Source organism: Hyaena hyaena, unplaced genomic scaffold (assembly GCF_003009895.1).
Source record: "Hyaena hyaena isolate Hyena2069 unplaced genomic scaffold, ASM300989v1 scaffold_259, whole genome shotgun sequence".
NCBI classification, from domain to species: domain Eukaryota; kingdom Metazoa; phylum Chordata; class Mammalia; order Carnivora; family Hyaenidae; genus Hyaena; species Hyaena hyaena.
In genome coordinates this window covers 664,757-720,250 of record NW_024080886.1, presented here as the reverse complement: position 1 = coordinate 720,250, position 55,494 = coordinate 664,757, and the positions used below count along the sequence as shown (strand labels likewise).

The window sequence follows — 55,494 nt, the reverse complement described above, 5'->3', positions numbered from 1 at the left end:
TGTGTGTGTGTGTGTGTGTATGTAATGCAGGCATATTTTCCTGTCCGTATTCGTGTGTGTGTGTGCGTGTGTGTGTGTGTGTGTAATGCAGGCTGATTTTTCCTGTCCGTATTCGTGTGTGAGTGTGTGTGTGTGCGTAATGCAGGCAGATTTTTCTCGTCTGTATTCTGTATGTGTGTGTATGTGTGTGTAATGCAGGCAGATCGTCCGTATTCTCTGTGTGTGCGTGTGTGCGCGCGCGTGTGTGTGTGTAGTGCAGGCAGATTTTTTCCCGTCTGTATTCTGTGTGTGTGTGCGTGTGTGTGTGTATGTAATGAAGGCAGATTTTTCTCATCCGTATTCTGTGTGTGTGTGTGTGCGCGCGTAATGAAGGCAGATTTTTTTCCGTCCGTATTCTGTGTGTGTGTGTGTGTGTGTGTGTGTGTGTGTAGTGCAGGCAGATTTTTTCCCGTCCGTATTCTCTGCATCCCATAAAACGTCGGGAAGATGTTATACGTGCATAGGTGGCTCGAGGTGAATCTTTGCTGCAACCCCAGGAAATGAGACCCGGTTGTGAGAAACGTTGGGCGACGGGGTGCTCACTACCTGTTAAGGAAGGCAGGCGCTGGAGTGAGTTTCCATCCGGACGACCCCCTGATCCCTGCAATCCTCGAACGACAAGTGGCAGCAGGTCGTAAAGCAGATCGACGTCTCAGGAGCCCCTTCGAAGCCGCAACGCGTGTGTCCCCTCCCGGCTGTCATTCCCGGGCTCCTGGCCGTAAAGAAGTGAGTCACCGTCGCCGGCTGGGCCCCCCCCCGCCCCGTGTCACCGGGCGAACGCAGCGACAAGCCCACTAACGGGCCCCACCTTCGGGGACTGATGATTTTCTGTTTGCAGTTCTGTGGCTTTCTGTCGGCCCCGAGGGCCACGGCCACGCCTGCGACGGTCCCGCTCAGGGGTCAGTGTGGACGGCGGGCGGGGACACACCGATGAGGGTGTCTCAGGTGCCCGCCTGCGATTCCCTGGTTTCCCGTGAGGCTGACACGGGCGTCCGTCCCTAACCATACGCCCATTTTACAGACAGCATCACTGCAAGGACAGCCAAGCCGTGAGGACGTGTGCCGCTCGGGCATACGGACGCCGTGGTCCAGGCCACTTGCTGGCCCCGTGGACAGAAGCCCAGCAGACGTGGCCCCGGGGGGGGGGGGAGTCTCCATGCTCCTCGCTGTGGGCGCAAACCTCCCCCATCTCAGCCCTCAGGGCCGTGAAGGGTGCCCTCCTCCCGAAGCCGTGACACTCACAGCCCCAGGGTGCTACTCTCGTGGCCGAGGAAGGCAGCCAAGCTGGGGGTGTTTAGAGTCGGGGTTCCTGGGCAGGACTTCACATCGCACGGGGCAGGGGGGGCCTGCGAGTGAGGAATGTCACAGCTCAGGGGGCCCGGGCCAGCCTGTGGATCCCAGCTGGCATGGGTGGGGGATGGCCGTGTGCACGCAGGCGGGGGGCCCCAGGCGCCTGGGGACGAGGAATCCATAGAGAAAGGCTTGCAGAGGCGGGGCGCTCCGTGGGGGCCACAGGATTTACACCCTGCAGTGGGGGCCTCGGTGTGGACGGCTCCCTTCCGTGATGCCAAACGTACGTTTAAGGAGGGATGAGGAAGCAGCCAGCACGTCCCCAGGGCTTGTGACACCAGGTCTGTTGTGATGATCTGGGTCCAGGCTCCCAGCAGGCGGGAAGACGGTCCAGGCATCCAGAGGCCACGGGGTTGAAAGCGGCTCCTGACGTGCAAAGAGAGTGATACAGAGAACAAGATGTTCAATTCAGGCACGGCCCGAGCGTGAGATGCACGGGCCTTTCGCACAAAGCCCTAGGGGCAAAGTTTGCTGAGCTGGGTGCACAGTTTGGTTTGCCAGCGCGGGGAAAACTCAGCCAGGACCAGGGAGGCGGGCCGGGGAGCGCGCAAAACTGGGGTGTACGCACGTGATGCACCACTGTCTACCCAGCGTGAAGAATAACTGAGCCCCCAGAGCACGGGAAGGCGAGAGGGGAACGTCAATGCGTATTCCTCAAGGGGAGGAGCTGATCCGAAAGGCTTTCCTACTCGATGATTCCAGCCGGAGGACCTTCTAGAAAAGGCAAAAGTATGCAGACGGTAGAAAGATGGGTGGTCGCCTGCGTTGGGGAGGTTGGGAAGGGCAGGTGGAGTTTTCCGGGGGGTGAATCTACCCCGTTTGGGACCACAATGGGGCTTCCGTGTCATTGTAGATTTGCCCCAACCCCGAGAATGTGCACCGTTGAGAGTTAGCCCCGTGTTCAGTAGACGGTGGGCTCTGGGTGCTGAGGATGCGTCCATCCACCACCAATTGTGCCAAACGTACCATCCGGTGCGGATGTTAACAGGAGAGGTTGTGCATCAGCAGGGACAGGCAGGGTGTTGGGAAATCTCTGTACCTAAAAGTGTCTGAAAACCATCTCAATCTCACTAAAACATAGACAGAGACAAAGGATGCAATACAGCATCGACACGCAACGTGCGATCGGTTATCTCAAAACCCTCGTGCATCACGAGAAGACCTCACGTTGTGGATTCCGTTTGTACGAAATATTCAGAGAAGGCGAATCCGTACGGACGCACGTTGCCCAGGACCAGACTGGGGGCGGGGGGTGACTCTAAACACACCCCAGGCATTTATGGGCATGACGGGAATGTCATAAAATTGGTTCACGGTGCGACGTTCATGGTTAACCGGATTAAAAGTCACGACCTCGAATGCTGAACGCAGGTGAGTTTTACACACCAGCTAAACGTGTCCGTGTCTCGTGGTGAACAATGAAGGGAGGGGTTGGCGAGCGGATTCAGCGTCGGGTCGGAATGACAAAGGTCAGAGTGTGCACGCGAAGCCCTTTCACAGAGCCTGGGTGCTGGCGTTTGAGGACTGGACTCTGGACCTGGCTTCTTCTTTGCCGCTCAGTCAACGGGCTCAACTTCAAGATACCCTGAGCCGTGATTAAAATATATGAAGCTGTCCGTTCAGGATGTTCGGACCCGGGGGTGCGACACAGCTTCGCGCTGAGTGTGACCGAACTGTCTGGAGCAGTTCCCTCACGGGGACCGCGTGGAACAAGACTTCGATCTCACGGCAAGGACGACCATTGCACACGCGAAACGTGTTGGCGAACTGTAGCAGGCTCGTGAAAAACCTGCACCTCCTATTTCCGTTAATATTATTTTTTGTAATTGAGTATAGACACGTTCTGCCCTGGCTCTGTTGTCTACAGAGCACGGTGTTTACAGATGAACTTTAAATATGAAGACACGTGTATTCTTTTCTTTTAAAGCACTAACTCTTTGGTTTCAACCGTAGAGAATTTGTTCTGAAATTTCAAAACGGCAGCTTGACGTGGCTGAGGGAGGTGGGTTTTGGAAAGCCTAAAACCACATAGACTTTCAAACTTGGTTGTAAAGAGAAAAATTTGGGAAGCAAATGGTTAAATAAAAGGGTGAAGGAGTGATGACTTATTTTTGCCTCTCTCACTTTGGGGAATAAACTCTAAGTGAAAAAAATTGGAAATATAGCTGGAGTCAATTGAATCTCAACAATGTATAAGCAATATCTATCTATCTATATCTATCTATGTATCTATCTATCTATCCATCTATCTACTTATCCATCATATCTATCTATCTGTCTGTCTGTGTATCTATCTATCCATCCATCATATCTATCTATTTATTTACCTATCTATCCATCTATCTATTTATCCATCATATCTATCTGTCTGTGTGTCTATATATCCATCCATCATATCTATCTATCATCTATCTATCTATCTATCTATCTGTCTATCTATCTATCTACTTACCTATCTATCCATGTATCTATCCATCCATCATATCTATCTATCATCTATCTATCCATCCATCCATCCATCCATGTATCCATCATATCTATCTATCTATCTATCTGTCTGTCTATCGATCTACCTATCTATCTATCCATCTATCTATTCATTCATTCTATCTATCTATCTATCTATCTATCTATCTATCTATCTATCATCTATCTATCTAATCTATATTTGCCTAGCTATCTAATCTCTGTATATTTAGATACATAATATGTATTTATTTTATAGATATATATTTATGTATTATTTATCTAAATATATGTATTTATCTATACATAATCTCTGGGTGATTCTATACAATGACCCACATCTCAGTTTTCAAAATTATTTTAGTTGTTTCAACAAGATGCATAGAGCAGGTTGTGTCAGATGAAAAATGGATTCATAGATAGAAGGTAAGGAGAGAGATAAGATACATAGACGATGGGCGGATGGATGGATGGATGGATAGATGAATAGATGTGGGGATGGATGAATGGATGGAGGGAGGGATGGATGGATGGATGAATGGATGGATGGAGAGATGGATGGATGGAGAGATGGATGGATGGATGGATGAATAGGTATGGGGATGGATGAATGGATGCAAGGAGGGATGGATGGATGGATAGATGGAGGGAGGGATGGATGGATGAATGGATGGAGGGAGGGATGGATGGATGAATGGATGCAGGGAGGGATGGATGGATGAATGGATGCAGGGAGGGATGGAGGGATGGATGGATGGATGAATAGATATGGGGATGGATGAATGGATGGAGGGAGGGAGGGATGGATGGATGGAGAGAGAGATCAATAGATCAGCTGATCGATCAATTGATTGATAGATACAAACATAGTGTGTTGAATGATATCCCAACTTAAAAACTTAGAATTGTTCCATATTTGGACATATGCACTTTTCAGTGCCCTGCTAGCCATTGCTGACATATGTCTACGTGGACATCCAACCAATTAAGGAACAGTATTTAGTCTGTAGGATTAGCTGCACTGAGACAGAGGAGAGAGGCCTTTGGCTGATGCCACGCCGTACATTTACGATCCTTGCTCACCCTCAAGTGCCTTCCCCGTGGAACTGCAGTCTGCAGTGGATGGTCTACACAGCTCACTCATTACGTTCCGCCACAGGCAAGTAAGAGCACGACGGCTTGTCGGAGGCAGAGCAAACATTGTTTGCACCCAAAGCCTTTGCATTTTCCTCTCAAACCTTGCTCAAGATTCAGTTCTGCTGGCATGTATACATACGACGCTTTGCTTCCGGGCCGTTTCTCTCCCCACTGTGCTTACCCCGTCCCACTCCCAGCCGGGTCTCCACCCCGCGAACTCTCGCGTCTACGCAAATCGCAAGCTGCGCGCGGGCCTCACACTAGTGCTTGCGGGCTTTGCCTTCTTGGCTCGCGGTGGATGGGTCAGAATTAGCATCAGGGCCCCCACTCTGCTACAAGGGGGCTCGTGCTGTGAGCTTCGAAGGGCCAAGCAAGAAATATTTGGTTCTCAGCAAACATGGCACTCACAGAACTGTTAGAATGAGCTTTGTACTCATCCTTTGTACACTTGTTGCCCGATGGAAGAAAGGGAAGACAGAAGACTCAACATAAAATGCCAGTCACTGACAACAGTTGGTCAATGCAGGTTTTTTTTTTTTTTTTTTTTACCCCTTCTACATTTAGGTAATTATTAGTGGCTATTTGAGTAGACTCCCTGCTTTGGGGATATTCATACAGATCCACACTACAGACCCCATGCTTCTTTGGGGGTTCATATTGATTCTAAATAAAAACTTAAAATACTTCTACGGCGGAGTGAGCCACAACCACTCCCTGGTGGTTATTTTTACAGGGTCCTTGGTCTGGCAGTGAACCCAAAAGAATAAAAACAAAAATAAAGCACAAAGACTTATATTCAGGTCAATTGAAACCAGATGCCCAAACCAGATACCATTCTGTTTTGTTTCCAAATGGTAAGAGCGCACGATTCCAAATTCCTCCCTTTGTGTCTTAATCAAGAGTTTGGGTTATAACACAGCTACAGGTGCTTACGCCTTCGTTTTTAATCTCCCTGATTGAGCAGATGCAACGAAACGTTCATTTCCACGTAGCCACTCACAGGCACACGGTACATATTTCTCCCCCCAGAGCTCTGAACCCAAGAATGAGTCTTCCATTGGATCAATTATTGGTGGGGATTTTATTTATTGGCGGTTGATGACTCAGGGGAATCTTTCAGAGCAAAGTAACAAAACTGGCCAGAAACATTTTCTTCCCCTTAACAAGTACTTTTTAAACAAAAGAGTCTGTTCGCGTTCTGAAAATAAGCAAGGATGTGGTTCAAAGCTGCAGGATTGTCCGTTGGCCGTGGACACGGGCCCAATAAATCCTGCTATTTATCCGCTCAGACGGTGAAGGACACATGTCTGATTTTCTCACCGGGATCCCTTCTCGTCCTCCTGGGAGGCTGAGGTATCTGTCTTCCGGAAGATCAGCTTCTCCTGGGCCACGTCGTCACCAGCCATGAGCCTTATCTTAATGGGCGTAACCCATGTTTTCCATATTCAGCCCAGCAATGCAGTCAGTGACTCAACCTTACAAGCAAAATCATGTCAGACCCAAAGACGAGCCGTTATGCATTTTTAAGAATTACTTAAGAATCACTCCTGGGTATCATTGGGAGCTGAAGCTTTTGAACGAACTCGACGCGACGCGTTAGATTTCTGTAAATATTGGCTTTTAGTCGAATTTTTTTAAAAGGCAAAAGGTTCATGAGGTACCTCCACAAACGGCGTCCATAATTGAACATGACTGCTTAGAGTGCATTAGGTTGTGGTTAGGGGAAAAAAACTTGGCTTTCTCGTCGTTTATGAAATAAAAAAGCCCACAAATAAGTAAACACAGAGTCGCAAAGAGACTTCTCTTCGGCAGAGAGATTTCCATGTGGTTGCTTTTGGCCAGCTGAAAAGCCCAGTAGGCTGGAAGAATTTACCGGAAAGGGTACTGGGGGACAGATACTGTGCTGTGTTCTTTTTCAGGATTCTTTTGGGGAATTCACTTCTCGAACTCAGAGGTATTGCCAAGGGACTTCACAGTAACTGAGAAATTGTTGTTTCTGTGAAGGAAGTAGTTTGCTTTCGATGGTGTTGGGCACATCGTAGACTTAGGCTCACAGCACAGGTGACCTACTGTGGCCCCAAGAGGAAGAGCCGTCCCAACTGGGTGTGGAAAATATGGCATCAGCCGTCCCTGTTTAGGCCACTGGACGGCAGGATCCTCTCTTCTCTCTGGGGCGCCTTCTTTCTGTCCTTCTTCCCTCCCTCGTTTCCTTGAAAACGGTCAATGGACACAGTATGGGGTCTTCTCATGATGCCATTTTCGGGGGGCACTGCAGGCGTCTCATTTTGATCCCTGTCCTTCTGCTGCACGTGAAGGGTCTCTGGGATGGGTTCCTATCACAGGCCACGCACAACCACATCACACACTCCCAAGTGAATCTCCGCGTACAGACAACACATTCGCACACACGCCGTAGGCACTTGGCATTGGTCTGTCTGACGCTTCCGAACAGAGGACCCGGATGGCAAAATTCTAACACACTGTCTGCTGAAATAGGCGAGTTTTCTCCACCTTCTTAAATTTTGAGGACTCACAAATGGCAGCCTGCGTGGTTCTGGTTTTCCCATGGTTTGTAACTTACACGGTATTCCAGAAGTTTCTGGGGAACATGGCGGCCATTGGTTGTTTCTCTGGATTCATTTATGAAGGTCCTGGAGAGAGTTTTTCTTTCCAAGGCTCTTGATGAGAGATGTATGCTTCCCAGTGTCTGATCCTATCTCTGCAAACTTTGCTCCCAAAACACCGTCCCTTCCTGGGGTTGGCGTAACTCAACCGGCTCCCATGAACTGCACCCTAGAAACTGACTTTGTGCAGCACATCAGCCTCAAACACTGTTGTTGGTATTGATCCAGTCTGTGAACATCCTTGTGGTCATTTCTTTTTTTTAGAAAAAAAATTTTAATATTTATTTATTTTTGGGAGAGAGAGAGAGAGAGAGAGAGCACGAACGGGAGAGGGTCAGAGAGAGAGGGAGACACATAATCTGAAGCAGCTCCAGGCTCTGAGCTGTCAGCACAGAGCCCGACACGGGGCTCGAACCCACGCACCGCGAGATCATGACCTGAGCCGACGCTTAACCGACTGAGCCCCCCAGGCACCCCGCCTTGTGGTCGTTTCAATAGCAGCTCCCCCTGGTTTCTGTGCCGTTGAGCCCAACTGACGCCTGATTAAGTAGTCACTGTGTTACTCCCTTTATGGTTTCCTTGTGCCAAATCATGTTTTTCCCCCCAATAATGACCCCGAGGCAGAACAGGGTAAAGGTATGTCGGTTTCCCTGGTATCGTTGGTGTTTATTGAGCCTTCACGCTGGACATGAAAATAGCCTCTTTCAGAGAAAGGGAGTATGTCTCTACTAAAAATTATGGTACTTTATCCATCCTGGATTTTTTTAGCATTTGCTTTATTATAATATTGCATTAAATTGAGATTTTTGTTGTCACTTGAAATCTTGTGTCTGAAATGTGGAGCTCACTTGTCTTACTTTAGCCTTGCCTTGGGCAACGGAGCTGGTTTAAAAGTATATATGTGTATGAACATATATGTACACATATAATTTAATACATCTAGGTCTACATGTGTATACATGGATGTATATACATTGATATACATATACATAGTCTTGTATGAATATCATATAATATACATTTTACTAACAAAACTTGCTAATTGTATCAAAATATATTACATATGTGTAGACATATAGTTACATATAATTTTTAAATGGCTGTATACAATACAGATGTATATATGTATATACATGTATAATTGTGCATGCATAAAATTCTATATGTATACAATACAATATCTACGTATATACATTGATATAATTTTAACAAGCTATGTATACAGACATATGCATACATGTACATAAAATGTTATACATATAAAAACATATATTTTATGTATTTATTTTATTTATTCATACTGACAAAGAGCTTGACGGGGGGACAGAGAGACAGACGGGACAGAGGATCTGAAGCTCCGTGCTGACAGCAATGACCTTGATGCGGGGCTTGAACTCATGAACTGTGAGATCATGACCTGAGCTGAAGTTGAGGCATGTCCAATTCTTCGCAGGTTATGAGTAAGAGGCTTTAATACTCCAAGTCTTGGGGCGCCTGGGTGGCTCAGTCGGTTGAGCGCCCGACTTCGGTTCAGGTCACGATCTCACGGTTCGTGGGTTCGAGCCCCGCGTCGGGCTCTGTGCTGACAGCTCGGAGCCTGGAGCTGCTTCGGATTCTGTGTCTCCCTCTCTCTCTCACCCTCCCCTGCTCACACTGTCTCTCTCTCTCTCTCTCTGAAATAAAGAAAACATTTTAAAAATTTATTTAAAAGAAAAGAAGTGAGACGTGTCCACTGGAATCAGTTTCCTCCAATGGGAGCTTGGCTCTGCCTGGCACCTACTTTGTGTTAAAATCAATGAGATGCAGCTCCTTTCGAACTTGGGTTTCATCACAGAAAAATCTGTTTCTGTTTACGTGTGTGTGTGTGTGTGTGTGTATGAGAGAGAGAGAGAGAGAGACGGTTTGGAGCTGCCTAATGAAGTTCTAATAACGTTTCACTATTAGTGAAATTTCAAAGTACAAGCAGAAATTGTGAAGTGCATGTCCATGCATAACTACTCTTGGCTTTTCATGTTTTTCTGGTGATTTGTCTCCTCTGCTTACTTGTATACACACATCTGTTTGCACTTAAATCTAGCGGGAGGAACCTCCGGAGGCTCCGATTCATTTTTGGTGCAGGGGCTGGGAAGTGTACGGAGGCTGCGCTCTCCTCCCCCGACACACCCGCACCCTGGTTATTGATAAGGAGCAGCCCAGCGTTGAGCACATTTCTGACCGTATATGTGAGTTACTTCCACTTCCCAAATTCCACTGCTTTCAACTTAAGAAAAACAAGGCCAGGGGCGCCCGGGTGGCTCAGTCCGTTAAGCATCCGACTTGGGCTCGGGTCATGATCTCACGGTTCGTGGGTTCGAGCCCCGCGTCGGGCTCTGTGCTGACGGCTCGGAGCCTGGAGCTGCTTAGGATTCTGTGTCTCCCTCTCTCTCTGCTCCTCTCCTGCTCATGCTCAGACTCTCTGTCAAGAATAAACATAAAAAAATACATTAAAAAAACCACAAGTGATTTACAACAGTTGGACCCTTTAGGGACAAAGAGAGCTTGTTTATACTGAAGCCCGATCACGTCGGACCCTCCAAGATCGGGCCTGCCTTCTGTCTAGACCGGTGTCTGGGGTACACTGGCTGCCGCTGGAGGTGGGTTATCAAGGTGGCGCAATGGCCCCCGTTTTCTCAGAAAAGTAACAGAACGAGGTGGCCAGGTCGGCAAAACGCATCCTTGTTTCCTGTGCAAAACTATTACCATTTTTACCCACCCAGGCAACTGTTTCATGACCGTGTGCAGAGGGCGTGACAGGGTGTGTTTGTGGTTACATTAGAATGTTCTGGAAGAGCTACCGTTGGCTGGGTGTGATCTTTAGGCTGTGCAAATCGATTGGTTGTACCTGCGACTTGGAATCCAGAGGCCGGAGCCCGTTCGCTCTGCAGGAAACAGTTGGGTGAAGCCATAGGAATCCCAAGCTTTCTGGGAGTTCAGAACCATTTTACGAGATAAAAATAACTGGCTCCTCTTTGCTTTCACAGTGGCGGTGGACACATTTCCAAGAAAGCATGTATCTTTTATTTTATTTTTTTTATTGGCTTCTGCGTTCTCTCCACGCAAAAGACGTCTTTTGAGATGCTAACCTTATAAAAATATATTGGGCTCAAAAAGGCGCCTTTGGGGACGTTTGCAGCTGTACGACTAAATGATGAATTTACTACAATTTCTGTAATTTCTCCAATCTCAAGTACAGTAAGAAACACGGAGGTTCTGGGCGCCCCTCTGAGCTCTTAATCAAGTTCAAAGGATGGATAAAATCATCTGGAATAAGACGGATTATGGGGCACCCAGGTGGCTCAGTTGGTTGGGCGTCCGACTTCGGCTCAGGTCATGATCTCGCGGTTCATGGGTTTGAGCCCTGCGTCGGGCTCTGTGCTGACTGCCAGCTCGGAGCCTGGAGCTGCTTCAGATTCTGTGTCTTCCTCTCTCTCTGACCCTCCCCTGCTCACGCTGTCTCTCTCTCTCTCAGAAATAAATAAAACATTAAAAATATTTTTAAACCAAAAAAGAAAGAAAACCCAAGCGCAACTCATTTCATTAATCTTCCCGGGTTTTCGCACGATGTCCCGAACGTTTAAATCCTTATCAGTTCAAGCGGGCGCCTGGCGAATTCCGGCCTGTGGGTCAGATCACACTTGCCGTCTGCCTTTGTTGCACGGCCGTGAGCCAAGAGTGGGTTCCACACTTTTAAATATTTAATAAAGTTCGAAGGATGGATAAAATCTTGGGACACGACATTTTACGGGCACACGGCCAGGCTAATTCGTTTATGTATCATCCGCAGCTGTTTTCTCACGGCCATGGCGGAGCTGAGCAGCGGCCGGCCCACAATGCTGAAAATATTTGCTATCTGGCCCCGAACGTTTGCTGAGTCCCGGAGCAGAAAGCTAGTTAAGCAAACCCTGGCTTTGGAGCTCGAGGGGTCTGGGGAAAGCAAGAGACGTAGGTAGGATGTCATCCATGCATCTGGGCTTTCTTGCAAACAGAAGGAGACAGGACAGGAAACCACTCACCCATACATGAGAAACTGGAGATTCAGGAAAAACCACAAAGAAGGCAAGATCTTTGGGGATTAGTAGAAACTAGAGAAGTCTTGGAAAAGAAGGTGCATCAGTAACGCAGGGCCTGTTTCTCCAAGGTGGGCGAGGTGGGAAGTGCAAAGGAATGGGCATTTGGATTGGACTCAACGTCCCAAATCGACGTTTCTCCCTCCCTTGCCATGATGTGTCCTCAGCCTCAGGTCATTCCCTAATTGTTTAAACCCGAGGACCCTTTCCAGCCCCAGACTTGAAACAAAGGGGCCATGGTTCCTGACTTGATGGGCAGCGATAAGAAGACAGAGAGGGGCACCTTGGGGGCTCAGTCGGTTGAGTGTCCGACTTCGGCTCATGTCACGGCCTCAGGGTTCATGAGTTCGAGTCCCGTGTCGGGCTCTATGCTGACAGCTCAGAGCCTGGAGCTGCTTCAGATTCTGTGTCTCCCTCTCTCTCTACCCCTCCCCCCTCATGCTCTGTCTCTCTCTCTCTCAAAAATAAACATTAAAAAATCAAATAAATAAATAAAAAGAAGACAGAGAACAGGTGTGTGTTCCTCCGGACAGAATCTACCCTGTGCATTCTGAGTTTCCACCTTTAGGGGAAATGTCACATCCCATGAAATGTGTATCAGAAGCCAGTCAGCTTCCTGTAAAGTTATTTCATGCCTCGTTCCATTTCTTGCCCATTAGAGCCTAAGGAAGCTAAATTATGTGCCAAGAGCAATGGAGAATTTGGTTAAGATTGCAGAAAGAGGGGCGCCTGGGTGGCTTAGTCGGTTAAGCGTCTGACTTTCACTTGGGTCATGATCTCGCGGTTTGTGGGTTCGAGCCCTGCGTCGGGCTCTGTGCTGACAGCCAGCTCGGAGCCTGGAGCCTGTTTCAGAGTCTGTCACTCCCGCTCTCTCTGACCCTCCCCTGCTCACGCTGTCTCTCTCTCTCTCTCCTAGAAATAAATAAAAATATTAAAAAAAAAAAAGATTGCAGAAAGAATTGTAAGTTGTAATATTTATGAAACCACAGTTCTGGTACGGTTTTAATGCTTTGGGGTATACTTTTTTTTTTTGTCTTCCTGCAGTTTGAAAGGGCCTCTGTGTTTGAAAGCCAATATTTCTTGTCTGAGGTCTGGAGTGATTCCGTGAGAGAGGTTTTGCAGTTAAGGTATTGGTTATGAATGCATATCTATGGGTGGCCAGGCTCCAGTTTAAATACTTTCAAGTGTTGTAAAATCTTTTTTAAAATGTTAATTTAGTTATTTTGTGTGTGTGGCAGAGAGAGAGAGAGAGACAGAGCATGAGCAGAGAGGGGCAGAGAGAGAGGGAGACACGGATTCCCAAGCAGGCTCCACACTGTCAGCACAGAGCCCGACGCGCGGCTCGAATCCTTGCACCACAGGGTCATGGCCTGAGCCGAAACCAAGAGCGAGATGTTCAACCGACTGAGCCACCCAGGAGCCCCGGATGTGGTATCGTTTAATGTGAATTTTCTCATGTTAATAGAATATGCTGAAATTTGGCAAAGGACTTTGTCAATGGGAAGGAAGGAAGGAAGGAAAGAAGGAAGGAAGGAAGGAAGGGAGGAAGGAAGGAAGGGAAGACCGAAAGAAGGAAGGAAAAGTCACCACGTGAAAAAGGCAAGTAAGGAAACCATCATGAGCACAAAGACTGCGAACAGAACTCTTCTCTGTTGCAGAATGAGATTCATGGGGCCCAGGGTTCCGTCGTTGGTACCACGAAGCCAATGGAACCACCATGTTGTCTCCTGCCTTAAGGTCCTAAGTGCAGAGTTGTAGGTGACGTGTGAGGCCACCGGGCCCACAACGCTGCTCAGAAAATAACCCGGAAAACGGCCAGAGGAAGGTGAGCAAAGAAAGGGAAACAGACACCAGAATGCGATAAGTGTTATCTACAACACGCTACACACACCCCGAAGGAACAAAGCAATAGGTGAGTCGTGTTTGTGGGTTTCTGAACAGCTGTCCCTTGTGTTTGCAGAGCATGTGGCTGCTACATGTGCTCCTGCGTGACCGCAGGTCAAACAAAAGGTCTGTTTGTAAACAGAGCAGAAAGCCGCAGGGCTGGGGGGTAGAGGGCTGTGTGGTGGGAGGGAGGACCCTGGGAAGAGCGGGCCGCGTGACCTCAGGTCTGCTCAGAGGACACGCCAGGGGGAGGCACGGAGCCCCGGCCCTGGTGTGATTGCACACAGGCCATGCCTCATCAGGACTGCTCCCCTGATTTCGGGAGCTGTGCTCAGGCCTCACCCCAGATGGGAACGTCCAGTTTGACAAGCTCGTTTGCGGGCTGCTTTGGTGCCTCGTCCCCTCCGTGGAGGGGAAAGGGCTCCACAGATTCGCTGAAGGAGCCAGAGTCTGCCGGGGGGTCTGATGCACCCAGAAAATGCATTCCTGAGTGTCCACAGACCCGCAGAGCCTTGGCGACAATAAACAGCATGAATGAGAGCGAGGGTGAACCCAGATGGGCTAATCCTGCAAGAGATGCAAATCCTGCAGGTAAGCCACTGACTCGTGGGCTGGGTCGGGGGGGGGGGTGCAAAGGAAGCGATTCCACAAAGCAAGAGCGGGCTGAGATGACGGGCAAGGGTGGGCATGTGGCCGGCAAGCTCCCTCTGTAATTGCAGCCCCTGAGATTTAAGGGCACAAGAGGCGAATTTTAGGATAAAGATGGCGGACGCCCTCATGAACCCCACAGTGGGGACATAACTTGCAGGATGCAGAACGAGGTGCAAATGCAGACACGGAAAAGGAGAGGAGCCTGTAGAGGCTGGTGTGGGGCTGTGTTTGTGGGGTGGCTGTGTCCCCACACCCGGGGGACCCCTGGCTATGTGTCCAGAGGAGGTTTCGGTTGCCTCATCTGGGGAGGGTTGCTATTGGCACCGGGTGGGTGTGGACCAGGGATGCTCCAAATACCTCACGGTGCTCAGGATACTCACAGCAGAGATGGTCCAGCCCCAGAGCCTGGTAGTGCTGAGGCTGAGGGGCTCTGGGTGACATCCAGCAGGTACATTCCTGCCTTCACGAAATGATTGAAAAGATCGAGCAAAGACACAATGACCGGGGACAATGCAATCAGAGAAATGGTGTGTGCACACATGTGTGTATACACAGATCAATATTTCATATATAAATATAAGCAAATATATAAGTATAATAAATATGCAATAAAATGTATGAAATATGTACATAATTTCATTACATATATATGATATATACTGTATGAACATATGCATGCATATATAATAAAATATATGCTATACATAAAGTCAATAAAATATGTATATAAAAATGTGTACAGATATATATAATATAAATAAAATATGTATATACAAACGTGTATGGATGTTATACTATATGTAATAAAATATGTATATACAAATATGTATAGATACTATTATATAATGTAAGTAAAATATGTATATACAAACGTGTATGGATGTTATACTATATGTAATAAAATATGTATATACAAATATGTATAGATACTATTATGTAATGTAAATAAAATATGTTATACAAACGTGTATGGGTACTATTATATAATGTAAACAAAATATGTTATTACTAATGTGTACAGATAATGTAAATAAAATATGTATACAAACTTGTAGAGATACTATTATATAATGTAAATAAAATGCAGATACAAATGTGAACAGATGTTATTATGTAATGTAAACAAAATATGCATCTACAAATGTGTATGGATGCTATACATTATATAAATAAAATGTGTATATGCAAACATGTACATATACTATTATATAATTAATAAAATATGTATATACAAACCTGTGCAGATGCTACACATAATGTAAATAAAATATGTCTATATAAACTTGCATGGATACTATTATATAATGGAATTAAAATATGTGTATATAAAATGTATAATGTTATACATAATATACATAAAATATGTATATATCAAATATATGTGTTATATAATACAAATTAAATATGCACATATATTAGCATATATAAATATAATGTATAAATATTCAGTTTTTGGCAGAGATAACAAATCCACTTGCATTTTCAAACTGAGCGGTGTTACTGATAAGAGCAAAGTAAATACAAGGAAGATGGCTATGATAGGTGGACAAAGAAGGCCCTCTTTCTTGTGACCCATCCCATCAAGAGGTGCTTTATGTCCCCACCGTTGAGTGGGGGCTGTCTTGTCTCTTGTCACATGCAAATCAGGGAAATGGAACCATGCAGTTTCCAAAAAGACAGCCCACTGTGATGTGGGACATAAAAAGCCTTTTGTTCGCATCACCCCATCCAACAGCCAGCCACTCCCCACAAGCAGAGCCATCTGCCTGATGACCCGACGAGCACGGATGCATGAGTGACCTTGGCTGACCCCCGATGCCCAAATCCTCAACCCACAGAATTGTGAGCTCAGCAGTGATGGTTGCACGAAGCCACTGAAATGTAGGGTGTTTTGTTACACAGCCAGAACTAACTGATGCATTGGCAGGCACCAAGGCAGACCCGCATCCTCCAAGAATAAAGAGAAAGTGAAGTCACCGAGGGTGAAACAGAAATCAGACGCCATTAAATGTCTCATCAGCAAGATTATCTGTGAAGAGACCGTGGAGCAAAGCCCTCCACTTTCAGTGAGAACTTTTTTTTTTTCCTCCTCGTGGAATTCCAAAGTTGTGAGTCAACAGGAGGAAGAGTTTGGTGTGCAGGCATTAGCATTCGAGGCCTCCTTTCTGCACACAATACAAGACAAATACTCGATGCATTCCAGACCATGAGGAAGAAATGGTATAGGATTAATCCATGGGGATTAGAGTAGACAGGTGACTCCCAGAAAAATGTTACTGGCAACACAGTGCAGAGTGAGATGTAAGAATGGGATCCAGAAGATCTTACTGACGGGGTGAAGGACGTTGCTTTGTCAATAAAAGGAAAATAAGTAGAAAAAACACACTATTTGGCTGTGCCCATTAAGTCTTAATGTGAGGCAATCCATTTCTAAAGAAATATAAGAAACAGTTCTCTCTGGAAAAACAAAACAAAGACAATTCTTCATTGTTCAAGGCAATTCTGAAGGGGCAAACGAGAAAACTCATTGCATATTCATTAAAATCTCTTTGAATTAATAATGTTTTAATTAAAATCGTTTCCTCAAGTTGGGTGTAGTTTTGTTTTCCTCTTAAAATGACTTTATTTCACCAGATAGAATAATTTTTCTCAGGAGAATTATGCCAAGACTTTTTTAAGCTTCAAATTGTTTCCCTTTTATTTGGTTTTAATGCACCGTTTTTTTTTTTAAATGTTTATGTAGATATCAAATTACCCTTATAATTTTATCCAAGAAATAACTACATTTTGCTCTTTGAGAAGCTAAGCTTCTAAGACATATTATATAGTTTGTAAAAAATCAATATTTTCATATTCTTTTAGTTTTTACTTAGCAGCATTACTTATGAAATAGTATCTTCTATTGTGATGTGTGATATTCAGTTTGGATGTCTTTCTTTCCATTAAATTATGTGGATTTCCTTTAATTTTTATTGTAATTTTAATTTAGAGAGAGAGAGAGCACAAGCAGGGGAGAGGACAGAGGGAAAGAGAGAGAGAGAATCTTAAGCAGGCTCCATGCTCAGCTCAGAGCCAGACGTGGGACTCAATCCCATGACCCGGGGATCATGAAATGAGTTGAAAGCAAGAGTCAGATGCTCAACTGACTGAGCCACCCACGCGTGCAAAATGGATTCTTTTTTTTCCTTTTTAAAAATTCTTAACGTTTATTTATTTTTGAGAGAGACAGGCCATGAGTGGGGGAGGGGCAGAGAGAGAGGGAGACACAGAATCCGAAGCAGCTCCAGGCTCTGAGCTGTCAGCACAGGGCCCGACGCGGGGCTCAAACCCACAAGCTATGAGATCGTGACCTGAGCCGAAGTCAGACGCTCAATTGACTGAGCCACCCGGGCGCCCCATATGTTTTTATTTTAATATTTCTTTATATTAAAATAAAAACATTAGCTGTCACCATCTCTGGGTGAGGCAATGAGGGACAATTAAAAATTTCTTCTTCTACTTTTCAATTTCCTGAATTTTGTCTCCTGTCTTATTATTTTCTACTTAGAAAGTGAGTAATTATCAGGCCCAAGGCTGCCAAACTTTCCATGGTTTTGGAAGGGGTAGCCTGTGGTTGACCGTTGGGTCAGAGTCTGGCTTCCATTCCGCAGAAGCTATTGGATAGGCTTATATCCCCTTCCTGAATTAGTAGGTCTATACAGACAAGGGTTGGGATTTGGAGAAATGGGAACCCCTCCCTCAGTTTTAGCAGAAAGGAGTGGAAAGTAACCAGCCTGACACATTCACACAATGAGGAAACACACCCGAGCCCTGGACCAGAGCCCCAGGCATGCACCGGTCAGGGTGTGACTTCCTCCGAAATGTCAGCTTTACCCACAGACAAGCTTCCCTCCTGCTCCTGAGATGTAGATTACACTGTCCCAGTGAAGTATGGTGATGTCCAGAGGTGGCAGAAAAAGGGGTCTTCTCATTTTGTGTCTCTTTTCAAGCAGAAGGGAATTTCTAGGAGCTCCCTGGAAGACCTAACCTCATGTGTCTACAAAAGTTGTGCTGTATACCTATGCTCAACCTACACAGGATATAGACCATGGGACCAGCCGTGCTTAACTTGATACCATCAGCATTTCCCCCAAATCCTCGTTGTGAAGGAGGAATGCAATCCGGCCACAACCTGGGCTCGGCTAGCAACAAATGAGAGGAGACTGGATGCAGGTTGGCATCACGTGTTTAATAAGAGTACTCTTCTCTGCAATCACTGGACTCAAGAGCTGTGAGTACCAGGATCTTTTTTTCTAGAAGACATCCAGTCGACTGTTCCTCAAGGAATGACGGTCGTCATGCAGAGGGAACACGGGTGCTGTCATCTTCCCGAGTTATGTTTTCAGAGTGCTTGTATCAGGTAATCCATTTGGGATCACCGGTGGTCCTTACCCATGAGGAGACCTGGAGTTGGGGGAGACAGCCCGGCTCTGAGGTCAGAAAGACAGGTGGGTTTTCCATACCGATTTCTCTACGGTCCCATACTTGCATACAGCATGGAGAATATAATTTTTTTATCAGTATTATCGTTGGCTAAGGATGGGGGAGAGCTCATCTTGTCCCAAGTTTGGAAGAAAAGGATTTTCTATGTGAAAAGGAAAATCTCCGTTGAGAGAGAGGAATAAGTGCATAAACTGTAACCCTTGAACAAAGTCTACAAACGTCAAAAACCCTGCAAGGAAATCCATGTTTGTCTGTCCATCCATGTTTGAGATTACATTACACAATTACTTCAATATTTCAGGTACGAGGGCACCTGGGTGGCTCAGTCGGTTAAGCCTCTGGCTTCCTCTCAGGTCATGATCTCACGGTTCGTGGGTTCGAGCCCCACGTTGGGCTCTGTGCTGACAGCTCGAAGCCTGGAGCTGCTTCTGATTCTGTGTCTCCCTCTCTCTCTGCCCCTCCCCTGCTCATGCTGCCCCCCCCTCAGAAATAAATAAAACATTTAAAAATTTTTAAAACAAGAATTAAAAAATATTTCAGATACGAAAATTACTCGAAGGAAAAATTGGATTCTGTCATTGTCAGTGAAATTAGTCCATCTAAGTTACATAACTGTGGTAGCTACACATTGAAATCTGCATTTCACTTTCCCTCAGTGGCCACATTGATAGATGGTAGGGATCACCACCTCACTGGGGCACCTGGGTGGCTCAACACAATCTAGGGCACCTGGGTGGCTCAGTCAGGTGAGTGTCCAGCCCTTGATGTCACCTCAGGTCATGATATCACGGTCCATCATCCACTCGAGCTGTCCCATGAGACATACGTGTGGTATGGCTAAGACCCAGCGCCATCATGGAGACGGTGGGGGTTAGTTGGTTATTCATTGGCTTATTTCTCTGTGGTTTCCTCCCAAGAGAAATAATTACTTCAATTAGCGTAATTGAGGCTTTCCACTTCTCTACTAAATATTCACTTAATGGTACTTCTTTTTGAATTACAAAAATGTTGGGTTTATAGAGCCAGGACAGCTAAATTGCAGGTTTCTCTTCTCTTTGAAAAAGAAATTAATTTTGATCTGAAATGAAAGCATTGTGCATTTAAACTCAAGAGAAAAAAATATGTGGAATGACTCATGGTTCTTTGGTGTTGGTACAATTCATCTTTGATTTCTTTCCCAGCAATATGGTGGCCATATTTTCCCAGTCCAACTGGGATTTTGAAATGCCTAGGAGGGTGGAGGGCAATGGGGAAAAAGACAGGCATTGGAACTAGGAACTTCATAGCTCATATTGGTTCTCTTGTCCTAGAGCGGATCGTTTCTATGCCCTAGACTTTCCCGACCCCATTAACCTCTGTCTCCTCATCTACAGAGTGAGGACCATTCTATCTGCATTCTACTCTTGCTGTAAGACGTGTGAGTTCGCTTTCCATAAATACGAGTTCCCATCCCTTCTTTTTCTTTCCAAAGTAGGAGAGAGTTCTTTGAATCCAGGCTGATCCGAGAAGTTCTGGCCACATGGCCCCCAAATTAGTGGCTGCTCTATCTCCTTGTTCAGGGAAGTGAGTCTGGATGAAGACTGGAAAGTCATGTACCCTTTGCTCAGGGGCTAGGGGACATCTCATAAACTGGCTGCTGATAAAAACTAGGTACGTTACATCTTGTGCTTGAGGGCAGGGCCGCGATTCTCACTGGACCCAGAGAGCTTGGAAATGGGCAAACGTCCTTCAGTGTTAGGAGAAAACTCTAAGTCGGACAGGAGTTGCTGCCCATGTCTTGGCCACTAGTAGTGATAAGAAGCGGTCTCTCCACCAGCTGAACGGGTTGCGAGATCTTTGATAAAAGTGAACAACTATTATGATCATGTAATGTGCACTTAACAGAGACTTTTGTGTATTAGCCATAAGAAATTTCTGCTTTAATTTTTCCCTTTCTTGGCCATATTCATGTTTGTCTCTATGGTTTGGCAGAACCCCAACCCCCCTCCCCAGGAAGACCCATAATAGATTTCCAGATGATTGTATGCATATACTTTACATATGTGTGCATGTACACACACATGTAATGATTGGTGTGGATTAATGCTAGATACAGTATTTTAAAGAACGTATTCTATTTATTTTTTTCTCTCTAGGCCATATTATTTTTCCTTCTGAAATCATCACTGTTTAGCTAACGTGACCGCATTGATCATGCCATTAAAAACAACACATCCAGTTCATGCGAAATAAATTTGGAGAGCCAGCTGGTGAAGCTTTGGTTGCCTTCTTTTGTACTCTCTCCAGAGGCAAAATAAAAGGCTGGATGAGGTGTGGTCCCAGAGGTCTTCCCACTAATGGCCTCATTCTGTTCATTACCACCCAGCAGGTCTTTAGCCAGCAGCCCACAATGCTCTGGCCACCCTGGCTCCATCCAAACCACGGTCATTCCATCTGCTGTGCTCAGCACAACCGCCTGGTCCTTCTGGCTTCCTCAGTTCCTCTCTGACGTCGCAGCGTCCGGGGTCTTTGTACGCGTGTTAACACCAGGGCTCCGTCCTGGCGCTCCAGGCCTCCCCAGTGGCCTCAGATGCACTTCCCCGCAGACACAGAAAGTGCTTTTCCAAAGCAAACAGCCGTGAACCTTGACTTCACTGCCATTCTCCCTGGAGAACTTGGTATTTACTCCTGAGCCCAACTTCCTTGCCCATCAGAAGCCAACCGTTGCCCACGTGCAAAGTTTCTGACGATGAAGTTAACATAACTGATTGGGTGGGTTTCCTAAAAAGGAATTGACAAGCAGAAGAAACATTTCAAATGTCAATAAGAAGAAGAGGAGGGTCTTTTCCAGGGTATTAATGGTAAGATTAGTAGTGTCTCTGATTATGCAGTTTGGTCTCAGTCTGCATTATCTTCTGAGCTCACAGCTATGTATGTATATATGTATGTATGTATGTATGTATCTATCTATCTATCCATCCATGCATCCATCCATCATATTATCTATGTATCTATGCATCATACATCTATCTGCCTGTCCATCATCTGTCCGTCCGTCCATCCATCCATCCATCCATCCATCCATTCATCCATCCATCCATCCATCCATCCATGCATTCTTCCATGCATTCTTCTATCTATCTATCTATCTATCTATCTATCTATCTATCTATCTATCTATCATCTGTCTATCTGTCTTTGCATCCATCTTATCATCTATATCTATCTATCTATCTATCTATCTATCTATCTATCTATCTATCTATCATCCATCTATCAATCATCTATTATCTAGCATCATCTGTCTACAATTAATATGCCATTCCTAGAAGTTTCAAAGGGGTTATTGGGAAAGTTAGAAGTCTTCTGTCTGCTAACCAGATAATTTAGAATAGGATGGAAACTGCCTTAGTAACAATCAAGAGGGAAGCCTGAGTTGTTGGAAGGAAAATAAAGGGTAAAATTCACTTTGTTCTGCATATAATGCATGGGCCATCATTACTCAAGAAAGAAAAATCTCCCTTTTGATCTATACCTTCATGTGGTCTTGTAAACCAAAAAAGGAGAGTACACCCTCCCTAAGGCTTCAAGGAAGAAGCAACAGCTCCACCATCATCACCCAAAGCTGAAATTCTATTTAAACTATTCCCTGCAAACCATGTCAAATGCAAACCTGCCTTTCAATCAAGCATACCTGTCACTAAGCACCCTGTGAACTAAACTCCCAGCTTGCCAGGGACCTGAACCTGTCACACACTATACATCTGGCACACAACGGTTTTCTCCTGCCATTCACAAGGTTGGAATCCTCTCTTATATCTGCGTGGATCCTGATGCTTCCTAGCAAATATCAGGGTCAGCGTCTGGATAACAAGTACCTGATGCCAGGCCATTTGTTTCCTAAGGCCATCCTCAGCTTCACTCAGACCCTTCCCCCAGCCCCTCTTACAATCCCTTGCAGCATCCAACTCTGAATCCAAGCTCTTTTTTTTTTTTAATGTTTTATTTATTTCTGAGAGAGAGAGAGAGAGAGAGGCAGCGTGAGCAGGGGAGGGTCAGAGAGAGAGGGAGACACAGAATCTGAAACAGGCTCCAGGCTCTGAGCTGTCAGCACAGAGCCCGAGGTGGGGCTTGAACCCACAAACTGTGAGATCATGACCTGAGCCGAAGTCGGATGCTTAACCGGCGGAGCCACCCAGACGCCCCTTGAATCCGAGCTCATGAGCTCATTTGAAATCCACGCACATCATGCCCTTTCGCCTCTCTGATGGTCTTCCTTTATTTTTACCTCCGTGTTTTTCCCCACCAAACACCTGGGACTGGCTTAAACCTACTTCCTTGAAGCACGACGGAGTAATCACTCCCATATTCTCGCTTTCCCTACTCTGAAGCCATATCCCATGTGCTGAGTGCGAACTGATGGCTAAATCCTTGTGATTACCTCTCTGACAATGTCTATATTTTATCTCGGTTTTAAAAAAACTTTTCTAAATGATTCAACAAAGACAATTAATTTTATTTTCTGAAACATTGATGGGATTTAAGTGTTTGTTTATTTATTTAGAGAGAGAAAGACTGTGTGAGCAGTCATGGTGGGCAGAGAGAAAGGAAAGAGAGAATCCCAGACAGGGCCTAGGCCATCAGCACAGAGTGTGAATTTTGCTAATCAAACGGAAAAAGCAGTTTCTCATGTTGTGGCCTTGATTTATGTTTCCCTGAATGAACAGAGTGGATCCTCATATCAAATGAGTTGAGTCACATGCCTGCCCATCTCGAGTGGATTTCCTCCTCATTGATTTCACCAAGTCTCCTCACCGCTTGTGTCTTTCCTATAAATGGAAGTTTTATATATATGCCCTAGACATGCATCATTTGAATGCTTTGTTTAAGAAGGCTCCCATTTTCACTGTGTTTACGGCATCTTTTGATGCACAGAAATTCTTCATTGTAAGCTAGTTCACATGGTGTTTTCTTCAGTGGTTAACATTTTTGTTTTAAAAGATTCCGTCTTGGGTCCAAGGAGAGAAAGATATTTTTTCTGTATTTTCTTGAAAAAGTTTAATTTTAATCCATCTGGAGTTGTGTGTGTGTGTGTGTGTGTGTGTGTGTGTGTGTGTGTGTTCATATGGTTTTCATTTTTTCCATATGGAAAGCCAACATTGCAACATGCTTTATTGGGTCGCTGTGTATTTACTGACTGATCAGTCTTCTTTCTTCTGTTGTGTTATTTCACACATGCTGGTCGACCCGATTCCAATCCTGGCTCCTGTGGCTGTTTGCCTGGGGCTTTTATCTGACCGCTGAAGCCTGGTAGACACATCAGAGGCAGGCCACAGTGCTGGGGCCTTATGGCCTTCGGGAAACAGCCCTCACATAAGGAATGACAAGCGGTGATGGGTAGGTACCAGGGCCCCCTTAGCCCACAGTTGGGATAGCTCTGGGGCACATTTGACACTTTCTCCAAAGCTCTCCGCAAGATTGAACCCCAGCCATCCATGCTGGTGACCTGCTTGAAAAGTATGCCATTCAGGGGGCCTGGGTGGCTTAGTCGGTTGGGCGTCCGACTTTCGCTTAGGTCATGATCTCGCGGTTCGTGGGTTCGAGCCCCGCGTCGGGCTCTGTGCTGACTGCCAGCTCGGAGCCTGGAGCCTGTTTCAGTCTGTGACTCCCTCTCTCTCTGACCCTCCCCTGCTCGCGCTGTCTCTCTCTCTCTCCTAGAAATAAATAAAAAAACATAAAAAAAAATTAAAAAAAAAAAAGAAAAGTATCCCATTCATTGCTCTGTCTCACCCTATTCATTTTTTGTCTCATGTTCCCACTTCCTGTTGGTGCTCCTTCCCAGAATCAACTTCTGACTAGAGTTCTTGAGGGAAGGTCTTATTTTGAGGAAGCACAGTGTAAAACGGTATATGTGTATCTCTCTCTCTTTCTCTCTCACAAACACACACACACACACACACATCCTTATCTACTATAACTATCTATCTATCTATCTATCTATCTATCATCTGCCTATGTATCTATTATTTCTGTGTATTGATATATATATGCATCTGTCTATTATCTATCAATTTTCTATCTATCCAGGTATATTATCTATTATCTATCTATATATCTATCTATCTATCAATCAATATTTTCTATGTATATATGCAAATATGTATGTATGAGTGTATGTATATATCTGTCATCTATCTATCTATCTATCTATCTATCTATCTATCTATCTATCTATCTATTACTGCATTCACCAGGAGTTCTCTCTGTTCCTTTATCTACACCCAGAACTTCCTTTCTGTCTTGTTAGCATTTTAACTACTGCAAGATGTGGTTTAAAAATAATATTTTGTATAGCATTTTAGTTGTGTTCAGAGAAAACTGCCTGTTCCTGTCATCCAGCTCATAAGAATTTTGGACTCAGGCTCTCAGTTTCTGTGAAGGACCTTATTCGTGATTTTTGTTCAAAATGCATTTAATCTTGGGGGGCCTGGATGCCTCAGTCGGTTGAGTGTCTGACTTTGGCTCAGGTCATGATCTCATGGCTCATAATTTTGAGACCCATGTTGGGCTCTATGCTGATAGCTCAGAGCATGGGGTCTACTTCTGATTCTGTGTCTCCCCCCTCTCTGCCCCTCCCCTGCTCACTCTCTGTCTTTCCCTGTCTGTCAAAAATAAACATTAAAAAACTTAAACACAGAATACATTTAACCTGTCCATGCAACATGGGGGAATTAACCACATTATGCTAGTGCATCTTCTTACCATAAGCACAGGATATCCATGCATTTACTTTGATGTCGTATAACAGATTTCAATATGTGTTTACAAGTTTTTGCAAACAGGTTTTCCATATTATTCAATAAATTTATCCTCAAGTGTCTTAAGAGGCATTTTCCTGTCCTTGTAAAAAGATGTTTATTATTTCACATCATTAAATTGATAGTATATGTTATACTCACACTGAAGCTATTATATATATTTTTTAAATCCTGTAGAAACTGTTAATATCTTTATATTGAAAATAGTATCTGTGAACAAATATATTTTCGTCTTACTCATCCTCCTCCCATGAATTTCTCTCTCTCTCTCTCTTCTCTAGAAGTTCCACTAGTGTGTTGAGTACAAACAGTGGTAACAGGAATTCTGCTCTTATTACTGACTTAAAGAAAAGAATTCTAAGAGATTCTCATTAAGAAAGACTTTTGCTTTCAGTATCTTGAAATAAACTTTGATTGCCCTGGATTTATCCTTTCTCAGATTCTCTGGTCTAGTGTTTGGGCTCCAGGTTATTCGGGGACCAAAAGATGAATAAACGAATATTTATTTTTCTGTCTCTTGCACTACTCTATATTTTAGAGTATGTTGAACATTTGGTAGCACTTGTCTATAAATAATTTGGGTCTGCTGTCTTACAGATGCAGACATTTTTAAGCGGTGATATATATTTTTTATTAGCTGGAAACAGATCAAATTTTCTACTTCTTGAGATTGTTTTGTGTTTATGTGTGTATTTTAATGATCCAGGCCAATTTATCTCTTTTCATATTTCCTGGCACCAAAATTTAATGGTCTTTTCATCTTGTTTCAACCTGTGTTGAGCCTATGATTATGTTCCTGTGTTCATTCCTAATGCATTTCTGTCTGTCTCTGTTTTTGTAAATAACGTTTGGTTGGCACACAGCCATTGTCCTCCTAAGCCTGCTTTCACACCACAATGGTGGACACGAGTCGTTACTCATTTCTGGAAGCCTGTGGCTGCAAAGGCAAAAATATTTACTGTCTGGCCCTTTACCCGAAAAGTCTGCCGATTTCTCATGTTTTTATCGATTTCTGGTTTTATCTTTTTTCTGGCATGTTCATTTAGTTTGTTTACGTTTAGTGTACTGATTTTATCTAAGAATTCCTTACAATGGATACTCAGTTCATTAATTTCCAACCTGTACCGTTGAGTATATATATTTAACACTATCCATTTCCTTCCCCACACTGTGTTCTTACTCCCTTCTGTTTTGTTCGGGACCATTTCTATTCTAATTTAGTTCCCACGGATACACAATTTCTAAGATCTTTTCTTCTTTGACCCAGGAGTGACTGCCTAGGTTAGGTGTAAAATTTGGGAATGTGCTTCCACCCAGGAACACGGACTCCATCCTGTTAGCTTGAGGTTCCCTGGGATCGCATTATTCATCCCACAAAACCTGGGCTTTGGGGGAGTCCAGGTGTCATTGTCCCATCCCCAGGTACAGCTTCTGTCCCATGGGCTTAGTAACCAGACATAAGTGGGGCCGTAGACATCCACCCTCAAGGCAGTGCTCTGGTCTGGCCATCTCCTTGTAAGATGCCACTTCCTTGTAAGATGCCACCTCTTCTCTTCCTGTAGGGTGCAGCTTGGGGAATGTTTGGAGACACCTCTAGTCTTGTCACAACATCGATGGTGTACGGAACGCCATTTAGAGGACCTAGTTTTGCAAGAAGAGGGTTCCTCAAAGCACATAAGCGATCATAAGGGCGCCTGGGTGGCTTAGTCGGTTAAGCATCCGACTTGCTTGGGTCATGATCTCACGGTTCATGGGTTCAAGCCCCGCATCGGGCTCTGTGCTGACTGCCAGCTCAGAGCCTGGAGCCTGTTTCAGTCTGTGACTCCCTCTCTCTCTGACCCTCCCCTGCTCACGCTGTCTCTCTCTCTCCTAGAAATAAATTAAAAAAAAACAAAAACAAAAAAAACATTTAAAAAAGCACATAAGCGATCATAAAAGGGAAACAGAGATGTGAATCCTTTCTTTGTAGGGCCATGGATTATATTCAGTGGGTCATCGGAAATTGGGACCTTTGGCTTCTTTCTGCATGGGGCGCTGATGATATTCCTCTTCCTCTGGATTTCCCCCCCACCGTCAGCTCTAGTGAACATCGAGCTTAACATTCGGGACTTATAATCTGGGATAAAACGTCAAGATGCCTATGTCCAGCCAGGCGGTTGCTGTTAAAGTTGCCATGATTAAGAGAAGGTCACATCTTAACGGAGGACCATGGGTGAGAAGAAGGGGAAAAATAGTGGGGGAGAGGGAGGGAGGCAAACCATGAGAGGCTCTTGAATGCCGAGAACAAACTGACGGCTGATGGGTTGGGGGGAGAGGGAAGGGAGGGATGGGCATGGAGGAGGGCACTCGTGGGGATGAGCACTGGGTGTTACATGGAAACCAACTTGACAATAAACTATTAAAAAAGAGAGAGAGAAGGTCACACCTGGAGGTTCTGTGAAGTCACGGTTTGGATGTTAATAGTTGAAGGGATCCATGTCTTCCAGCAGCTCATCAAGGTTTGGGTCAGGTCTCCCAGCTGCCCAGATGCAGGCAGGGTCTATGGCCCACACAGTTCTCCACCTGCCGGACTGCTCCTGGTGTTCGTTTTACTTCATGTACTGGGTCCTTTTACTGCATTCCGTGGGAGTGTTTTCTCGCCTTGTTCTGTAACTGAGGCACGTGCAAGCCTGCTTCGCCTTCAAAGTTCAACGCAGTCTTGACGAAAGACAAGCCATGTGATGCTCACAGATCAATTGCACTTTGGGGATGAGTCTACCAAAAAGGGATGCCATGACACTCAAATCAGTGCATGTTTTAAAAGATACTACTTAGGGGCGCCTGGGGACTCAGTCGGTTAAGAGTCTGACTTTGACTCAGGTCATAATCTCATGTTTGTGGATTCAATCCCCACATCGGGCTCTGTGCTGACAGCTCAGAGCCTGGAGCCTGCTTTGGATTCTGTGTCTCCCTCTTTCTCTGCCCCTCCCCCAACTCATGCTCCGTCTTCTCTCTTCCTCTCAAAAATAAATAAAACATCCAAAAAATTTTCAATGCTCCATAAACTCCAAAGAATTGTATTCATACCTTATTATACCTTATAACTTACATTGTATTCATTTCCATTCCTGTTTATTTTCTAGAAATGTAAAAATATGTTTTAAAAAAATCTTGAACACAGATAGATGGTTGACTGCTTTTTCATTTTTCTACTAAGTGAGATCATTAAAAAAAAGTTAAGCCTCATCCAAAAGTTAAGTCTCAGCATTTCTTAACATAAGAGCAGTTTAATACTCAAAAGGTCAGAAAGAAGTATTCTCTGAATAATATAATGGTCTTTCTCCAAAGATCCACTAACAACATGACCCTTGCAAGGATGAGTGGATAGACCGATAACTGGCTAATTAGAGGTATTTATTGTCCTTATTTTCTCTGAGGTCAATGAAATACTTATCTCAGCCTGCCTCAGGGCAAAGAAGAGTTACTGTTTGATATTAATCAACCACACCTAGAGCAGTTCAGGGCATGTAAGATATTTTTAGCAAATACATTGATATAATTGGACAAAACTGAGTTGGGCCTAGTGAGAGACGTATGTTGTATGTGCTGCCTGGGCTGTTATAACAAAGTCAAACTGGATGGCTTAAAACTGCAGAAATTGGTTGTCTTATGAGCCAACATCAAGGTCATAGGGTCGTACAGCCTCTGAAACCTAACGGGAAGATAATTCCTTGCCTCTTCCAGCCTCTGCTGGTTGTTGGCAAAACTTGGCCTTCCTTGGCTTGTGGCCATCTTGTTCCCATCTCTTCCTTCATCAACACATGGACTTCTCATCATGTATTTATGTCTTTCTATGTCCTGCTCATTATCCATAAGGACCCCGTACCCATTGGGTTAGGGCTCACCTTAACAACCTCATGTTGCCTTATTTATATCTGCAAAAACCTTATTTCCAAATAAGGTCCCATTCACAAATACTGGGGTTCAGGACTTGAATGTAGCTTTCTTGGGGACACAATTCTCCCCACGCAAAGAATGAGACAAGTCAGCAACAGTAGCCACAAAGTCAGTTTATAGACTGATGTTGGAGTCCCTCGGGTTGACCTCCATGCCCAAATCGTGTAACCTAAGCTAAGTTTCTAAGTATTTAGAATATCGCCGACCCCCAGATGAAAATGGAATGAGTCCATAGAGCTTAAGCCTTTTCCGATCAGGCTATTCCTGTGACTGGAAGTAGTTGCCTCATATAGGAAAACCAAGCCATGTACATACCTGAATCACATCATCGGTGTGTTCCTGGACCCCAAAGATATCGCTAGGGTCCTTAGATCTCAGTTCCAAGAGGGGCTGGATTGCAGAGTCACAGCTGATGGGCAAGCCAGAGCACATTGACCTGGAGACGTTGGACGGGGTTCCAAGGACAAATGGAAAATGATGAAAGTCTTGGCAAAAGGCTGGTAAAATATGTTTAAAGAAGAAGAAGGGAGAAAAAAACAACACTTGGCAGGAAATAGAAACAGATTAAGGGGTCCCGTATAACTTGCCATATGTTTGCAAATTTAACAAATTCTCAGGAGCTCAGGCAATGTCTCTTGGCAGCCGCCACACAGAAAACCGGGAAGGTTACTTATTTGCCGAGTCCGGGCTAGCTGTGCGGCAGTTGCCGATGGTCTGGATGGGGGTGGTGGGCTTGGGAGGCGTTGGGGAAGAGTGGGTCCTGGAGGTTTGCACAGTAGTGTAGGAGTCCGCTTGGGCTGCCTTGACAAAGAAGCACAGGTTGGGTGGCTTGGCCAACAGACACGTGGAGGCTAGACATCCAAGGTCAAGGTGTGGTCATGGCTGGTTTCTTGTAAGGGTGTTTTTCCTGGTTCACAGATGGGCACCTTCTCACCGTGTCCTTGAACGGCCTTTCCTCTGTTCACAGACACAGGGAGAATCAGCAGCTATAGAAGAGACATCAGATCTCTGGATCCAAATGTCTACAGAGAAGAGTTGGGTGGAGTTGATGGGAGAGTCAAGATGAAGTGATATCTTAGGGCCCTCGGTGGGGGGGGGGGACACATGGACACAGTGGGCAGGTGGCTTCAAATTCCCAAGAGCAGGTGTGAACCTCCAGCCAAACGTGGAAGTCAGGAAGACAGAGATCTGAGAGGCATTCGTGCAAACGAGCGTTTTGCCCAAAGGGTTCTGCAAACTCGTGTTCTTGGACATATGGCGTAGGGGCTCTGAGAGACAAAGAAACAGAGAGACACACAGAGACACAGAGATACCGAGGGACACACACGCGTGCACATTTTCCAATCATAGTTGACCATAAAACATGTGTGTGTGTGTGTGTGTGTGTGTGTGTGTGTGCGTGTGCGTGTGTGTGCGCCTTCACTGCTGTTAGGGACGGGAAGTGCTATTTGGTTACCTTCTCCTTCATATGGAGTCTCTTCTGAAAAAGTGAGCACCTAGTCTGAATACAAACTGGTGTAATTGGTAAATTTCATGTCTGCAGGCAAAACACGAGTTAATTTTCACAAATGTGATTTTTGTTTTTTTGTTTTTTTTTTAAATGTTATATTTATTTCTAGGAGAGAGAGAGAGAGAGACAGTGTGAGCAGGGGAGGGTCAGAGAGAGAGGGAGTCACAGACTGAAGCAGGCTCCAGGCTCTGAGCTGGCAGTCAGCACAGAGCCCGACGCGGGGCTCGAACCCACGAACCGCGAGATCATGACCCAAGCAAAAGTCGGACGCTTCACCGACTGAGCCACCCAGGCGCCCCACAAATGTGATTTTTGTAGGGAGAAGGGCTTTTCTCTGAAGCAGGCCTACAAACTCACCTGCACGTAAGAACCACCGAAATGTTGGTGTTACATTTTTAAAGTATTTATTTATGTATTCATTCATTTATTTGTTTTTATACAGAGAGCTCAGTCAGGCAGGGGAGGGGGCACAGGGAGAGAGAGAGAATCTTTACATTTTTTAAATGTTTACTTATTTTTTGAGAGAGAGAGGCAGAGTGTGAGGTGGGGAGGGGCAGAGAGAGAAGAAGACACAGAATTTGAAGGAGGGTCCAGTCTCTGAGCTGTGAGCACAGAGTCCAACACGGGGATCGAGCTCATGCAATGTGAGATCATGAGCTGAGCCAAAGTCAGACCCTTGACCCACTGAGCCTCTCAGGTGCCGAAAGAGAGAACGGGGTGGCGGAGAAAGGGAGAGAGAGATAGAGGATATTAGGCAGGCTCTCTACTCAGCACAGAGCCCCATGTGAGACTCCATCCCACCACCCTGGGATCATGACTTGAGCTGAAATCAACAGTGAGACGCTCAACCGACTGAGCCACCCAGTCGCCCCATGCTTGTTAAAGTGTGACTTTGCTGTCCCTTCATAATCTCTGATGGGACACACTGTTCTCAACCCAGGAAAGCAGAGGCCCAGGAGGGGTACTTCCCCAAAGCCCTTATCTTACGGGACACTCTGAAAACTGAATTTATCTCCCGAGCCAGGGGGATACTGGTATCCGTGTGAATAAATCAGCACATCGTCATCAACAGGACATTATTTTTGGAGGGATGAATCCCCTTTTAAAGCAGGAGGGAATAATCCTGGGATCATTGTTCAGCCTCACGTGACTGCTTTTTCTATTTCTTTTAAATCTGGGAAAGCTCTTGCTTAATTTAAAACAGGAAGTGGGGCACCTGGGTGGCTCAGTCGGTTAAGCGTCCGACTTCGGCTCAGGTCATGATCTCACGGTTCGTGGGTTCGAGCCCCGCGTCGGGCTCTGTGCTGACAGCTCGGAGCCTAGAGCCTGTTTCAGATTCTGTGTCTCCCCCATTCTCTGACTCTCCCCTGCTCATGCTCTGTCTCTCTCTCTCTCTCAGAAATAAAATAAAAAACATTTAAAAACAACAGGAAGCAGAGAGGCAGAGGGAAACTCAGAATGGTCTTGGAGGATCAGCCCTTCCTGGGAAAGACAGAGAAAGAGATCTTGGTTGACTGAGGTCTGCCCTAAGTAGACTTCAGGAAAAGCAAGTCATTGAACTTTTACCAGGAAACTTCGTTGAACGAGGATTTTATTGCACATCTGGAAGGTGTTTTTAGGTGTCCAGAGCCCTCGGAATGCGTTTGTGAGACCAGAATGAGGGCGTGAGCTTTTGCAGCCAGGAACTCCGTTGCTTGAAGCCGCAGACATCAGGATGTTTGCATTATCACGTGAGTAGCTCACGATGGCGTGTGGATGTTCTACCCTCCCCCCTTCTCAAACTGATTTGCTAAACAAGTGTAAATACAAGGAGAATTTAATACGTGGGCTTAATCCATAGCAATGAATTAATGAAGGAGGCAAAAGGGCCTGAAATGCCTAATGAATTCCTTGACAAATGCAAAGACAGAATTGCTCAGGGGCGCCTGGGTGGCTTAGTCGGTTAAGCGTCCGACTTTCTCTTAGGTCATGATCTCGTGGTTCATGGGTTCGAGCCCCGCGTCGGGCTCTGTGCTGACTGCCAGCTCAGAGCCTGGAGCCTGTTTCAGTCTGTGACTCCCTCTCTCTCTGACCCTCCCCTGCTCACGCTGTCTCTCTGTCTCTCTCCTAGAAATAAATTAAAAAAAAAAAAAAAAAAAAGAATTGCTCAATGTAGCACACTAATCCCAGTTCATACTCCCGTTGACCCGTCATGTCCAGATGATGCTAAACCACCTCGTGGTCCCAAACCGAGAAGGCACGCCTGCTAAGTTCCCATGGGGCTGTGGTGGATTTTATTTCCACCGTGGCCCTCCCGGGTCACGTGGACATGGCTGGGACACACAATCATGAGTAGAACACGACCTAACAACGCCCCTTTGAACTGACCATGTGTGCTCTCCCCATCTCACCGGGTCAAATATTTCCATTCCCTTGAAATGTTGGAAGTGAAGACCCATAAACCAGTGTTAGTCAAGGCCTTCAAAGCAACTCGGAGAAGAAAACTTGCTTCAGTTTCTTGCCCGCGAGCTCAGAGCCTTATCTTCAGCCCAACGCGTGATGATTTGGGCAGACAGAAATAAGTGGAATGTGTTTGAGGTGTCTGTCTCCAGACTGTGAGGGCAGATAAGCGACGGACACACAGCAGGGGGCCAAGCCCTTCTTTCCATTGCCTGCAAATGGTAGCAAGGTTGGGGCGATCGAGCCAGGTCTCAGCGCCAAGGAAGCGTGGAGTCCTCGTCACTTCCAAGCTCCCCGGTCTGAGGTGGGACCATGGGTGTTTCCCAGAAAGGGGCTGTCTTCCTCTCCCTTGACAATAAGTCATGGAAAACAGTCTTGGCATGTGTTGATGTGTCAGCAATCTCAAAGATAGTTGACTTAGTTTCCCCACTGGTACATGAGGAGGAAACTGTGCAATTCTGTAGAACATGGACACATCCAGGTGCCTTCCTTTTACCATGGCAGGTGGGTATCAGCTCTGTTTCTTGCCTCTGGACAAGGGGGCTGTCAAGGACATGGGGGGTGGGGGTATTGGGCACATCAAGGTGGGGTATTGGGCACGTCAGTCCACTTTTTATGATCCAGCTTGGCTTTTAAAAGCTGTATTTTCTTTTGCAAAGGTCAGCGTACCAGCTGATAAGACACACAGCAAGAGGGCTTCAGACTCATCCTGATGATAGCCCGATTTCTGTGATGGTGCGTCCCTCCCCCCACACCAACGCCCCGAGACCATTAGAAATGGTCCGCCAAACAAATAAACGTCAGCCCTCGTCTTTCCTTCGCCTGAGGCGTAGAAGCCAGAGCTCATGATGCCTGCTGCTGTCATTATCGCTCCGTTCTCCCGATATCTGCACGCCATTCGTTGCCAACCTCTATGCCCCTTGACCAGCTCCATGACAAAGCTGAGGACAGATCACCTTTGCTCATTGGGGTGGCCTCTGCCTCACATCCTAAACCGCCATGAGCAAACCTCGCAGGACTGACTCATAGTGTGATTTATTATTTTTTTACAGAGTATTCTTTTATTTTTTAAATAGTTTTTGTCAAGCTGGTTTCCATATATCACCCAGTGCTCATCCCCACAAGTGCCCTCCTCCATGCCCATCTCCCCCCTTCCCCTCTCCCCCATCCCCATCAGCCTTCAGTTTGAGGAACCTCCACACTGTTTTCCAGAGGGGCTGCACCAGCTTACATTCCCTCCACATCCTCACCAGCATCTAGAGTCTCCTGATTTGTTCATTTTATCCACTCTGACTGGAATAAGGTGGTATCTCAGTGTGGTTTTGATTTGCGTCTTATATATTGAGTGACACAGTCCACACATGTCTCTATGTCAACATCTACATAAAGTTATTGTTACCTATACATGTGCCTTGTACATGCTGATGTTGTTTAGGTATGTGTTTACATTATTATACTTTAAAATATACCCAATTCTATTTTTATTTTTTTTTAATTTTTTTTACTTTTTTACAAATACTTTATTGTCAAGTTGGCTTCCATATAACACCCAGTGCTCATCCCCACAAGTGCCCTCCTCCATGCCCATCTCTCCCCTCCCCCCCCACACCCATCTGCCCTCAATTTGTTCCCAGCATTCAAGAGTCTCTCATGGTTTGCCTCTCTCTGTCTCCCCCACCATTTCCCCCCTTCTTCTCCCCCATGGTCCTCCATTAAGTTCCTCCTAATCCTCCTCTACGTGCAGACATATATTTGTCCTTCTCTGCCTGACTTATTTCGCTCAGCATAACACCCTCAAGGTCCATCCATGTTGCTACACATGGCCAGATTTCATTCTTTCTCATTGCCATGGAGTATTCCATGGTATAGATAAGCCACATCTTCTGGATCCATTCGTCCGTTGATGGAGACTTAGGCTCTTTCCATGTTTTGGCTATTGTTGAGAGTGCTGCTGTGAACATTGGGGTACACGTGCCCCTATGCATCAGCACTCCTGTGTCCCTCGGGTAAATTCCTAGCAGTGCTATTGCTGGGTCATAGGGGAGTTCTAGTGTTAATTTTTTGAGAAAGCTCCACACTGTTTTCCAGAGGGGCTGCACCAGCTTACATTCCCACCAACAGTGTAGGAGGGCTCCCATTTCTCCACATCCTCGCCAGCATCCAGAGTTCTCTGATTGGCTCATTTTAGCCACTCTGACCGGTGTGAGGTGGTATCTCAGTGTGGTTTTGATTTGTATTTCTCTGATGAGGAGGAATGCTGAGCATCGTTTCATGTGTCTGTTGGCCATCTGGATGTCCTCTTTGGAGAAGTGTCTGTTCATGTCTTCTGCCCATTTCTTCACTGGATTGTTTGTTTTTAGGGTGTGGATTCTTGAAGGAATCGGTGCCGGTGAGCCGGCTTTCTTGAAAAGCATGTGTGCTCCCATAAGAAACGTAAGGCTCGTGCATGCCGGGTGAGGAGGCTTCAGGTTGCCTGCTGTGAATTTCCATCACTACTGAGAAAGCCCTGCTCAGCTGGGTTCTAAGGGGAGAATTTTGGGGCGATATATGGAAAGTACTGAGACCAGAAGATGTGTCCAATGGGGACCTTGTAGTTTTACTTGCGGACCCAGACTGTGCAACTTTAAATCTCACTTGATGCCTTTCCTTGGCAGTAACAAATGTCCTTTGAAGTTTGTTTGTGAGAAAACAGGCCCCGAGAAGTTGGGTGGAACCTCACGTACCACAAATGAGCACTTTTCTTCTTTGTATAAAAGCCTGTGTCTTGAATGTGTCCCTGTAAGTGGACTTGATAGCAATGCTATTCACATTTCCAACAAAAAGCCTTTTTAATCTTCCCTGATGCCGAGTGTGGGGTCCCCAGGGATGAGCTGCCCCGGTGTGATGTATGACCTGCAGACATTTTGGTACCTTGTTGGTGATGCCTTCAGTCTTCCTCACTGTCTGATGGGAATACCCTTCTTTCTGAGGCATTAGGCCTTTGTGGGGTCTGAGGATGGCGCATTCATGTGCATGTTTCCCAACGATGCTTGGAGTCACTTGAGAAAGACGACCATCTGCAATTCGCATATTTTCTTTAGTGATTTTCCCACCGTCCAGTACAACTCATGTTTCTGGATGATGCACACGTTTTCAAGGTGACCTTTCTTCCCCGTAGGATGCAGGGAGGTGGGAATAGCACACTTCCTTCACACCAGCCTCCCCAACCCACTCCTCATCCCATGGTCCTCTCCATGGGCCTATGAACACCAGCCCTTCAAAGTACTTTGCCCTTAAAAGAACGAGTTAGAATTTTCGCCAACACCCACATTAAAAAAAGAGAGAGAGTAATTCTTAAATTGTAAACTCACCAACAACCTCACACGCGGTTTCTTTCTGACATTCTGATGAATATACAATTGCTTTTGGTATAAAGCCATTTTTGATGGAAAGCACTGATGTGTTCTTGAAGGAATTCGTGTTATATTTTCTCTGTCATATCTGATTTAGCAAATTTGTATCCTAAATAGGGATTAGCGAGGTCAGGATTCCCGTGAGGTTGCTGGGGAAGGGGCGGACCCAAGCCTAAGAATTACAGGGATTGTGTGAAGTCCACTTCCTAGATGTGCAAAGATAAGTAAATATGGTAATATGGTACCCTTTGAGGTGGAGATAGTGTTAATCCATGTTAAATAGATTGTCATTGAGAACATGAATACTAAACTCAGTATTTTCCTTTTTTAAGTAGGCTTCATGCCCAGCTCGTGGCCCAACGTGGGGCTTGAAATGAGGACCTTGAGATCAAGATCTGAACTGAGATCAAGAGTCAAATGCTTAACCAACGGAGCCACCCAGACCCTCCTAAGTTCAGTATTTGTGATTGCCTTTTGTGATACTTCTATAATTACATGATTTTGAGATATTCATTGTAAAGAAATATAGGATCTAGTTTTCTGTCACCGATGGTTATGAATCTTTGGGAAGGACGTCAGCCTCTCAGAGCCTGGGTTTCTGACAATGACAGAGAAAAGAAGGGGCCATATCCAAAACCTTTTCATAGATGATGCTGTATCGTTTTATGGTCTCCAATCAAGAGAGAGAATTCCTGTCCAAATCGTTGTAATCATATTGCCATGAGCTTTTCAAAAAGCTCACCCTGATCTTCATCTTTCCTTGCGATCTACTAACTACAATGAGAAGATGCCTGAATTAAAGAATGTGCACAAAACATTTCAAATAAGAGAAGTTCATTTCCAACCTGTGGCCCAATGTTTTTTTTTTTTTTTTTTTTTTTAAGAAAACATAGCTCTGGGTTATGTGAAATTGTTTTCTGATTTTTTTATTGGAAAATAAAATTAGGTAATTGGACATGGTTAAGTCTGGATTTTTTTTTTTAACATGAACCAAATATAGTCCAGTATTTCATTTTAGCCAAACACAAAACAGATTTTCTCAGAAAAGGTTTTCTTAAAATTTTGTATTTTGAGAGTACTTTGTCCGTATGTTTTTATAAAATTTATAGTTCATGTACCAAAATACACTTCCCAATATAGGTAAGTTTCTACAGTGTAAATCTGGAACTTGTATAGTGCTATATGTCAATTATATCTCTATAAAACTGGAAGAAAAAAAAGCTTTGAGTACATCTTTGATGTCCAAGTAATATTTAAAGTTCTGTTTTTATAAAAAAAAAACTCTTTCATTTTCCAGAATTAACTAAGTTGAACATGCTTGTCTCCCTCCCCCCCCCCCTGCTTTTTTTTAAGAATCAAGACATGGAAGGAGTTTAATTACATGATTCTTGATTTGATGATTTTTTGATTGGTCCCTTCTATGCCTCTGCTGTTAAGAAAATCCTGTGAACTTCCCTGTAAAATTAGAATGTGTGCTTCATATTTTGCTTGGTATTTCCAAAATTCTTACAGTCAATATCTCCATGACTCCATTACATCGATTCCTTTGTAATTTCCATGTGAAGACCAGTGTCAAATGTCAAGATCACATGTCTATGTCCAAGGACATTGCTTGGTCTCCAGTTTCTTGCTCTATGAAATTAGTGGTACAACCTTGATGGCACAACCTCCCGAAGTCTTGCCTTTATCAGTTTTTGTCTCCAAAACCCTTGGAATGACTCCCCATCACCTACAGGCTGGAGAGTAACATGGACCATTGACAGTGGAAAGCACCCCGAGGCCATGATTTTCATCGTACACACACACACACACACACACACACACACACACACACAGAGGAAGAAATCCAGTGAAAAGTTCCCTTCCCTGTATGATACTGTGAGTACATGTTGAGATTTCCTCTACGAGATTGGAGAGTTGCGCATGCATAGCGTGTGTCTGGGTCCTGCGCTTTCTCTGGCAACTTCCACACGCCACCAACTTTGGCTGAATGTAACGTCGAGAGAATGCTCCGCATGGTTTTTCTTAAAAGGAAGCACTGGCCGGCGTAGCATTGATTTCTTTCCTTTTAACAAGATTGATTTTCCCCCCAACTTTTCTTTTTATGAGACATAATGATGTGGTTGAAAAGAACACAAACGCATGTGTAAAAGTGAGCAGAACCCTATCATGTCCTGAAAAAAAAAGTCAGAAAAGCCAGGAATCAATCATGTGTGGTGTGGTCTCCATGATTGTGTCACCAGCCCTTGAATTCATATGTTGAAATCTTAACCAGCAAAGAGATAATATCAGGCAGTGGGGACTTAGGGAAGGGATTAGTTCATGATCCAGTTGCTGTCCCTGTAAAAGAGACCCCAGGGAAACCCCTTTTTCCTCCTGCTGAGTGAGGTTATCACGAAAGGTGCTGCCTGTGAATCACAAGGCGGACTGTCATCATGCAGGTCATCGGTTGATGCCTTGATGTCGGACAACCAAACCACTAACTTTGCGGTAATTAGTTATGCAGGAATAGAAGATTAATTAGACCACGACTTTGCCTTATGTTACCAAATTAGGGCAAATGTCTCTGATTATACATCTGGGATGAACAAAAACCATCTGCAGTCTTCAAAATCCAAGTGTTAACTGAGTAGCAGTGACATGCGCGTCGTCCATAAAAGAAAATGGAATTCTACTGAGAAACATTCTTCAAGCATTATTTTTATGGTGCCAGATGCCAGAGGTAGGAAATGTTTGAAGTGCAAAGTTTAAATACCTCACAGCAGTTTTTGAAAGCATGGCACATGCAGGCTGAGATTTCTGCTCTTTTATTAGCTGTGTGTCTTTATGGAACTAATTTTATTGTGATTATTAGTGTTACTTTTGCTGCCACGCGAAGGCATGCGTGAAATATGTTTTGAGGTGCGCTGTGACTATAAAATCATTTATAAATTTTGTAACATGGAAGACTCGAGTGGAACTCCATTCTGGCACGAGCTGGCATTTATTGTGATGTGTTCTTTTTTTTATATATTTTTATTTATTTCTAGGAGAGAGAGACAGCGTGAGCAGGGGAGGGTCAGAGAGAGAGGGAGTCACAGACTGAAACAGGCTCCAGGCTCTGAGCTGGCAGTCAGCACAGAGCCCGATGCGGGGCTCGAACCCACGAACTGCGAGATCATGACCTAAGCCAAAGTCAGACGCTTAACTGACTAAGCCACCCAGGCGCCCCAATTGTGATTTGTTCTTGAGAGCTGGGACAGGCAGGGAATAAGCTTGCATTCCAGTGCAGGGTAGGCGTAAAAACGTTGAACATTTTTTTGGTATGTCAATATACTATGTCAGCCTTAAGATATTTTAAAGGTTTTGTAATGGAGAAGAAAGGTTCCCAGTTTGCAGGGAAAAAAAAAACAAACCCTCAAGAACCCTGAGTATTTCAAAGGCTTTAGGAAGCTTCACAGGTAATGATGGGAATCCCTTTAGGCTCCTGGAAAATTGTGTCTCTCTGTGTCACACCTGCTTTGTGGCATTTCTTGTGTCTTTATTTTAACTACCATGTGCATGTGGGATCCCATTAGAACCTCCAAGTCTTTGATCCCCAGGGGAAGTGGGTGGGGTATACATTACTTCTCGGTAGGCATGCATTTGAGGTCCACAGGTAGTTTTGTGCTTTGCAGCAGAGAGTGGAGGGAACGCCCAGGCTGTGATGTCCACAGACAGGTGGGTCCAATAACCAGGGTGGATAAACGGGAAGGAAGAGGCCAGTATGTATTTTTGATAACTTTTCTTGAGTTAAAATTCACATACAATGCCAGTCATCCATCCAAAGTCTCAACTCAGTGGCTGCTCATATACACACACAGAAGCTCAACCCTGTTGCTTACAAGCAATTTCAGAATATTTTTATCATCGCCAACCAGACAAACCCCATCTTCTTTCGTTACCCCCATCGTATCCCTCTATCCTCGCCATGCCGACCCCTTGGAAGCCTCTGCTTTGCTTTCTGTGTCTATGAATCTAAGGTGGACATTTGCTCTCAGTGGATCATACGCCATGTAACGGGCTTCCTCCACCTCCCGTGTCTTTGAGGATTGTCCATTTTGTAACACGAATCAGCATTTCGTCTCTTTTTGTGGCTGAAGAATAATCAGTCATGTGTGTATATATATATATATATATATATATATATATACACACACACACACACAACTTGGACCACATTTTACTTATTTTTTTAAGACTCCAAGAGTTAGAGGCTCCAAGAGTCTGCTGACTCTGTCTGGGCCGAGTTCTGGACGTGATTTCATTTAGCAAAGGTCCGTCCTTGGACGTGTAAGATTGGAGGCTCTGTTTCGCCTTCACCGTTGTTATAGGGACAGGAAGTGCTGCTTGGTTACCTCTCTTTCCCAAACCCTACACTGTCTGTGTCATAGCGTCCAGAATAGTCTGGAAGGGAAGTTGTGGCTTGGCCAGTGGAGACGTCCACAGGGATCAGATCATGACCCTAATAGCTATTTTGTTAAGGTCAAAGGTAGCTTTGGAGCAAAGGACTGGCATGCAGGGGTGTCCCTGAAGAACCAGAGGAGCCCACACAGATTCCCCACAAGACAGAGCAATGCCTGAGTCTAGGGAAACGAGGAAGCAGGTGCGCCCTCTGGGAAGGGGGCCTTCCACTGACTGCCATCATTTCTGACGCTGGTTGTAAATCCAGGGTACCCGAGAGCACCTGTACTGCTGATCTCAGTTGCAAGCTCGGAGGAGTGCCCCCAAACACCCCAGCCACGGTCCGGGCTGTTGGAAGCTGTAAGCTCACAGGCCCATGTGGCCAGAACCTTGTGCAGCCTCTGCTTGGCCACATGAAAAACCAGAATACTTTAACAGTGCATGGAGTGTGGAGGCCCGCACATCTTTGGGGGTGTCTGCTAGACCCTGGCCTGTGTCTTTTGAGAAGCCAGTGAGTGCACAGCCATCCCCCACCCTACTGGGTTGAACGCCCACGGCAAGGTCCACAGAGCTGTCAGAGAGAAATAAAGGCCTCTGCTGATAGTTTCTCCAGCTGCACTGGATAGGGGCTGGCAGGTGGCCCAGGCAGCTCCCCATGCCTCCACCAGGGAGCTTATTCTACTGGATGGAGATGAGAACAGCTGCGAAGCCTTTCCTTCACATCTGCCTCTACATGAGTGATTCCCACTCAAAGGAGGATGGGATGAAGGACACACACCTTTTGCAGGTAGAGACAGAGAGGGGCAGAGACAGAGAGATGAAGAACCAGCAGAGGGAAGTCATGAGAACTTGTAAATCTGCCTGTGATTTCCTCCAAAGATCTAGAATTCACCCCCCCCACCCGTATGGAATATATTTGAAAGGGATGGTAGGAGACAAAATAAAATTGCTCTGTGATTCCACCCAATGAGTCATGCTTGTTCAACACAGCACTTACATATGATTCTTCCCCCAAGAGTCTTCAAGAAATACCAGGCATATAGTGTAATAAGTTGGATATCAACGGGAGTGGTTGAGGGGGTAAGAACCAGGGGTTGTTGGAGAATTCCTTCTGACTGCCCTCTGACCAAACAGTGGAATGAAAGGGCAGTGCTTATGTCTGGAAAGAAAATGAGGGAATCAAACCTGGTGGTCTTCATAGTCCCTTTGCTTTCAAAGCCTTACCCCTCAGTCAATGACTGTATTTGTGCTTCTCCGACTGCACCATCCCAGGCTCTAACTGGGTCCCAGGGGCTGAACATCCAAGATGCGCTCACAACAGAATACGCTGGATTTGCAGGCAGGGAGAAGGGGCACTCGTGGTCTTGACCCTATGCGTCTGGACAAGTGTGGGGTACATGCTTCTAGGAAGACCTTGGTCAACTTGACAGTGAACAGGGGGCTTCCTCTGAGCATTCAGAAGTGTGGTGTCAGGACAGACAGAGGAGGGGAACTTGGAGGAATCAGATCCTGAAGGACTCAACTCACTTAGGGCAGAGACTAGTCTTCATGGCTCCTCCTTGTCCAGCCATGGGTGAGGACAGGGGCCAGTCGAGCCTTGGTGGCGTTGACCAGCATATCCATCTCCAGGTGTCTTTAACCTTGACAAGAGGTGTTCATCTTGAAGCCTAAATGTCCCTCTAACCCTGGGATTGTGGGTTGGCCACTAGGTGGAATGAATTGTTGGCTTCGTGGTAGGTGTTTGTGTCTCTGATATTGTCTCCTGGGATCTCCTGGCTTGAGTTTTCCAATGAGGACATGATGTCTATTAACACCTCGTCATTAATGCCATGACGCTGGCCTCTTTTGCCTTCAGCAAATGAAGGTCAGACTCTTGCCCAATGAGCCCCCCCACCCGTGTTCTGTGGCTCATCCTTCTGAACTGTGCTGCTGCTCTCTGACGTTTCACAGGACTTTTCCATTACATGGCCTTTTCCAGCCCTAGGACCTCTGGATACAAGCAACTGCATGATTCTGCACTCTGGGCTTTGCCTTGCAGCTCAAATAACCTTCGAGGAAACCGTTCTGACATTTCGGTAAACAAGTCCTCTTGACCAGGTGCCAATAAAAATATCTCTGATATTAAATTCTGCTGTGCTGTGGCAACATAATCATAGGATGGCCACTTTGATCCACTGAAACGTTAGCAAAATGAAACAGTATTCCACTTAGAGGCCAGCCATTGTCCCAGGAAAAGAGGGACATTTGGGCTTTGCATTGGACGCTGTATGTCGGGTTGAAGACACACAGTGATGGATGGTCATTGCTCCCAAGGCTTGGCTGGCTCTGGTGCTCGTTCATGGCTCATGTACAGGGAGGGGTTGAGGGTGCTTCGCTTGGCTTTTTGGTTGTTCTAAAGCTGGTGTAGAGGAAGTCATTGGCCACTGTAGGCAAGCTTTGCTGGGGTCACCTTTGTTTGGAAAGAAATGCATGAATTCCAAGATGAATTACATGGGGCTGTGGTGGCTTTTGAATGAGCAGTTTCACAGTTTCCTACATGTGGTGATTAAAGGATTCTCTCGAGTCAAGGTGATCAAAGTGGTGTTTTCATCAGATTAACCTGGCGACAGCATGCACCACGTTTCCTGGCCTCTCCCCAATGCTGGGCATATATTAGGCACTTCGAACCATTAAGTTGGAGAATATACAGGCAAAATGATACTTTAATCATGTATCTCTGGCTAAATATAACCCAGAGGAAGGCAATCCTGTGAAATGCACCAGGAACTTAACACAATTTGCATGAATTCTGTTTTTTTACATTGCCCCTGAGACCCTCAGAGCTATTTCATTGATGTTTCGCTAAATCAGGTACATTTTACGTCACCGGTACCAGAAGCAGTGCGTCCTGAAAGGCAGTGCTTAATGCCAGAGCCACAGACAGACATTTCCCCAAACAGAAGAGTTTGTGTTTGACCACGCGTGGTTGTGTCAAGGGCTGTACTTCACACTTGGATGGTTGTCTCAGACACAGCTGAGTTTGCAAAGTCTCTAAGATATCCCGTAGATAAAAATGGATTCAGTCTGCTTAGTTCCCGCTCTTCAAGCTGGCAAATTTCACTACTAAATGACGTATAATGCCAGCTGGTACTGTTTTCATTGTTTTTTGTTGTTGTTAATCAAATCATCTGCATTGAAAGCAAATGGTAGGTTTCAAGGCAGAGAATACTATTAGGAATAATCTACTTGTTTTCATTTTGAGGCTGCAGAGGGTATGTGTCCAGGTGGTCTGGTCTACTGGTCTAGGTTTGAGTGCATTGTTATTGATCCATCTGTTGACTGAGGACCACTCCGTGTCCAGCCTGTGTAACGAATGTCATCTATCCCAGCAGAAGGGCAGGTAGAAAGAAGGGCAGGTGCATCAATGTGCTGGTTTTCACTAACAGTCACGTTGGAGCAGATAGGATGCAGCCTGAGGGTACCGCCTAGGGGACACCAAACTGAAGGCTCTTGTCTTAAAGTTTAGTTTTGTGGAGGGTTGCTTTGTGTTCATCTACTGATGTATAAGCTTTATGTGTAAGTAATATACATACATTGTACAGTACATATAACATGTGTGTATGATTTTCTTAAAAAAAATTTTTTTTAAAGCTGTTTATTTTTGAGACAGAGAGAGATGGATCATGAGCAGGGGACGGGCACAAAGAGAAGACACAGAATGAGAAACAGGATCCAGGCTCCAAGCTGTCAGCACAGAGCCTGACATGGGGCTCGAACTCACAGACCGTGAGATCATGACCTGAACTGAAGATGGATGCTTAAACGACCGAGCCACTCAGGTGCCCCTGATTTTCTTACATTAAAAATGTATAGTAAGCAGAGCCTGGGAGGCTCAGTCAGTTGAGCATCTGACTCTTGATTTCAGCTCAAGTCATGATCTTGGGGTTGTGAGTTCAAGACCCACACTGGGCTACACACACACACACACACACACACACACACACACACACAAATACATAGCAAAAAACTTTGGCCATGTGGTTTTCCATGGAATGCTGTTTTATTTTATGGAACAATGATCTGGTGAGAATACAGACTTTAAAAAATACGATATGCCAGTCGGAGGATCCATAACCTTTTTAAATATTTATTTATTTATTGGGAGAGAAACAGAGAAGACACAGAGGGAGGGGCAGAGAGAGACAGGGAGAGAGAAAATCTCAAGTAGGCTCCATGCTGTCAGCACAGAGGCCAAGGGGGGCCTGATCCCATGAACCGTGAGATCATGACCTGAGCCAAAATCAACTCGGATGCTTAGCCAACTGAGCCCCCCAGAGCTCCCCATGATTGATAACTTTCAACAGCCTACAAGGATAAAGCAAGGGGGAAATAGGATTTCTACCCCGATTTGGAGGTTCCTTGAAGGACTTTTCTTCATTTATCCTGAATTTGTGCAGGAATATAGTGTGTGCGGGTGTTATTTTCCCGTGACCCCTCAATGCATCGCATTGGAGGTCTTTTGCGGACGTTGTTTTCCGCAACTATTCAGAGTTGGATGCAGACCTGTAACATGGACGTGACCAGGCATTTGAGAAGGATGCACCGGACTTGGTAAGTTGTAGCATGAATCCATCTGAGGCTTTGAATTACTCAGTTTGGCGATGCAGGGTGGGCGAAATGGTAACCTCCTGTTCCACCACCCTATTTGGTGGTCATTAAATACGCCCAAGCATCCAGTGCAGATATTGCCACGTGGGGTTAACTGTGGAATCGAGGCAGAGCTGGTGAGTTTCTTTCATCCTGGCAGAGATTCCTCCCACGTCAGCCCTGAGAGCCACATCTGGCCCCGGGTCGGTTAGCGGTCCTGGAAGGCTGCTCGCTAGCGTGTAAAGAGAGGACGTATATAATTAGTTTGAAAACCTCAGAGATCTTTGATCAGGCTGCACAGCTGCGTAATGTCAGTGGGCTTTGAGAAACGTGGGGAACAGAAAGTCCTTAGATCAGCAGCGCCCGTGCAGAGGCACCGTGGTTTGGATGTGTCTGCCGGGCATGGAATCAGACCAAGGGATGCAGAAAACCTTTAGGAAAGGTGCGAGCTCACCCCGGATGCCTTTAAAGAGGCTCTGGGAACTCATGGGGACATTGAAGAGTCCCGCTCAAGGAGCAGGGTTGAGACAATTCAGGTGGCAGTTCTGAGGAACAGAATAAAAATGTTCACACAGATGCTGTCTACCGCGGGCGCAAGAGCTCTATGAAGTTTTGGAAGAGTGGCTCCGGATGGGAGTGACTATATCCCCTCAACCTGGGGACACTTGGGCGTGTCTGGGGATACTTTGGGCTGTCATTCTGGGAAAGAAGGGTGCTGTTGGCAACAGGGGGTGGAGATCAGAGATCTTCCTTAACAGCCTTCAATGCACAGGACGCCTCACCCCATAGAAGGCTCCAGCCCCAAATGTTGCCCTGAGCACCGCAGACTCGCTGATTGCTTTATTTGTGCATCTATTTATAGTATTGGTTTGCCTCTCAGGGGTGAGCTTGCTGAGGCATCTGACAATGTTTGGGGCCAGCTGTGGACCTTTACAGGTGGCATATTTGGCCAATGGGTATTTCCTGGATGGGGAGCACAAATACTGCTCTGTCTGCATCCTTTGGTGCACAGGACAGCCCCCGCCACAATAATGATCCAGCCTAAAGTGCGAGTTGTGCTGCCAGCGTCCCTCCTCATCAGGGAAATACAAATCAAACCCACACTGAGATACCACCTCACGCCAGTCAGAGTGGCTAAAATGAGTAAATCAGAGAACTCTAGATGCTGGCGAGGATGTGGAGAAAGGGGCACCCTCCTACACTGTTGGGGATGTAAACTGGTGCAGCCCCTCTGGAAAACTGTGGAGATTCCTCAAAAAATTAACAACAGAACTCCCCTATGACCCAGCAATAGCACTGCTAGGAATTTACCCAAGGGACACAGGAGTGCTGATGCATAGGAGCACATGTACCCCAACGTTCACAGCAGCACTCTCAACAATAGCCAAAACATGGGAAGAGCCTCAGTGTCCATCAATGGACGAATGGATCAAGAAGATGTGGTTCATCTACACGATGGAATACTCCATGGCAATGAGAAAGAATGAAATCTGGCCATCAGTGGATGAATGGATCAAGAAGATGTGGTTCATCTACACAATGGAATACAAATGGATCAAGAAAATGTGGTTTATCTATATGATGGAACACTACATGGCAACGAGAAAGAATGATATCTGGCCATGTGTAGCAACATGGATGGACCCTGAGGGTGTTATGCTGAGCGAAATAAGTCAGGCAGAGAAGGACAAATACCATATGTTTGCACGAATAGGAGGATTAGGAGGAACTTAACGGAGAACCGTGGGGGAGAAGACGGGGGGAAATAGTGGGGGAGAGGGAGAGAGGCAAACCATGAGAGACTCCTGAATGCTGAGAACAAACTGAGGGCTGATGGGGGTGGGGGGAGGGAAGGGGGTGATGGGCATGGAGTGGGGCACTTGTCGGGATGAACACTGGGTGTTACATGGAAACCAACTTGACAATAAACTATAAAAGAAGAAAAGAAAACATGAGTTGTGCTGAGGTCAACAAAGTCTGTTTGATAAATGCTTTGTTTGGGAGGAGGGCACGGAAGAAGGAGAGAGAATAGCCGGAAATACGGTGCCCAGGTCACATCTGTGGGCGGTGACAGTCATACCTCACCTGCCCCAGGGAAGCTAAAAAGAACGTAAGAGAAGAAACTATTTCCAATGCACTTTTTAATTAGCTGTGCACGTCTGTTACTGATCTGTCCGTCTTTCCCTCAACTCGTAGGGAAGCCTGAGGTGCACAAGGAGGTCATGTGTGGCTTACTACACCCGTTCATGCCCTCTATTGTTTGCGGAGGAGATGAAAGGGCCATGCTTTCATGACTGATTTGACAAGGGTTAAGGACAGATGGCACAGGTAGGTTGGATGCATGATTAATGGAATGAGTGACTGGGGTGAGACCACCCCACCCTACACCTCTCGTTTGCTGGGATCCTAAGAAAGGCACCTGCTTTCCATCACCAACAGAATGGGATGCTGAGTAGAGTTCATCTACGTCTCAAAGACCAACGTGACCACCAAGGGCAATGTTCACGAGGAAGCTTTTGCCCTAGTTATGACATCATGGGGATGCACGTGACAGATGATGTCTTTGCTGCTTGGCTGACAAGTCACCGTCCTTTGTACCCAGAGCGGAGCTCAGCCCAATCTATTCAGATGCCTGGGGGCAGCCTGTCCTGATGGTAGGTGGCGGGCTTGCCTTCCAGCTGAAATAACCCTAAGGGAAATTGTTGGGATGTTTTTCTAAGTACACCCTCTTGAATAAGAGCCAGGAAAAATACCCCTCCTATTAAACCCTGCTGTGCTATGGTAGAATAATCACAGAGGTCACTCCATGCACTGGAACGTTCGGAAAGGTACAGTCCTGCAAGAATATAATGAAACCCATTTGGCTCATTCCCTATCTAGAAAAAGAGGCTGAATGCATATAGGCTGGCTCTCTTCCAGGCCTCAGGCAAGTGTCCAAATCGAGCCTACATTTTCTCTACCTCCATGTAACCTGACCTCATTTTGATGATTAATAGCCACAAACCAATTCTGACCAGAATTCCAGAGTTTTATTTCGGAAGACAAATTCATGTAAAAAGTTGGAAGTAATACAAACAGTAACATGCGTATATGCACAGATACAGATGTGTGTTGTATATGCATATATAAATATAAATATATAAATATGTTAATAACTGCCAATCATTCCTGGCCAGAATTCCAGAGTTTTATTTGGGGAGACAAGTTCATGTAAAAATTGGAATGAATACAAAGAGTAACATACTTCTATGCACAGATACATACATATGTTGTACATACATGTATAAATACACAAATATATTAATAACCACCAATCATTTCTGACCAGTATGTCAGAGTTTTATTTGGGAAGACGAATTCATGTACACATTGAAACTAATACAAATAATAACATACTTATATGCACAGATACAGATGTGTGTTACACATGCACATATAAAGACCTACATGCAATATATATGTACATAAGTAATATATAAATATGCTAAAATATATACATATATACACACTAATGCATGAGACACACCAACACACACAAAGCATCAACACTGAACTGTAGCCTAACACAGTAGATTGTAGTTTGCCTTTGGTTTTGAAGACATCTGTTTTTAAAACTTTTTTTAACGTTTACTTATTTTTGAGAGAGACAAAGACATAGCAAATGGGGTACTGGCGGAGAGAGAGGGAGACACAGAATCTGAAGCAGGATCCAGGCTCTGAGCTGTCAGCACAGAGCCCAATTCAGGGCTCGAGCCTACAAACCGTGAGATCATGACCTGAGCTAAAGTCGGATGCTCAACTGACAGAGCCCCCTAGGCACCCCTGGTTTTGAACACATCTTTGTGATATACAGTGAGCCATCTACAGTTTGTTCATATCTATATATATGTACTAAAATAATTGCTATAATTCAGGGAGTGACATGGTGTTTGGCTCAATGTAAACCTACACATTTTCATGCCTAAGGTTTTATCCAAGGCTGAAATTCAGATCTGCTTGCTTGTCTTCAAGCTGGCTTTGTGATGTCCGTTCTGAGCTTCATATGCTTTTGACGAATGGAGGGAAGGCAGAGGAAGTGTGTCTGTGAGGGTCTGTGAATGTGAGATGTGGTGTGGCTGGCGTCTGGCTGGAGATACAAAGGTCCCTGGGAGCGTGGGCATTGAGTGTCTCACTGAAGGGGAATTTTAGCACTTTCCCCCCTCTGCTTGGTGCTAAATTTAGCTGCTAGGTTGCTTCATTGTGCTGTTGGTGGAAGTGAAGTCACGCTTATTTTTGGTTAATGTGTTCAGCGGAACGAGCTCTCCAACTCGGTTGCTGATGTTTCTGATTGAATTGTCATGTTCCAGCCCCGAGAAACAGACTGAGCATGCCAGGATATGTGTATTGTAAAATCACCCAGACTTGAACCCGAAATGTCATGCTGAGTGCAGAGGTCACAAAGAAGAGAAGAAATGGCCCCTACCCTTGGGCACCTCGGAATATAGCTGGGGAAAGAGGCTACAACGAGTAATGAAAGCGTGCATGTGTAGCAGGCGAGGTCATAAACACACAAAGAGAGAGTGGATGGTTGGGGGAGATTTGTGATGGTTTGGGGAGGTTGTGAGGCATTTCGAGGAAGAGCTTGCACTATTGGGCTCTAAGGTTGCGTAAAAGTTCAAATGATAACAGGAGATCAAAGATTCTCCAAACTGAGGAGCGCAGAAGCAAAGGGTGGCCTCAAGACATGAGTTCCGACCTCCCAGATGCAAAGTCAGGCATGGCGGCCATGGTGGCTTCGGGAACGGGCAAGGGCACAGAGAATTCATGTGTGCAGCCAGAGCTGCCCCGCAGGACATAAAAGGTCTGCTCGGAAGGGGGATGTCTTTCCCTAAGGGAAGGGGCTTACTGGGTGTGGTGAGATGGGGCTTGACGTCATTTCTATATAGAGGGCAGGAAATGCAGCTGATGTGGAGAAGAGAGGTGGAAAGAGAGACAGGGGCGCCTGGGGAGCTGAGTCAGTTAACTGTCCAACTCTCGATTTTGGCTCAGGTCATGATCTCACAGTTATGAGACAGACCACCATGCTGGACTCTGCACTTACAGCACAGGGCCAGCTTGGATTCTCTTTCTCCCTGTCTCTCTGTTCCTCTTCTGTTCATGGTCTCTCTCTCTCTCAAATTAAATAAATAAACTTTAAAAAAGAGAGAGGCAGGGTAGACAGAAAGATTAACAGAGATAAACATAGATAGATAGATAGATAGATAGATAGATAGATAGATAGATAGATAGATGAGTCAATAGATATGATAGATGATAGATAGATAGATAGATAGATAGATGGGTCGATAGATATGATAGATTATAGATATATTAGATAGATAGATAGATAGATAGATAGATAGATAGATAGATAGATGGATGGATAGATAGATGGATAGATGGGTCAATAGATATGATAGATGATAGATGATAGATGGATAGATGGGTCGATAGATATGATAGATAGATAGATAGATAGATAGATAGATAGATAGATAGATAGATAGATGGATAGATGGGTCGATAGATATGATAGATAGATAGATAGATAGATAGATAGATAGATATGATAGATGATAGATAGATAGATAGATGATTGATAGATAGATAGATAGATAGATAGATATGATAGATAGATGACAGATGACAGATAAATAGATAGAGATATACAGATGGATGCATACATAGATAGATAGATGATGGATGGATGGATGGATGGGTGGGTGGATAGACGGATGGATGTGTAGGTAGATAGATACATATGATAGATGATAGATGGATGATGGATAGATAGATAGATAGATGGGTCGATAGATATGATAGATGATAGATAGATAGATAGATAGATAGATAGATAATGATAGATGACAGATAGATAGAGATATAGAGATGGATGCATACATAGATAGATAGATGATGGATGGATGGATGGATGGATGGATGGATGGGTGGATAGAGGGATGGATGTGTAGGTAGATAGATACATATGATAATGATAGATGGATGATGGATAGATAGATAGATAGATAGATAGATAGATGTGTAGGTAGATAGATACATATGATAGATGATAGATGGATAGATAGATACATAAATGGTTGGATGGATAGATAGATAATAGAAGAGAGAGGTAGACATAAACTGAAACAGAAATGTGAGGAAGCTACTACAAAAATCATTATTGGGATGATGAATGCTGAGAACAGCGATATTGGTTTTTTTCCCTGTTTTTTTTTCTTAATTTTACTAATAACAAAGGTGTTACTGCAGAGACTGACATCATGTAAGGGAACACCTTACTGTTCATCTCACGTGCCTGTGTCCTTCTACAATGCAAAGGTCCACTATTTCCCCACCTTTTTAATGCACATCACATAAAATTGGCCACTGCAAAATCTTAAAGTGTATAATGCAAGGGCACGAAGTTCATTCAGAATATTATGCAATCATCACCACTCCCTAGTCCTGGAATATTTTAATCGTCCCCAACCCATAGCAGCCTGATTCACAAAAGACGAAAGATGGAAGCACCCCTGTGTCCTTCGATGGGAGGAAGGATGGATAAACACAATGTCGTCCGTCCACAATTGGAATATGACTCTGCCATAAAAAGGAGCAAAACTCTGACATCTGCTACCATGTGGTCGGACCTTGAAAATATCATGGTTGGTGAGAAAAGCCAGATGCACACGGCCATTTCTTTTTTTAAAAAAACAAGCTAAAATTCTTTGATTTGGAGGATTTCGTTCAATGTCCCCTAATTGATGGAGAAAAGGATTCTGGCCGTTGAGGCATTAGAATCCATGCCTTTTAAAGCATGAGGCTGCCAGGGCCCCTGGGTGGCTTAGTCGGTTAAGCGTCCGACTTTTGCTTAGGTCATGATCTCGCGGTTCGTGGTTTTTTGCTCCTCGTCTGGCTCTGTGCTGACTGTCAGCTCAGAGCCTGGAGCCTGTTTCAGATTCTGTGTCTCCCTCTCTCTCTGACCCTCCCCTGCTCACGCTCTCTCTCTCTCTCTCTCTCTCTCTCTCCTAGAGATAAATAAAAAATATTAAAAAATAAATAAATAAAACATGAGACTGCCTTCTTAGAGTTGCCTCCATCCCCAAACATTTCTCCCTCCATGGCACTCGACGGGCACCGAGAGACCCCATTCCGTTTGATTCCATATGACTCCATTGATGTGACCTGTCCCCACCCTGTTTCTTCAAGTCCATATAGAAACCTTTTGAAGCCAACCACAGAGCCAACTGCAAGAAGAAGCAAACAAACAAACGGAAGTCTGAGAAGAAAGTCTCCTCCCGAGGGAAATGGATAATCTTACTATTCACAGCACATGGGTCTCCTGGGATCTTAGGGTGAACAGTCAGAGTTCCTGTTTACACCTTGCAGATGGCAATATCTGGGCTAGATTATGTCCAGATCCGTAGGCCAACTTGGTTAAGCATTTGCTTTCTAGGAGGGTCGATTACGCAAACGTATTAAAGGAACGCCATCGTGCCCTCCGCAAAGCACCGGGCTACACATCTTCTACCATTTCCTTAAATTCATCTCTCCATCTGGATAGTTCATGAGGTCAAGGATTCATGTGTCTGCTTTTCCAATGCCCCGGGTGGCTGTGGACCCATGGCCAGCCTTGGGAAAGTCGCTGCTGAATGAATCCATGGATAAACAGATAAACTGATTCATTCCTGATAAGTCCAAGCACATTGTAAGAATCAACCACAACTCAGGCATATGCGAGCTTTGACACATCTCCAAACAGTCACCGCATAGCTCTCAAGAAGAGAAACACAACATTTTAACTCATCCGTACCAATGATTTAGATGACCTCTCAGAATTGTTTTTTTCAGGATGTGGCCGCATAAACAGATGCCTGTAAACTCAACGCATAAAAGGTTTTACTCTGAGCCGACAGAGAGATCATCGAACACAGTTTCAATGTGCTTTTTGGGAATCACTGAATCATAGAGACGCCGAGGTCTCTGGCCTCAGCTCTTCCTGGCTTGGCGATGACCTAACTACACAATGATGTCTTGTCAAGCAGATGTTCTCTCTGTCGGGGGGAGAACATGATCTTGCACTCACCCAGCTGGATGTGTGAGAGTGCCGTCCTCTGCTGTGTTTGCTCTCCGGGCTCAGATTGGACATGGCACGCGATCTTCCGGAAGACATTACCATGGACGGTCGTGCACTCAGGCATTACCCGAGGGCGGGCTGGTTCCTCCTGGATGTGCCTGGATCGCACCCGGGGAAGGTTCTCTCTGCATCTATGTCCCTGAAAGCTGTGTGCGCTGGGCCTCTCACAACACGGCTCAAAAGCATCAAGGATGATTGGAGCTGGAAAATGGAATCCTTTTCATCTTTCCCCACCAGGCTTGGGAACGCATTAAAAATAACAAACTAAAAAATTTTGATTCGCAGCATTTTGCTCAATGTCCCCTAATTGATGGAGAAAAGGATTCTGGCCGCGAAGGCATTAGACTCCGTGGCTTTTAAAGCGTGAGGCTGGCTTTTGGGAGTTGCCTCCATCCCTAAACATTTCTCCCTCCATGGCCGTCTTCGGGCACGGAGAGACCCCGAGCTGGGGACTGTTATTTTGCTGAAGATATGCGAGTGCTGGGCACAACACAAAGTTTCTCCCTCCTCTCCCGCATTCAGGGGAACACCAACTGCTGATTCTCCAGAAGGAAGACGTCAAGGCACTGGGTCACGTCGTAAAAATCTGGTTCCAAAGACAAACCCGTGTTGATGGTCTTTTGCCAGGGAGGTTAATGCTCTCTCCTGGGTCCCAGATAAAAATCAGCGAAATCCGCCAAGATCTTTATCGTTCCCGGTCCTTCTTTTCCTGAAAGACACGGGGGAGCCAAGACTTCCTAAATTAGCACAATCTGCCTGCCTCTCCGCTCTGTGAGGTTTCGTTAGCCCAATTGCCTGTGGATGCAGGGGTAAGGAAGTCCCTTTCCAAAACCAACTAGCACGTTTGGTGGGTATAATCACCAAGGACGTACCAAGGATGCTTCAGGGACTGGAAAACATGCCTTTACGCATATGATTGTATTGATGTGTTTTAATAATTTTAAGATTGTAGCTTTTTAAATTTTTTTTGGCACCAGGCATCCCTTGGCTTGCGGCCGTGTTTGAAAGCGAGTCTGTGTCTCTCTTCTGCCTCTTATCAGACCACTGCCAGGGGGTCAAGGGCCACCTTGACCCAGGATGACCTCATCTTGATCCTTATTTTAATCACGCTGCAAATGTTATGATTACCAGTGAGTATGTGTCTGCAGGTAGCTGGCGTTGGGAAGTGGACACGTGTGTCTGGGGCCAGCCTTGAACCCTAACTGTGATGGGTAGAAAGGGTTTCCCAGTGGACGTGATGCCCTGTGCTTTGGTGGGTTGTCAATTCGGGGGGACAAGAGACGTCTCCCTGTTTGAAGCTCCATCTTTCGCACAGAATTGAGCCCTTACTGAGCTGACTGCTTTTATGTTCTTCCAAAACACCTTTAAATGGCAAGGAAGCTCATTATTTTCGCTTCTTTCCTTTGCTCTCACACCAGGAAGCCCAAAATACTGCTAATTCACCAAGGAGCGTTTCAAAGGATGTCAGAGTCGATTTT

The 55,494-nt window shown here is 45.3% G+C and overlaps 1 long non-coding RNA gene across 1 annotated transcript; it reads left to right on the top strand.

Moving 5' to 3' along the window:
* The first annotated feature begins 22,298 nt into the window (after nucleotides 1-22,298).
* LOC120240555 lies at nucleotides 22,299-48,937 on the top strand. The gene is made up of 3 exons (XR_005530654.1): nucleotides 22,299-22,378; nucleotides 34,531-34,545; nucleotides 48,928-48,937. It is a non-coding gene; the product is annotated as an uncharacterized LOC120240555 (long non-coding RNA).
* The last annotated feature ends 6,557 nt before the right edge of the window (nucleotides 48,938-55,494 follow it).